At 41.4% G+C, this 70300-nt stretch overlaps 2 protein-coding genes and 1 long non-coding RNA gene across 4 annotated transcripts in view; 1 reads left to right on the forward strand and 2 right to left on the reverse strand.

Moving 5' to 3' along the window:
* MAL2 (mal, T cell differentiation protein 2) overlaps positions 1-2629 on the reverse strand; it is a 10701-nt gene extending 8072 nt beyond the window's left edge. Inside the window, exons 1-2 of the mRNA XM_064706574.1 lie at positions 2364-2629; positions 124-294 (exon numbers count right to left, since the gene is read on the reverse strand). Of these exons, the coding sequence (XP_064562644.1) occupies positions 124-294; positions 2364-2498 (306 nt within the window). The 5' untranslated portion in view covers positions 2499-2629. The remainder of the gene's footprint in view (positions 1-123; positions 295-2363) is intronic.
* Positions 2630-17775: 15146 nt separating this feature from the next.
* Positions 17776-37024, reverse strand: COLEC10 (collectin subfamily member 10). Its single transcript, XM_064706575.1, has 6 exons — positions 36743-37024; positions 24343-24414; positions 22908-22979; positions 20785-20838; positions 19686-19781; positions 17776-18863 (listed from the first exon to the last, which is right to left on the reverse strand). The coding sequence occupies exons 1-6, from the start codon at positions 36888-36890 to the stop codon at positions 18472-18474; spliced, it is 834 nt and encodes a 277-aa protein (XP_064562645.1). The 5' UTR covers positions 36891-37024; the 3' UTR covers positions 17776-18471.
* LOC135443382 (uncharacterized) lies at positions 26602-33318 on the forward strand. Of its 2 annotated transcripts, none has more exons than XR_010438986.1 (4): positions 26602-26804; positions 28433-28564; positions 29583-29683; positions 30283-33318. It is a non-coding gene; the product is annotated as an uncharacterized LOC135443382 (long non-coding RNA). The 2 variants fall into 2 exon arrangements; XR_010438987.1 differs by lacking the exon at positions 26602-26804 and adding an exon at positions 27142-27230.
* Positions 37025-70300: the final 33276 nt, after the last annotated feature.

A 70300-nucleotide genomic window follows, 5' to 3' on the forward strand; every position in this document is an offset into this window, starting at 1 on the left:
CTGTTCGAAAAACTCTGTGCTGAAGCAGAAAGCCAAGTGTTAAGACTTAGGATCAACACTTCTGATTAAATAATTTTCAGCTTATAAAACAAATGGAATCCTTAAATAAAGAAAAGATCTCACCGCCTGGTTCCAGTTGACAGCAATTCTATTTGCATAACCAAAGAGGAACACAGAGAGGAACACAATGGAGAGGCACCATGCTGTCACTGCCACAAACATCACCCATCCCTGCAGCAGTGGCAGTGGAATCTGGGTAGAGGCGACCAAAATCCAGACTATTGTTCCAAACACCTGCAAGGAAAGGAATACAGAGAATAAACTGGATAACTTTTACTCAGTTCTTTCTGCCTAAGAACTGATATCACATTTTGCATATCATCAGATGACTCTTAGGAACCAAGAGGAAACACTTCAAAAGTACTCAGAGAGACCAAGTCCTCCTCTCAGAAATGATAGGCACTAAGTGGTGAAAAGACAAAGCCACTCTGAAATTCCTAAATGCTCTTAAAATAGTCTTGAAAATGGGATTTACAAACCCAGGTGACTTGTGTGCTGCTGCTGAAAATTTTACCCTCACTGTAATTTTGAGCAATATATAAAAAGTGTGAAAACACAGTTCACACATACCACACATCTCTCTATATATACACAAATTAGCACAAAAAGGATGTACTTCTACTACTTTGGATTCAATCTCATACTGTTTTGCTTTGTAGTCCTAATCAGATGAGATACAGAAAGGACATAAAAAGACACGTATTTTTTCAATGTATTTGTAATACTAAGCTAAAAGAGGACACAAAGTACTAAAGCAAAAGAAAAAACTACAATACAGAATAAGGTGAGTTGTAAACTATGCTGTAAAGACTAGAAAAATATAGAGCTTTCCAGACTCATCATAACTTGAAGAAGAATTCAGCAGTGCCAATTTTCATTTCAGCAGACTCCTCACAGCAAATGAGTGTAGGGATGCTGTGCTAGGGATGGCCTGATGGAGAATTTACATACTCTAAGGCTTCCCTTAATCAACTCTTGGCCTAAGGAACGCTACTATTTCTTCCTGAAAATCCCACCTCTTAATAAAAAAGGATAAATAGATGACAATTATGCTTCACTCCAAGTATGTTTGTTTATTACAGAAAGACTGAACTTCTGAATCCAACCTGTTGAATAGTGTCAACTAAAATCTATTTCCAAGCACAAGTTACTGCTTTCCTGTTTAAATTCTACAGATTTACAAACCAGGAAGTCAGAGGTTACATTTTCAGATTCAGAAAGCTCTCTTTTGTATCACGGTTGGATAAGAGATACCTTTCAAAAGATGCCTGCTATAAAATTAGCTGATTCCTCTCCGGCGTTACACTGCAGCAGCACATATGTAAAGATGCATTGCTAATCTCAGTTCAAAGCTCCCATGGGTTTATGTACTACTGTTCAAGTTGTTCTCTAGGGTTCCCTTTTTAGCTGTGTAGAACCAAACTTTCTCTAGTTTCACAAGACTGCAGGTGCAAGTCTGTTACTTGGTGACCAGAGAGTGATGGGCAGTGAGGAAGCAAAAGGGATAGCAGAAAGTGTCTGTTAAACAAAAAACAGAGACACATGGAATGTTTTCAGTATTTTGAATGTGCAAACTTGCAGGGTTCCTTAAAAATACATTTAGAACTGTATTAGAGAGACTGCTAATCTCAGCAGCCACTGCTGTGCTGTTTCCTGACACTACACCTGTCCACTACAGCCTGGCTGTCAGATGCACAATTGGTTGGCCAACCGAATTAACCTTTTGTCCCTGCTGCCTCCGGGCCTGATTTAGTGCCCGGACTTGTGTTTCGAGTTTCGACTTGTTCCTTGCTCAGGTACAATCTTACAGCTTGTGAGGTGGGATACAGCTCACAGGCTGCGACCCAAGCAGTATTCTGCTCTGATTATAAGACAAAAATTAAATTAATAAAGTCAGATGAGTTATACCAAGCTTTTTTTGGTTTTTATCTCCCACTAATCAGTGGCACTACAGAGCGTGATATCCAACCTCAGCTCAAAGGTCCTCAGCCCTGCGTACACCAGCGAGGTCTAACACACACATGACATTGAACACACTTGTAGGAGTCTGTAGAGGACGCGAAACACGCGCAGACACAGCCCGGTATAACTCTCCGTGGTGCCTTTTTGGGCCGGGGGGAGAGAGCGGCCCTCGGCAGCTCCGGCAGCCCCGCGAACCCATCAGTGTGCGGGGCCGCGGAGCCCCGGCCCGGCCCCGGCCCAGCCCCGGCCCGGCCGCGGCCCCACACCTGCCCCGCTCACAAAATGGCAGGTGAGCACACGGGCAGGCCCGCGGCCGCTCCCACCCGGCCCCTCGCACTCACGATCTCCAGGAAGATGACGGCTCCCGAGAAGGTGCGCAGGATCTCCAGGCCGGAGGGCAGCGTGACCCGCGGAGGCGGGAAGTAGGGAGCGGGGTTGGGAGGCGGCGGCATGGACGAGGCTCCCCTGGGTAACATGTTGCAGCGGCGGCGGCGGCTGTGCCCAGCGCGGCCAGGTGGGCGAGCGGGGAGCGCTGAGGGCGGGCGCAGGTGCGGGCGGGCCGGGCCGCGCCTCCCCCTGCCCTGCCCGGCGCCGGCACCGCCCCGCAGCCGCCGCGCCTCGCCCGGGGCCGGGCACCGGGGCTGGGAGCGGGCCGGCTCCGGCCGCTGCCTTTCGGCTTCGCTAGGAGCGTGGCGCTCCGCATTCACGAGTCCTGAATCAGGCCGGCCGGACTCGGGTCGTGATTTCCTAATGCCGGTTTGCAAAAGGTTGTTATTTACCTTCTGGTTACGGATATTTGGGCTTGGAAGTTGCGTGGTTGCACTTTTTGTGTTTATTAAAGGAGCCTACTGTGTTGTCCATTCAAAATATTGAAAACATTTCATTTGTATCTTCTTTTTGTTCAGTCTGGCTCAGCTGTGTACCACTGCTTAAAAGTAGTAGAAAATGTTTGTAAAAGTTTGGGGTAGAGAAAGCTACAGATTAATCAGACAATTTATAATCCATTTCTTTTCTTTTGCTTCTTTGTATAAGCATCTTCTCCAGATGAAGGATATGCCATCCAGCAACGTTTCACATATTTCTCCCGTCGTGACTTAGGCTGAGCTGTCCTGCCTCTGGAATGACCAAGACTGAGTTTCACCCAGTGTTTATCCCCCACACATACAGCTGCAACTTTAGAGATTACATTTTAAGAAGGTTTCATGCAAGTGTGTGTATCTGCTCTGGAAGTTGAACTAGCTTGGGCATGAAGATTATATTCCTTTATTTTTGGATGCATAATGTGTCTCGGATATGTTTTTATGATGACAAGAAATGCCACATCCTGAGATGCCTGTTATCCCCACCCCAGTCCAAGCCCTTGGTGGAGAGCAGTTGGCTCCATAAAACAGGACTCATCTGTGTTTCTGACATACCATTCTGTACATAAATAGGATTGTGATGCTTTCAATATGCATTAATAACTGCTTGGCTTTGAAATCATGGCTTCTAAAGGAGGAACAAGCAAAAGTTCGCATTCTTTCTTGTGCTCTGTCTTCGTCCCTATGCCTCTTGCAGCTGGATGTCTCTTGAACTCTTAAGTAGGAGATGTGGGATTGAACACCCATTAGGCTGAAGAAAGCACTAAGCCCAGCCTCCCCTCTTTTTTGAGTGCATTACCCCCATCACTTATCCAATGAGATAATACTTTATCTTCTAGACCTATTTCAAAAATTAACTTTGTGTCCCATCCTTATCTTCAGGAAAATACTTAAGGCGTTGGAAGTGCATGCCTACAGGACCTGGTTTGGGTGTGTTTTGGAAAGGAATGGGGTTCATACTTGTGCCTTCTTTTTGGGGTTGCATTCTGGAGACCAGGTGTCAAAATAATGTCACAGTCCGGCCCTAAATCAGTTAAGACTGCCCTGCAGAGGGAGAAGTCTGAGTGGGTGGAAAACGGTTGGTTTATGATTCAGAACAAGAAATGTGATTGTCCTTATCTTACAAAAAGGAAGTACAAATAATACTTGGTCATAAACATTTCCAGTGTTACTGTCCAGCTGTGTAGTTAATCTGTGTGAACTCCAGCAGTACTGGATTTTACTAATGATTGCATACCATGTGCAGTCACTGTTTCTTGCTTGTAAATACCATTTCTTTTTACCTGCACATTCCTTATAACACTTATTTTATTGAAATTTAGTCGAAATTTATTAGAAATTTTGACAAAAAAGTCCAAATTTAACTTTCACAACTAGGTATAGATCCACTGAGTAAATTTTTGGCTGTGCTTTTTCCCAAATTCTAATAATTTAAATTAAAGTGGCTGTTTAAATTATTTCTGTTGTGTTCAGGCAAGGTGTGCTACAGTGCCATGTGGGATTGCTTTTATACTGATTCATGTACTATTTGAGTCTTTAAAGAGCCAGATTTTTTAAGCTATTAATGTCAGGAGTGCATTTTCAAGTTTCCACACAAAAGCATATGTTTGTGTTGAACTGCTTTTTAATAGCATTTTTGTGTAACTGAATTGCATCTTGGCATGTTACAAGGTAAACTAATGATGCAGCTTCCAGTCCACCAAAGTCAACAAGTAGACAGAAGTATATTGATTCACTGTGTGTAGGAAAGTCTGTCCATACAACCACAAGGACTAAAATCTGCTCTTAAATGGCTGTAAAAAGATCTTTCCCCTTCATGTTCTTATGCTTATGGCAGTCACTGTAAAGGAGGCATTGTCACAGAACTACTAAACCAGTTGCTATCAATTTTAGATTATGAAAAATAATTGATGATTTAATTCCACATATAGTGATTTGCATATTATATGTAGAAATTAAAATACATTTTTGAATGCTATAATTCTTCTCCTTCAGGTGACCAACCATTAGAAAAATGAAGTAAGTTATGAAAATCTGTCACTCAGCTATAATAAAAGATAAATCAGGATTTTGAAAAAACATATACATCATACTGGATATGAAAATTACACAGTGGTCCTATGCAGCAAGATTCAGACTATCTTTTGTGAGGTATGGCATGATACTTCTGAAAGAGATGAATATTAGTAAGGATAGTAGAATAATAGGTGAAAGTAATGTAAATTACAGAATTCATGGTTCTTAACACCTTATCTGAATTTGTTATCAGAAGCACTTCAGAGAGAGATGTAGTCTCATGTCCTGTTTTACAGTGTGCACAAGGGTGGTCTGCCAAAGTGGTCAAAGGGATGGAAAATACAAACCAAATAAATGATAGTAACCCTATTCTCCGGTGGCTCTGTTTATGCACAAGCAGATTTCTCCAAGGCAGAGTGGAGCTAAGCAAGGTTTTCCAGACAGGATCTGCTACTTTCTACCAGTACTTTCTTGTTCTGGAGGAAGTTGCTCCCAAAAGTCATCTGTGTTTCTTTTAGATTTGCAAAGCTGTTCTTTCTTAAGATGGAATGTAAACTCTCCTAATCCTATAGTTAGTTAACATATCAAAAATAGAAAGCCTGGAGCTGATCATGAAAAACAAGCTTCTTGTTTATGGATGAAATAATTTAACATGCTCCTGGAAATTGCAGGCAGGATTCTAATCTCATACTGGTACAAACTCTGGAGTCATTCCCCTTTAGCCAGTGAAATTAAATAGGCATAAAACTGGTTTGCACAAGATGAATGATAAGGGAAGCCTTTAGCATCATTTGTGTAGTGTATTTACTCAGAGGTAACAGAACTGCAGGGTCATGGTTGTACCTATGCATATTATGAATTAATGTGCAAATACCACCACATTGTTGAGGTTTCTTGGGAGGCAGTGCAACAGTTTTAGATTTTTTAACAAGTAGGGCCATGCTTGTGAATTCATGCTGCTCCTTCTTGCGTCATTACACTGAAATGTTTCACTTCATCCAGTTAAACTGAGCTTGGGATGTGTGCTGAGGCGAGGAAGTGAAGATAAATGTGCCCCCCTGTTTGGTCCACCAGTGCCAGGGATGGCTGGTTACCAAACCAGTCCCTGGGGCATCTTCAAGCAGTCTCAGAGCTGCTCTCTGCTTGTCTGGTTTATCTCGGCTGTTTGAGGGGCCTGGAAAGGCCCGAGGTGGCTTTGGGGCAGCTCGCGTATCGAAGGACGAGAAGAGGCTTCAGTTCTTCTTTCGGTTTTTATGTTTATTAATTGTTAATCTAAAAGATGTTTTTTCAGCCGAACAGAGATCTGCTCAGCAGTCAGCCATGAGCGCACTGTGCTGTCTTCCGGACCGCTACGTATCTTTATACCCATTGTTACGTGTACAATATTTATCATTTTTCTCCAATACTATTTATTCTCATTGCTGGGTGCACTCTCAATAATAACTAATCCAAAGGTGCTACCGTGGCTAAAGAAGATGGAGGAGAAGAGGAAGAAGAAGGAGGACAGGACACACCCCAATTCCTCCATCTTACTTCTCTAAACCCCCCTGTACATAAATCCTAAACTCTGTTTCTCACCCTCTAATTAGCTAATCTTTTCGCCATTCACTCCGGTGAAGTCCTCTTATCTTCATACAGGTGTCGTCTCCCGTGTAGAGTCAAAGTCCTGCCACCAGACACTTCTGGCAACATTCCAAGACTCCCGGGCCCCCCAAGGGTGGTCTCGGAGGCCCGGCATCTCAGGACTCAGATCCTGAGATCCCACATCTGCTGTGTTTTCTGGCTGGCTCATAAGGCTGTGGTGGTATTTTGGACATGGCCTCTTCCTGCAGCAGTGTCTTTTGTGCCCAGAGCTGTGGGATGGAAGGCACTGACCTGCCTTGGCTCTCAGGATACCCTTTAAAGCAGGGAATCCTTTGCTGGCTGGTTAGGGGTGTTTGAGGCTCCCTTCACACAGGCACCACACAGCTGGAGGCTGGCATGGAGCCAGGGATCCTCCTGGTGTCAGGGAGGTCAGGCTGAGGTTCCCCACCTGTTCTCATAACATTGTTTCCATGTTCCTGAGTTTACCAGCACTTCATTTTTGACTTGGTGCACCACTGTTCTCTAGCAATACAGCATAAGGTTCCAAGGGACAATTTTTGTTTTATTTACTTTGAGAAATTCCTTTTAGATGTGTGAGGGTTCAGAAAAGGTAAAAATGCAGAATCTCATCATAGCATGGAGGAAGATCCTGACCTGAGATGGTGCAGGAGGCAAGGTGGGTAGAGAGGGACATGGCAGAGCAAAGCCAGGTTACCTGATTGGGAAAATGTCTCAAGAAGTCAGGGTTCTGCTCGTGGCATAGGTGAGGCAGCAGGAAAAGTGATTTGCATGGATTGTCCTCAGAAGAGAGTGTGAAAGTCTCTGAGGTACAAACTGGGAGCATGATATTGTTGGAGACAAGGGATGAGTAAATAGCACTGGTTGTTTTTGACAGAATTCCCCAGGGAAAACAGTGGGTAGACTGCACAGCAGCAATACATTTTTTTTTCCTGTCCCCTTCCAGCTTCGTGGTATAAAAGAGGACCAGTTCAGCTGGTTGCAGAGGGGCTGAAGGAGGATGTGCCAAGTGCTGCCATTGCAGGATGCAGCACAGACCTGTGCCATTGGTACTGCTGGTACCATGGGCCTCTTCTCACCCTGGCAGCACTCAAGACTTGATGCAGTAACCTTTGCTCATAACGTGTTGGCCTCTGATCTTATCTCTCTTTGGGCAGCAGTAGGTATCCATTGTTTTCATGAACTATCAGTGCTTCAGGAAGTCACTTTTTTCTTCAGTTGCAGTTTGTTTGCCTTTTGGGGATTGTTTGTTTTATTGAGCAAATTCCTGGCTAAAAATCCAGTAGAAGGCAAAGGATAATTAGGCAAAAGACAATGATGGCTTTATTTTGTGATGACTAAATTCAGGAAGGAGAAGCATGGAGACATTAAAATATGATTGTATAAAAAATCACTGTAGTGGTTTGAAATGGCATAAAAATGCAGCTGCAAAAGGACTGAGTTTATAGATTTCAAAGCACTGAGATTATTTATTTGAAATAAAAAGGATTTATCAGTGTTACAATGTGTACACATAATTAGGACTTACCTGATGACTGTTAGTGGGATGGTGAAGAGCTCTTTGAATGTAAGTATAGGCATCTCTAAGGGAATTATAAGTTACTTCTATATTTTTAGTTAGTTTCAGGTTGCTTAAAACAGCAGGGTCTTATTCTAAAGACATCTGTTGTTACTTACAGTAACTACTGGAGTTATAAGGCTGAGAGGGAGCTCTTCAGCTCAATCACTAGCAGACCTATAATCTTTTTACTGACTATGCATCATTTCAAAACTGTCTCCAAGCATCCAAGTGCCTCTGGTGTTCACAAAATTAATTAATTTCAGTGTTAACAGAAGAGTTCAAAATTAAACACAAAAATTATGAGTCAGATACACTGCCACATTCTACCTTCTTTATGGAATGCACAGTACATGGACATTTTTACTCTTTTAAATGATAGATGGAAATTGGGATTTTTCTTTCAGATAAGAAATGCTGATACAGCTTCTAGAAACCTTCAGGTGGTCTGAGCTGTGCTTCTGCATCTTTAGACACTGTGTTACTGTTTCCATATTAATTAAAGGGAAAAATGAAATTATCACATTTGTTTGTTTGTATTGAAATAATATTGATTTAGTTATAAAATTGAAATTGTTCATAAAGAGTTGTGTTGTTGTTCTTATGTATAGGTGATTTTAGGGAAATTGGTACCTGCAGTGTCATTTTCTTGAGTGAAGTTTACAGCATTTTATATCCTGGAGGACTCCAAGGGTCTCAACTGACATGAATGATTCATGATATAGCAGCACTGGTCTCTCTTGGTTTTGTTTTTTTTTTTTTAAACTTTGAGTAAGCACAAATACATGATCCGTAACCTTGAACTTTAGATTTTGAGTTTGCTTGTCCTCTGCAATGATAAACTCTCGTGGGACAGTCAGGTATTTTCAGGAGCTGGATGCCCCTTACAGAACATGATCCTTCCTTCTAAAGCTTGATTTTCCTATGTCAGATTGAGAAATGCTGCCTGCCTGATCCTCCGAAAGCCACTCCTGATAGGGATGGCAAGTTCCACACAGTAACTCTTTCTGAGCCATCAAGTCTTGAAGCTACATCAGAAATTGACATAACACAGGAGAACAATATCTTTATTTCAGGGAATTACTGTGAATATATTTCTGCAGGCCTGTCCCAGCAATTTAGTTCCTATTGAACCTCACCTCAGATTCTTTCACAATGTTTTTGTAAGTATTTGATCAAGTAGGTTTTGATTCACAGGAAAGCAAACAGGTTTGAGGTTTTTTTTCTTTTCTTTCTTTCATAAATCCTAAACCAGTTAAACTGCATTCCTGCTGGCCTGACGTCCTTCATGAAGAAATAAGTGTTACATGCAGCATGTATGCAATTTCTGGATAGAAAACAATCTGTGGCTCTGCTGGCACGTTTACCTTCTGCATCATCAAGGAAGGTGAGGTGGTTTGTGCTATCCTCATGTTGAGTCAAACTCTGCTAAGATGTGGTTTAGACTATGAAAAATAAGTTAAAAACTATCTCACTTTGCCTCCACAATTTTTAAAATGGCAGCCACATTAATATTTTATTTTATTCACATGTGAATATTTTATTTCATTCACAGTTACTGATGATTTCTTGTGTTCATTAGTGTCTGGCTTTGTGCTTTGTTTCCTGACATATTTCAGGATGGACATACTCGTGCACACTCCTCTCCTATGTAGAGAGTGTTTTCATCCTCTGCAGTGAATAACTCCTGACAATGGACTTGCACATTGTTCTCAGATGTGCTGGATGAGGAGAGAGAAGGGGATGGTGAATTGGCTACCAGGTAAGTTTTGTAATTTATTTACAAGGCAGTAATTAAAGAATAAAACCAAACAACTTTTAAGTAGACTACCTACACATTTAAACAAAATTATTTTTCTATCCTGGAATTTGATTTGGAATGGGACTTTATGTTCACATATCCTTCAGAGTATTTACAGTCTGTAGCAGTGCATTTCAAATACTTGAATAGCCTTGCCTTTTGCTGCCTACCCATAGTTTTGTGGAGCTATTTAAGTAGCTTAAATTTTAATCCACAGGTATTTGGAAGCAGGATAAATCAGTGGTCAAAAAATACAGGTCATTAATTTTACATAATAGCAAAAGAATAAATAGGTCAGTATTCTGTGCATTACTTTACTAATAGGATAGTATAATTGCTGTGTAGTTAGTACACAGTTTATGGGGTATTTGAAGATATAATTTCTTGTACACGACTAATGTGTTCATACATCTCTACATCTAGCTGTACTCAAAAAGGTGTGCTTAACCTCACACAAAGTCTTTTGGGGTTTCTGTTGCACAGAAAGAAACCAGCCTTTTGATTCAGGGATTCAGCTGATCAAGTGCCTATGTGCATCTCCAGTTACCTGGCTAGACCCTCCACTATAAACAGGAAAGCAATAGCATCATTTGATGACCTATTTGTTTTGTATTTTAGTAGGTATCTGGATATAGATCATAGGAATCACTTGTGTCTGCTTTGTCCTTGGTTTTGCAGAAAATGTATTTCTGCTTCTTCAGGTCCTGAGAAAGTTCTCTCTCTCCTGCAAACATGGACTTGCAGAAAGCTCTGGTATTCCTGAACTATTTAATTGAAATTTCTTGTTGGACCTACTGAAAACATTTTAGATTTTCTCTGACAAACTTTAAAGCCTTTTGAAGACCTAAAAATTAGCTCACAGTGGGAAATAAATCCATCAGCTCATATGGTAAGCATCTGCCAACTCTGTATTCACATTTTTCTGCAATGTTTTACTTAATCTTCTACTGATTGACTGATCATCACTGTGACTCCTTCCACCCTCCACACAGCAGAGTGTTCCATGCCCTCTGTGAATGTTGTGGCAAACTAGACTTCTGTTGTATGAAGTTGGGAAAATTAGCATCTCTTGCTAGACAATTTACTGCTGAGAGGTTAACAAGACAGCAAAACTTGCAGTATCTAGTAAAAGAAAAAAAAATGAACAGGGGATTCATCACTGAAATCAGCTTTCCAATATTACTTATACCTTTTAGGACTTTTTAGGTTTGAACTACGTCCACATCAATAAAACCAAAGTAATGATAGACATATGGCTACTTTTTAAAAGTTATGTTTGTTTTGCAAAATATGTAAGTAAAGAAAAATGTAACAAAAAAGAGGACATGTAATGAAGTTGCATCATTTGAGGTCGTGGCTCTGCAGATGCCTCCATGATGTACTGCCTCATACCAGTGAGAAGCTTCAGTTCCCTGACTCGCCCAGAATCTGCAGGTCTGATTAAGCACAGGACCTCTGTGGGATTTCAGCCCAGCTGTGGTGCTGGGGCTGCTGGGGTACAGCACTAAGGGCCTTGGGCACTCAGAGCTCAAAATGCACCCATGCACCCACACTGCCCAGGCACAGACAGCTCTGTGTGGTCAGCCACGGTGCTTCAGCAGGCTGCTGCTGCTGCTGCCTGCAGAATGGAGTGATGTGAGTTCCTGGTCCCACCCACCTAAAAATCAATTGAAACTTTTCCTCCCTATGTTGAAAGATCTGCATGGAGCAACCTCTCCAGGCCGGGAATGGGTGGGGCCTGGAGCTGGGCACCCTGCACACAGCAGGGAGGCAGAAATTCTTTTACAATTTGCTGTTCTCCCTTGCCACAAACGCATAAAAGAAACACAGATTAAGCTACTACTTTGATCTTGCTCATTCTTTTTTCTCCATGTTGAGGAGTTAATGTATGACTTTAACAAATAAGAAGGAGGAAAAAAAAAGAAATAGCAATTTATGGCTTCTGTACCCATGAAAACCTATTAAATCAAGACAATCTAGAGCAATGTTTTCCTAAAAACCATGTTATTTTCTCTCTCTGTGACACATTTACTATTTTTGTCATCACATATGATGTCAAATTGCATCTCAATAACCATTTCAGCCAGCTGAACTACAATTGCAATGTACTTTTTAAGACTGTATGTAAAGCTACATAGAGATGCCTATATATTCTTGTGGCTGTGGTCAAGAATGTGGCAATCTATTGTTCTAGGTGTTTAAAAAAAAACAAAAACCAAAAGTTATTAAAAGCAGTGAAAGAAGTAGAAAGAAAGAAATGGATCAGCTGAATGCCCATGTGAGACAGTTTGAAATGCTTGAGGAAAATGTGTTCCAATGGGATATATTGATTCTGTGATCATTTTTATTGGAGTTAGTTTCTAAAACATTATATTTACCATAGATATCTGTGCCCTATATATGTTATGAGCCTTGGGAGAACAGGATGATAATGCTTGTACTGAGTGACATTGCTCAGAGCACAGAAGATGATGAATTCCTGGTTGTCCAAGAAGCATACTAGAGTATTCTTGCTATCTTAGGCAGTGCTCTTGTTTTCACTGCACATCTACAACTAGCTTTGTCAGGAGATTGATGTGGCTGAACAGGGAGCTTGGTGGAGCTCCAGTATGAAAAGGTAGTACAGAGGAGATGGAAACAGGGACAGGCTACAGTGGAATAATTCAGAAGAATTACCTGAGTTTGTAGGAGTAGCCTTGGGTGATACAAAGCCTAAATGCAGTTGAGGCTTACATGGGAAGCACAACAAGACCTTCCAAGGCTTTGTTAGTACAAAAAGGCTGAGGAAGGAATACCTGGAACCATTGCTGAATGGAGGAAGTGATGTAGTGACAGCAGACACTGATAAAATGGAGGCATTCTAAGGTTTCTTTGCTATCTCTACCACCAAACTATCCCATGCATCTGTGCTTAGGGAAAGGGTCCAAAGAGAAGTACCAGCAGTGGATGAGTGTTTAGCTGGGGGTTACTTGAAAGAGTTTGACCAGAAAACACCATGGGAGCAGACAGACCACATCCAAGTGCCAAAAAAACCAAGATTAAATATCTCTGCAGAGCCACTCTATCACATCAGAAGGGTTATGGAGATCATGGAAGGTTCCCTAATAACTGGTGATAGGTAAATGTTGCACCATTTCTTCAGGAAGGCCAAAGACAATCTGGGGAGCTCTAAAGTGACCAGCATTGCTTTGGTCCCTGTGAAACTTCAAGGACTGGATCTTCTTGGAGCACATTTCTGGGCATATGAAGGAGAAGGTGATCGAAAACAATCAGTCTCGATCTACCAAATGTAAATCATGTCTGACTTCCTGATTGTATTTATGATTCTATGATTGGGCTTGTGGATGAGGGGAGAGAAGTGGCTATCATCTAACTCAAATTTAGCAAGGTTTTTGACATTGTCTTCAACAACATTCTTGTACCCCAGTTGGATGTTATGGTTTGTATGGTAAAAAAAATTCATTAAATTGGCTCAGAGGAGAACGGTTAAATTTGTTGTTCTCTACCCAGACAACATTTTCCTGTTTACCTAGAGATCTGGAGACTGGAACAGTCCTGTTTAGCTTCTTTACCAGGTGCTTCAAGGAGGTCATAAAATCCTCAGATTTGCAGATGATACCAAATTGGAAGGAACAGTGAATATGCTGTGGGCAGAGCTACATACAGAATAACCTAGGCAGGCTGGAGGAATGGGCCAAGAAGGACCTTCTGAAATTCAGCAAGAACAAATGCAAATTTCTTGTCACCTGGGAATGCTGAGCCCTTGCACCAATACATGCTGGGGGTGACTGGCTTTCCTGCAAGGGCTCTGGAGAGTCCTGGCAGACAGCACACAGTACCTGTGCATCAGGACTGTGCCCTGGCAGTAAAGAAGGTAATGGCATCCTGACTGTGCTGGAGAGAGCACAGCCAGGAGCTTGTGGGAAGGGGTTATGCTCCTGCTCAGCGCCTGTCAGACCACATCTAGGCACTGTGTCCTTTTGGGCCCCTCCAGGAAATGCAGTGAGGAATTGGAGCCAGGTTTAGCTGAGACCCCCCAGAATGGCTGCAGTCAGAGGCACATGTGGAGGAGATAAAGGAACTGGATTTATGCAGCCTGGAGAGGAGGTGGCTTCAGGTGAACCTGACAGCAGCCTGCCAGCACCTGTGAGAGTGTCTTCGAGAAGACAAAGCCAGGCTCTTCTCAGTGGTAAGTTAATTGGTGGAAGGACAATAAACAGCAAGCATAAATTGAAACAAGAACATTTGGCCTGGGAATAATGGAAAGAAAAACATGTGAAAAAGTAATACTGGTGTTGGGTAAAATGGTATAGGTGTCACACATTTACAGACCATAAATCATGAATAGTCAGGCCCCATTTCCTATGTTCCTGGCTCCATCCACCTCATATATAAAAGATACTTTACCCACCACAGTGAATTTCCATTGGCTAGCAGTGGAAACCTTTGATGTAGCCCAAATTCTTAATTAGAGCGAGCATATTTTTTTCTGCAAAACATAGCTCTAATATTTCAGTTAGTTCAGGCTCAAGCCTGTGTCCACAAGGCATGGGGCAGGCACTGCCTGCCAGGTTTCCTCTGTGGTATGGGCTTCCTTATTTGGCCTGGCCTACAAGTTCAGCTTCTTGGCAGAATTTATCAACTGGCACTAGTGCTGCAGGAATGGGCTGCACAAGCACCTGCTCACACTTATGCCTGACTGGCTTGAACATTGGACATCTGATGTGCTCCTCTGCTGTTCCTCTTCTCTGGTTGGCAAAGGAACCGCCATCCCAAGGCTGCTTGTTTCAGCTGGCATAGCTCTGCCCAATGTTCCAATAATACAAAGTGGGTAAAAGGGTTGGTTTTGTTTATTTTTTTTTCTATTTAAGAAAGGATGATAATGGTGTAGTGGTAGAGGATGAGGATGGAAGAACTAGGCAGTCCCAGCCTTTCCATTATAGAAATCCAGCACAAGTTCCTCACTCACTTCATCACTCAGCCATGGAGCCAGAGGCTCTGATTGTCATTCCTTCCTGTACATAGAACATGGTCCAGGATTACTCATAACTTATAGTCACCTAAAAACCCCCTAAAGTTTCAATTTAGACAAGTATTTACTGATTTTGAATGACTTGGAGAGCAGCTGGTCTAGTCTAAGGCAGAACTTGATCCTGAAGCAAAGCATTGCTCCACTTTCTCCCAGCTCTGTGTTTTCTCCTAAAGAACAGGAAAATGGTCTATCTCTGATGGATGTAGCATTAAGGACATTTTGTCAGCCAGTGGTCTCAGTATGGCCACACAGTTTCAGAATATGGACCTCCAGTCTGGTAAGCATGTTTTTGTGGCTTCTTGGGTCAGAAGTGAAGATGAAGTGTGGAGAAGTGATTGTGCCTACACACAGGGAAATTACTATGCCACTTCTGCATGACTGGTAGGAACTGACTTGCTGTGAATGAGGCCAGCAGCCTTGGACTTGAACTTCTAAAAGGCATTTTTCCTCAAGAAGCTTTTTCTTGAATTAATCATTAATTATTTATCATTACCCATTAATGCTTCTAAAAACAAAGTGTTTATCTTAATGAGTTTATTACAGTAGATCCTAAAAATGTAATTCTGCCTAGTCTTGAGGAATATCAATTCCCAGAGAGGGAACAATTCAGGCTGAGTTACATCATGCAAAGTGAACTTGTTTGCCCAAATAGTCTCATAGCATAGAAGGGGAGCAATGAAAAGAAATGTGGTCCCACCTCTTTATTCACAGGTTTGAATAGTTTCCTGGAGGGAGTGTAGCTACACAGATAATTTACTGCTGGTAGCACCAGGAGGTTTTCTGGAGGAACAAGTGTCAGAGAAACCAGATTACAAGAGTGGTTCTGAGTCACAGAGTCACCTGGGATGCTCCTGTGTTGGTCAATGCTCAGAGGTGAACTTGGAGTCAAACAACCAGGCAAACGTTTGGAGAATTTTCCCGTTCAGGGTGAGGTTGAGAACATATGATTGTTTGGTTGCCTTTGAAGTGCTGTACTCAGCAGGAGCAGGGAGACTCAGAGCTGACCCTCTGCATTACCAGCTAATGGCATGTCCAGCTCTTTGTATACCCAGAGGAGGGCTGTGTGCCCCTGGTGCTCAGTGACCCGCAGGGAATGTTGCTGTGTGGTGCCAACCATCTAGCATTCTCCTTAGCTTCCAGATAGCTTTCCTTAATTTTTAGTGTCAAGTGGGAAGGAAAACCTACAGACTTCCATTGTGATAATCCTGAGGTTTCTCTTTGCATCTCCTGCTCTGAGGAAAGGTAAACCATGACTAAGCACTTGATGTGTCTGAAGGATAAAAGCTCTGTCAGTATTCTGAAATATAGTAAAATGTGATTCTTGTGGGCATTGTGACATGGAGATCTAAGTAGCCAGGCAGTGACAGCAGAGCCTTTATGTTCAGTGCTCATCATTTTTAGTGAGTCCCACTGAACTGCATGACTAAACTGTTCAACCACACCTGAATCTGGGTTCTTGGGGGATGAACCTGTTCTATAGCTTCTTCCTGTGTTACAAAGGCTTGGGTGATTTTAACTTAAACATCAAACGTCACTGGCTTCTGCGTTAGGCAGTTAATATGTTCCTAGAATCACTTGTTAAACCAGCAGGGCACATGGTATAGCTTATATGACATGTGCCTGTTCACAGCCTATAGGAATGGTGTTGTTTCCTTTACACTGTTTTCTTTGTGCTAGACTTCTGTATGCTTATCACAGATTTTGGGGAATTCAGACACTAGAACTACTCCATCTGTTTTTAGGTTCCCTGCAAACTGTGTAGGCTTGCATGCCTATGTACAATTAATTCCTCACATTTCAGGCCAGCCTGATGGATGACAGAGTTGAAAAGAGAGATAAGCAAGATCTCTTCTGCGTAGAATCATAGAATGGTTTGGGTTGGAAGGAACCTTAAAGATCATCTAGTTCAAGCCCCCATACTGTGGGCAGGGCCTCTTTCCCCTAGACCAGATTGCTCTGTGCTCCATCCAGGCTGGCCTTGAACAATTCCAGGGATGGGGCATTCCCAGTTTCTCTGGGGTCACAATCCTCACACTATGGAATTTCTTTCTATTATCTAACGTAAGTCTATTATCTTTTAGTTAGACTAATCCCCCCTTGTCCTCTCACAAGTCCTTGTAAAAACTCTCCACCTTTCTTGTAGGCTCCCTTCAGGTACTGGAATGCTGCAATTAGGTCACCCCAAAGCCTTGTTTTTTTTCCAGGCTGAACAAAACCAAATCTCTCAGCCTTTCCTCATAGGAGAGATGCTCCATCCTGTTAATCATCTTGATGGCCTCCTCTCGACTTGCTCCAACAGGTCCATAGCCTTTCTGTGCTGGGGACCCCAGAGCTGACACAACACTGCAGGTGGGGCCTCACCAGAGCAAAGCAGAGGGACAGAATCACAGGGCTTTGGATGCAGCCAGGACCTGTTTGGCTTTGTGGCCTGTGAGTGCACATTGCTGGCTCATGTCCAGCCTCACATCCAGCAGCACCCCAAGTCCTGCTGGGCAGGGCTGCCCTTGATCAGTTCATCCCTTACCTGGACTGATTCCAGGGGTTGCCCCTACTCAAGTGCAGCACATTGCACTTGGTCTTGTTAAACCTCATAATGATCCCATGGACCACTTCCTTCATGGCATTCAGATCCCTCTGAATGGCATCCCATCCTTCAGGTGTGTCAACTGCACCACCCAGCTTGGTGCTATCTGCATAGTGCTGAGGGTGCACTTCATGCCTTTGTCTGTGCCATTAATGAAGATATTAAATAGTGCTGGTCCCACTACAGATCCCTGAGGGACATCCCTTGTCACTGATGTCCATTGGGACTCTGAGCCATTGACCAACACCCTCTGGATGCAGCCATCTAACCAATTTATCCACCTTATAGTCCACCCATTGAATCCATTTCTCCAGTTTAAAGAGAATGTTATTGAAGGGGACCATGTCAAAGGCTTTACAGAAGACCAGATAAATGCTTATCAGGCAATATAATTGCACAGCCAAATTAAGGAGAGTATAACAACTTCTAAGTTTGAAGTTGGTTCTACTTTGCATGCAAGATTTACCCAAATGACCTCCAGAGATACCTTCCACCTCAAATTATGATTCTAACAAAAGAAGGATTTTTTTCAAGAGATACTTAAAATCTTTACTTTGAGCTCTGAAGTCATAAGGGAAATTACTGGGACTCCCTGTGCAAGTCAGACATTAATGAAGGTCATGCTCTTTCCATCTGTGGACTTCGCAAACCACATCAGTACTTCAAATACCAATGATCTTACTATTTCTGGAACTGGTGAAATTATATTCACTTCTTCAGGCTCTAAATTTACCCCTAAATTACACATAGAAATGCCAACCCTAAAATGCATGTAGAAATGAAATGAAAATTCACAGCTGGCTGGATGCCCCCTGCAGACCTATGCTGACTTTACAGTCACTGATGACCACACAGCAGTTACTCTTGCTCAGCCCAGTGATGTGAAGGCTGGATTGAGTCCCTGGTTTCCTATCCCTGATTTACTCTCCCTACTGTAAATGAATGAAGATGGGTTATTTTATGTACAGCAGGTGCCAGGTACATTCTCTGGCACTTTTATTTCCTCTTCTTGAGGAATTCACAGACGAAGTAGATGGTGACTTGGCACTCAGAGTCATTCCATTCTCCTGTGCTGAGCATTTCCACACAGTCCTCGTGACCAGCTGGGTCATGAGGCTCTCCTTGCTTCCAGTTGCTGTAGTTCTGCAGTGGGCTGTTGTCTGCATACACAAACTGTCCTTCTCTTTCCATGTCATTCAGCCCAATGAAGGCTCGGAACAGGCCGCTGTTGGAGATGTAGTCAGCAAGCAAGGCATTGGTTGCCTCATCTTTAGGCATGGCCAGTGATCCTCCTCTATCCCTGCAGTGGATCAAGGCTTCTCTGTAATTCTTCTCTTCTTTCACAATGTAATAGAATTTCTCATCTGTCTCTCTGATACCTGCTATAACTTTGAACAAGAAAAATTGCTTAATGGCATGTCAACAGATGCTGAAGGTTATTCTATTCCAATATGACAATAAGATGATTTTTACATTAGAATTAATAAAAGGGAAGGAGGAAAAGTATTCCCACCACTGTATTTATGATGAACGATGAGGACACGATCACAGATTGATGTGACTAATGGGATTGTCAAGCTCTTAGCACACATTAGGATAAGAACTACTCAGTCCTGATTGGCATGTCTCCTGTGACACTTCAGTTTTATTTCCTGGATGTCTAGTCTAGGAATCAGCTTAAGGCATGCTAAATTGTCAAATGGCATTGTGTAATTCTGGATCGCCCTATTGCTTTGTATATTCTTGAATATAGATCGTGAAAGAGTGCCTAGGGGTAGAAACACAGTGGTATAAATAGCTTTTCAGGCCCTTTCCATGTAGAGGCAAATGAATGTGACTGCTAAGATAAGACATTTTAGATATGGCCTGATATTCAGAGCTGCTGTAGCACTGTGGCATTGACTCAGAAGAAAATTTTGGTTGCTCAGCAGCTTTAAAAGGCAGACTCTCAACCAGTGAGTTTATAGCCTAGTGAATTAAGCAGTGCCAAGGAGCATGCCTGGATTGCTGGAAATTAATTGTCTCTGCTAATGGATTGCAGGAGTGGTGCTGGAGTGGTCTTGAGCAGAGTTAGGCCTCGGAAAATGAACACTCTCCCAAATGATTCAGGAGTCACCCCACGCTTCCATAGATCAGCAGTGGTTGAAGAATAGCAATGACACCTGTTATTGGAGTCAAGTAAATCCCCTCAAATATTTAAGGATCCTTACCATTCTTTAGAAACTTGATGGATGTGTTAAGACGAGCGACATTGATATTCAGCTGTCCGACAAATCTGCGGTATCTCCCACAGTCACAGACCGTGCCTGATGCAATACAGAGGATAGAGGATTTACCTATTTAGAAGCATTTGGGGGTGTGTGTGTGCATGGAGAGTCACCTCTAGCCCACTTCCAAAGCTTCTGAAGATCTGGGCTCCACTTATGGGGGGCCAGTCTTGCCTTACCCCGCTGGCTACACTTCTGTTGATCAAAGTGTTTAATGTTTTGGCTCTGTACACTCTGTACACTCCCTTGCTAACTGGCTTAAACAAGTTAATACTGATCCAAAAATCAATAGCTTTCAAGCCCTGAAGTCTCAGTTAATATTTTTCTTTTTTTTTTTTTACCTGGAATTTGGCTTGCTAGAGGTTTTGTTTGTTCTTTTTGTTTTTCTCAGAAAGAAAATCAGTTGCTGATGGTTTCCCATTAAGCACCAAATGGTCATTTTATATGCAATGTCTTAAAAATAAACACTAGTATATGTTCAAGGTGGGTAGCCATTCAAGGTTACTAGGTTACTAGTGCATCAGAGTAAAATTCTCCTCCTGTAAGCAAATGCATTGAATTAATTTGATAATAGATTGTTTTTATTTATTTTTGAAAACATATTGTTTTTATCCAATATCACTTACTTTTTCTTCCCATGCTCCTATTAGGAAACTGTTGAAGGGCTTAATTCCTTTGATACTAAGAAACTTTCTTCTAGTATCCAGTTTAAATGCATACTGCTGGCCTGTGTGTTAGTTTTTATTATACCAAATATTACCCATGAATTTGGGTGACTTCATATTTTGTGCATGCTGGTATATTCATAGGAATCAGTCATGTCCCTACACTATCCTTTATTTTCTTCAACAAAACATTTTCAGTCTCTTCCTTACATTTCATCTATTCTCATTGGGCCTCAATTACATTTCATTTATTCTTCTTGGGCATTTCAATGTATTTTCCTTGGCCCTCATAATTTCATGGAATTTCTTACAAACCAACCCTGAAATCAAAGATCCAGCAGATTTGACCATTCTGCACAGATGGATGCATAGCATACCTGCTTTTCCTTTTTTTCCTGAAACCCCGGGTAAGCCTTTGGCTCCTTTGTCACCTGAATAAAGAGGAAAATATATTCTCAGACCTCAGAGAGTGCATATGTCAGGGAAGCATATTCAAAAACCCATTTAATAATATATTAACAGTGTGCTTTTGATAGGAAGCTCTGATGGACTGTACTGGAAGACATGCCAAGTTAAACAAACCATGATTAATTCTGGTGCATGGAAATGAGAGCCCTTTAATAGCTAACTCACTGATAACACAGGCATCTTGTGTGCTGCTGGCTCCTGGTACCACTTACTTTAAATATAAACTGCAAAATGATCCTGAGAGGCTGAAAGCACTTAAGAAATCTTGAAAAGGTGAGATCTGGGTTCCTCTCAGGGGCTGCAGGACAGAGCCCTTCCCCAGGTTCAGCAGCTCCATGGTGAGAGGAGGCAGCAGATGTGCTCTAAACCACCGAGTTCATGCATGCAAGAGATTGAGTGTGGGGGCAGCAGCTGGCACCGGCATTAAGGAGCAGCATTTCAGTTCAGTTTATGGAAATGGGGTTTATTTGCATCCAACTGCAAACTCTCCAACTCTCATCCAACTCTCTTTTGTAAATTATAAGAATGATAGAAATACTTCTCCAAATGCTCTGCTACTATATAACTGGAGGTGACCTGTTCTTTAAAAAACCTCAGTTGGAATTTGGGTCAGGAACAGCTGGACTTTATCGGAAATTCATGTCAGCTCTTTTATGAATAAAACTTTCAGAGGTCAAAACATTCTAATACTTGCTCTGCCTTATTGATGACCATGTTTTTATGTACTTTTTACTTTATATGGTTGTGGTTTTTTAAAGAATTTAGATGTTGGCTGTCATTTTAATTAGCAGCACACCCACTGCACACTTGCAAGCTGGAATTTCAGGCTTGCTTCATTAAGAACTCCAATGTTTAGTCATAGATTCAAACAGTGACCTTTGCTTCCACAAATAAAAAAAATGAGAAAAAACTGTAATGGGACAATAAATTGTGCATTCAGATTAAAAGAGAACTTGATTTAAAGGCTCAGAACATTGGTTTACTTTCAGATAAAGAAAAGTTTTCAAGAAAGTTTTCATTTTTTGTCTCCTTTGGGGATTGAAGACATTTTAGGAGATAACTCTCTGAGTTTTCAGTTTTCTAGGCACTTCTGAAAATTAATCCCTCAGGTCAAAATATTTTCTTCTTGCCTGATACTGAGGCTGGCTGGAGGCCATGAAAGGTTTATTAAAAACAGTGGTTTGAGAAGCTTTCCAGAGAGACTGTTCCATCCACTCAACAGTATATCCAAGTTGATGTGCTGGTTTGAGACCCCAGAGTTCTCCTGGCAATGGTGGTGTCCCTCATCAGCTTTCAAGGCAGGTCTCCTTGTGGCAGAAGCAATATTCCTTTTAAGTAGCTCTTTAGGAATATCAGAAAGGAATGTCTGAGCTTCTTCTCAAGATAAATAGAGCACAATTTCTATAAAAGATTGTCCAGGCAGATTTGGAGTCTACCTTGATTTGCAAATAGTTGCCATCCCTGCTTATGTGAGCACCTTCTTAAAATTCCTGAATTGGCTCCTTACCAGGACCGAGATGTCCTGTGCATTGCTTGCTCACATGACCCACAGCAGTGCAGGTGAGCCATCCTCAGCAGCAGCAGGACATTGTCTTAGGCCTTCAGCATCCAAATCAAAGGCACATATTTGTCTCTTGGAGTGTTCAGAGCATTTACTTCACAGGTACTGAATTTCTCCCATCCTCTTTTATCACAGAATTGTAGAATAGTTTGGGGTGGAAGTGACCTTTAAAGATCATCTAGTCCAACCCCCATGCAATGAGCAGAAACACCTTCAACTAGATCCATCAAAGAGGATTGATGTCTTAACTCATAAAAGAAATCATTTTAGCCAAATGAGTTGTATATATTGCGTGAAGAAATAAAACTAGGTTATTTCAGTTTGCTCTCATAACCAGTCTTTATTCATTACTTTATTTGGAGAGCATTGGTTGTACCATTATCTAATATTGGTCCACATCTGGAGCTCTCATAAAGCACATATTTACCTTGAGGGAAGAAACCCCAAGAAAATTCCCAGACCAGAGCTTACCCTTTCCACCAATTGGACCAATTTTACCAAGCATCCCCTGGTCACCAACGTCACCCACCGGTCCTTTGTTTCCTAAGAGAAGAAATGAAGAGGAAATGAGTATGGATAGTTGCTGTAATTTCTTTTCTGAGGCACTGTTTAGGTCTCTACTGCTGCTGTTTTTCCCGAGTGTGTCCAGTCTGCCTGTGTGGCAAAGTGAAGTGAGCACAGCCCTGAGGATATTTTGGAGAGTACAGCCAGATGTCTGCTCCTCTAGGGTACGACAGTAGGACATGGCATAGAACCTTAATAAAACTGCCTGTTCAAACATCATATTGTCTTAGAGAAAATAGAAACTAAAACTGCTAGTGGTTTACTTCACAGCCTAACCAGGCTGACACCTTTTATTTTTCTCAACCCCAGGCAAAGCACTTTTCTAAGTCCTTGTGGCTTTCCTGGGAGTCCTTCTCAAAGCAGGCCTGCAAGTAGGGAGCTACTAATTTTGCTGTATATGTTTTCCCAGTTTTCAGAGCACCAAAATAACAGGTGTCTTTTTAATTGATTAATAAATACTGTAAGTTCTGAAATAGCTGTCTAATGATGACAGGCCGATCTAGGGAATCTCAGTTTGCAAAAGGACTTTAACATCAATAAGATGCTTCGTAAATGGTTGATTCCCTGAATTCCTTGTATCTTACCTGATGTTCATTTTAAGGTAAGAAGTGAAATCATAAGAATGCATTTAAAAATGGAAGAAGTTTTTTGTTATAACAATAATAACAGAGTGATTTTAAAGTTTCTATAAAAGTAAAAACTTTCCTGATTAGTCTTAAGCCACAGTCAAAGAAGGAAGATCTTGGATATGCATTGTCATTAAACTCTAAAGATAAATTAAGCTTTCAAATTAGAGTATACAAACAAGGCTGACACGGTCACATCTGGTGCCTCTAAATGATGTGCCCAGGTCACACTGTGGGTGTGGAACATGTTTACTTGAGCCAAGTCCTGAAACATCTGTAAGTCCTTGTTCTCATCTTGGATGCTGTTTGATCAGAGGAACTTTTTATTTGTGTGTGTATGGCTTTGTTTGCTTTGTCTGCAGAATACAGACAACTGAAACCAAATTTATTGAGCACCCTGACATATTGCTAGGCAATAATGGTCAAAATTCAATTTCAACTAAAGGCTAATTTCAGTAAGAGTAATCTTTCTGATTATGTATATGATATAGGTTTTCTGAATCACACTCATGACAGCCACATATATTTGTCTTAAGTATCAATAGGAATTGAACCAAGCTAAGTATTGTTATGTTTACCAATTAATGTTTGACAGGATTGTGAAATCCACTGGTGAAACAGAAATGAAAAGCATTAAACACCAATCATATGCATCAGTACAGTTGTGTATAATGATATTCATATGCCAGCAATAGACAACAAACCATCATAAATACCTTTTGGTCCTTTTGGTCCAACCTTTCCTTGTTTGCCTACTTCTCCTCTGTCTCCCTTTTCACCTTCATCCCCTTCCAAAAAACCAGAAAATAAAACATCATGGTACATTTCTCTCAGTGCAGTAAGTACAACTAAACACATTCAGAAAGAAAAGTTCATGGGGGTTTTTTCCCCTACTGATTTCTTTTCATTTCACATTGAAGGCACAGCAGCCATGGGATTAATTTTCAGAAAAGAGATGAGGAATCTGACCATCATTAGAAAAAGCGAAAAGCTTTCCCTTTCAGAGAGGCTGTTGCAACATGAAAATTATACAACAGCAATTCCTACTCCTACACTTTAAACATTATTAGTTATAAAGCAGATAAATAAACCAATCTTTTGGTATTGGGAAACTTGAGCACACAGGGCAAACTGCCAAGGGAGGCAACAGGTGTTTATTAATTGTTCCTAGTGATTTCCTTCCTAGTGACTCCGTGTTCAGGGTATGCAGATGCATTTGGAATGAGAGGAATGTAAATATGTTGAAATAGATCTTGACATAGACCTTGGCACTTAATATGACACAATTCTTGCCTTCATTTTTTGACAGATGGCATTTGTATGTTGATACAAGAAACTTGTTTTGCAATTACTCCCAAGCTTTGTTTTGAAAGGTCATGCAGAGAGTATCTGTTAGAGGCAAAATCATTGCATTTATTATGGTAGTGCAGAGATTTCTCTAAAAGAGATTGAGACCCTATTACACAGGTTCCTGTTTGGTTCTGTATAAGCACTTTCACTGTTGGAAGACAGTCTCTCACTGTGCCACGTATAGGGTAAAGGTGCAAGGCAGCAGTTAGTCAGAAAGAAATGTTATTTCCTTCCACAAGTAGCATGCAAGGTTGCTTTACATGGAAGGCAGGAAGGCAGGAAAGAAAGGCTAAAGATGATTTTGTCATCTCATTAGTTTGGAGCCAGATCATAAGAGGAAGGTTGTTTTATTTTTCTCCCCCCAGCAGAGGTGGGGAGGAGACACACGACGTGCCTGCAGCAGAGGGCCCTCACTGAACAGGGCAGCCTTCCAGAGCCTCTCCCATTGTTCCCTGCCCTCGTTGGCAATGAGCCTTGCTGTGCAGTGGGGAGCAGGGCCACACCTCTTGGCTCAGCCAGGATCTCACGTGGTAGTGGCAGCCAGTTGGTTGTTCAGTGTATGGAGAGCCAAGGCAGGGAAGTGTGCCTGGATGTCAGCCAGAGAGCTGAGGACAGCAGCAGTGTGTGACAAGAGCAATAACCTGTCTCACCAAGGGTGGTGCTTGGTGGTGCCACACTTGCAGCCTCAGCAGAAAGTGTGCAGGGCACTGAGGTGCGCTGGGGGTGACTATGGCCCAGGCAGCCACTTCCAGTCTCTCACAGCAATGGTCTCAGTGCTTACCTGAGCCAAGCACTGCCTCCCTATTGTATTTGCTGGGACCCTCGTGGCAGGGAGGAATGATGAATCTGACTCCATGTTCTCAGAATGCTAATTTATTATTTTATGATGCTACAATATATTAAAGAATGCTCTACTAAACTATAATAAAGAATACAAAAAAGGATAATTACAGAAGGCTAAAACGATAGTAATGAAAACTTGTGACTCTCTCCAGAGTCCCAACACAGCTTGGCACTGATTGGCCATTGAGTGAAAACACTCACACCAGAAATCCAATGAAACAATCACCTGTGGTAAACAATCTCCAAACACATTCCACATGTGAGCACAACACAGGAGAAGCAAATGAGATAACGATTTGTTTTCCCTTTTCTCTGAGGCTTCTCCACTTCCCAGGAGAAAAATCCTGAGTGAAGGGATTTTCAGAAAATGTGAATGTGACACATCACCTCCCCTCATGAACAGCCACTAGTGATTCCTCCCTCCACCATTAACCTTGTGCCTTTTAAACCCATTTATACCTTTGGCCCTTATAATAAATACCCTGTGGCAAATAGCTCAATGATTTCTTTAGTGTGCTGGGGAGAAAGTACCTTCCCATGGTTGCTCTAAGACTGATCATTACGTTGGTCTCATTTTTTTTCTGAAAAATACTGCCCCGCTCACTCCTGGCCTTCTACTTCTGTAGTCAGAGGCTGTTCTGTAGAGTGATAGCAGATGAGAAGTGCTGCACATTAATTGCAGCACATAAAATTTAGTTTTAGCTGTTTGGCACCTTTCCATTCCAGTTACATGGACTGAGCTGAGCCTGTCCCTTTATGCTGAAAAAACCCTTCCATACTGGGACTCTTGTGAAGGGCAGACTCACCCTGTTGGTCAGGATGCCCTTTGGGGGGAAGGCCAGTGGGCCAGGCTGATGAAGATAAAGGGATGAACTTCAGTTCACATTGAAGGGAGGAAGCAGCTGCTGAAGAGATGGACAAGGAGGAAACAATGTGGTGTGTGCTGGTTTGCTCAGGCTCTTTTTTTTAACACCAGCTTCCACAGGTAAAGTTGGGCAAGTCTAAAAGCAGTCAGCAACATAAATTTTAAACATCTCTCTTTTCACTAAGTCTTAAAAATACTGTAAAAGCTACTGTATATTTCTAAAAGCCAAGCTCCTTAAATATTCAGCTGAAGCTTTTGGTCTGAGCTGGGAGCTGATGGAAGGGTGCCTGCTTTTACTGGGTTCCAGTCCTGCCCAGCAGGACTTGGGGGTGCTGCTGGATGGGAGGCTGGACATGAGCTGGCAATGTGCACTCACAGGCCAGAAAGTCAGACCTGTTCGGGACTCCATCAAAAGCAGATGGTCAAGGAGGTGATTCTGCCTCTTCACTCTGCTCTGGTGAGGCCCCACCTGCAGTGCTGCATCCAGCTCTGGGGTCCTCGACGGAGGAAGGACATAGAGCAAGTCCAGAGGAGGACACCAAATTGGTAAGAGGGATGGAATACCTTTCCTATGAGGAAAAGCTGAGAGATTTGGTTTTGTTCAGCCTTGGAAAATAAAAGGCTTTGGGTGACCTAACTGCAGCCTTCCAGCACCTGAAGGGAGCCTACAGGAAAGATGGAGAGAGACTTTTTACGAGGACATGTAGGGACAGGACAAGTGGGAGTGTGTTTAACTGAAGGAGAATTGATTTATGTTAGATATGAGAAAGAAATTCCATAGTGTGAGGGTGGTGAGCCCAGAGAAGCTGTGGATGCACCATCCCTGGAAGTGTTCAAGGCCAGGCAGAATGGGGCTCTGAGCAAGCAGGTCCAGTGGAAAGGTGTCTCTGTTCATGGCAGGGGGATTGGAACTAGATGATCTTTAAGGTTCTTTCCAATCCAGACCATTCTATGATTTTATGATGTTACTGACCATCAAACAGCAGAGCTAGAGAATGCATGTTTTCATTTTGCTGGTGACTTCAATGCTAACAAGAGGAAATTGCTCTTTCCAAATCCATGCGTGAAACCCCTGTGAAAGTGCAAAAGTCACTTTTCAGTAGTTCAGAAATTCAGAAAAGTTCCCAGAGGCTGATAGAGGGCTTGTGAAAGGACAGTTTGGGAGCAGGTTAAGAGCTGACCTCATCATCATCTGCAAACCCATGCAGGGGAAAATATGTGTGACAATAGAAAGGAGGCAGTGCATGATCCAAAGGCAGGAAAGGCTGGATGAATCTTGACAAGAAATGCAACATAGCAATATTTCACAAATGGATGGTGTTCTCTGACAAGGAAGGGAGAGCAGGGAGGCTTTTCATGTCCAGCCTTTCCCTGTGGAATGAATTCCTTTGTGTAAAAAAGCTGTAATTCTGAGTCTGGTATAGAAGCTGCTGAGGGAGGTTCCTTGGCCTGTGGAAAACAAACTATGTTCCTGCTGACCTTCCAAACCAGGACTTGTCATCCTCTTCACCTTTCTCAGACCAGCCAGTTACATTCTCTGCAGCCTGCTCTGCAGAGTTAAAGCTATGGAAGTACTGGTGCTTGCTGCAGATGGAAGATCTCTGTGCAAGATCCTCCCTTCCTCCCTCCATCTCTCTCTTTCTCATTTGTGAAACAGTTAATCCTGAAAATAGAGCCCAGGAAAGAAAGTCAATATACAAGTGGAGAAGCTGCAATTACTTTCTGAAGATGTTTTATTCCTGTCTCAGTTTCCGTATTTTGAACCACTGAAAGATCCAGTGACTTTTCCTGCTGAACTTTGGAACAAGATTTTCACACCTAGGGCTGCTGGAGTTGAAGCTACTTTGTCCTGTACGGACCATTGGCCTGAGAGCTGCCAGGTGAGAGGAGTGAAGGGTGTGGCAAAGTTTGTTCTGGGGATTTCCAGAGGTCAGGCAGTGCCTCAACTTTTATTAACACCTCATGTGATCCAATTTTTTTCTTAAGACCTCTAAAAGCCTAAGGGAGAGGGAAATAAGTTCCATCATCTGTTTCATCTTGGAGTAAAGAAGCCTGCCACACTCTGTCTTACTTTTCATATCCAGGAAAATGGGAAGAACAATAATTTGTCTGTAAGAGAGGGTAATCCTCCTTTTCTCCCCATCTGCCATCTGAGAATAGGTAGGCCATTACAAAACAAGGGTAGAAAGAAACAGTATTAGTTAGTGATACCATTTTATTGTTAATTTAAGACTAGATTAAGCCCAGTGCCTGCTGACATGATATGTGCTGTGTCCTCCTTGAGCTGCTGAGTGCTGTGATCTCAAATTTTGGCACAAAACGTGAACTCCTGGGTTGTGCTTCCCTCTTGTGGTCTTGCTATGATTTGCAACCAAGTCGGGGAGACTGAGAGGTTGCTGACTACTTTTGGGCAGGGGCTGAGTTGGCTTTATTTCTAGTTTACTATAAGTATCCCTCCCTTTCCTCTGAGACTTCATGTGGACAAGCCATCCCACTGCATTAGCCACCTTTTTTTTTTTTTTTTTTTTTTAGTCTTCCAGGGGAAAAAAAATCTGTCCTGCTAGTAGTCTGGACTGGGTTTTTGAGTTCTGTAGTACTGTGCTTTGTGCAACACAAATTTTCTGATCCCTGACCTCAAATGCTTGTTATCTATACCTAGAGGTTAACCTCTTCTTCGTGCTGCCTTGCACTTGGGGCAGTGTCAGGTTAAATTTTAACCTAATTAGCCTAATTAGCAGAATGTCACTTTAAAATTGTGTTTGCGGAGATGTCAGATATTATACTGCACTGGCATTTGAAGCATGGGTGAAGAAGCACTTGGAGTCATTAACTGAAATAAGACTGTTTCTCAGCCTTGTTAGCATTTCCTCAAGTTGATTGGTTTCTTGTGTGTCACAGATATGAAACACCAGACTGCTAAAAGAAACACCTGAAGCAGTAAATTACTAGACTCTTCCAGCTTGGGACTGTGCAAGGCAGACCAGCAGAAGCCATAAGAAGTAAGTAAATTTTGCAGCCATTAGAAAATTTTAATTGTAATTGAGAAGGAACCGCAGACCTTCTATAAACAAGCTCAGGAAAATGCTGAAGGTCCAATTACCAGCAGAAGTTTTAGGCAGTTGAAAGGGGCTCTGTCTTTTTTGGTGTTTGACTAAAAAACACTAAATAACTAAAGAATTTAATTAGTAAGAATTTACTGACCTTTAAGTGACTTACATTTCCCTGATGAATCTTTTGTAGGCAATTTATCTGGTTTGTATTCATGAACTTAGGATTTTTTTCAAGTTCACAGATATTGTTCACAGTTATTTAGTGACTCTCCAAGTCTTGTAATCAAGGGCTGACCATGGCTCTTGGAGAACCTGGGTGTAATTCCTGGGGGTTTCAGAGCCCATGTTTATCTGCATCAGGCTGAGAGTATTTCTGCAGATTGAGAGGAGACTCTGAGCTGGGCTTATGCATGAGTAGCTCTCAGCACATTTGGAGCTGTCCTGAGGGATTCCCTGGGAACACTTTGTCAGGTGTGCTGGTGTGCCATAGCCTCAGGTCAGCTAAATACTACAGAAATGTTAATGCTCTCTCATCCTCTCTTTTGCAGGTGTGTCTCCCTCCAGAACCCAGGACATGCCCACCCTTTCAAATGATAGAAACATCACTTATGCTGGGCTACAGTACAGTTGTCCTCCTACACCAGATACTCTAAACTGGAAAAATGCCACTGCCAGCCAAAGAGTCTTTGAAAAGCCCAGAGCCTAATGACTAATTTAACCTGAGGGGGGAAGGATGAGAATCTTTCTTCTGATCTTGATGAGAGTACCACATGGTAGTATTCTTAGGCAAGGCCAGCGGCTTTGCACTGCTTGCCTTGGATGCATTTATCATTCCTAGGCACAGACAATGCCCTACCACAAAGGCTTTGTATGGAATTTGCTATGTTTGACACAGTTCTGCTTAGCTCCGTGTTTCATGCTCTTAGTCCCACCTGAGGTAGCAGATGGACCCTCCCCACCTCTAGAGACTGAATGTGAAGAGTACACGTGACTTCTGCCTCTCCTTATCCAAACTGAAAGGAAAAGGAGATGAGCATAATTCTGCAGCCTTGAGAACCCCACAGGAGCAACTGAATGCCTGCCCTCCTGGAAGAGCCCCACAGGATTAGCTGTGTAGCTTGGGACACTGAGTGACCCTGAGCAGGAAGACCCTTTGCAGCACTTGGGCATACACAGTATCTGCCGAGAGGGTTTGTCACTAGAGGGAGTCACAGACTTTAGGAAATAAGCAAACACAGCCCTGTTTGTATTTCCAGTGGATGAGCGCGTCACAGTTACGTCAATGGAAAGACTCAAAATTTCCTCTGATTTCACTTTCAGTGTCATTTAGATCCTTAGCAAATTTCCCATAACAGTGTGCATTCTTGCTTTCACGCTGCATTTGGCTAGTGAGGACAGGAGTTCTTGACATCAGCTGCCTCTCTGACGTGATGTTCCCTTCCCTGTCCTTCCTCCTCCGCTCAGTTCCCAGCACTGTCCTGCATGCCTCCCTTCTCTCTGCCTGATGCTGAGCACTCTTTTCACCCTATTTGGAAGAAATTAATCTCCCTAACAGAGGAATATCAATAAGGCAGACACACCTTTTTAGTGAGTGAGCTGAGCAGCTCAGTGCAGAGCCTGGTTTGGCCAGAGCCCCATGCTGGGATGGTGGGTTCAGTCCCTACATGGGCCATTCCTGTGAGAGTTGGATTCAATGGTCCTCGTGGGTCCCTTCCAGCTCAGAATATTCTGTGAGTCTGTGAAATAGCTGAGCCAGCACAAGCTGGAGCGGAGACCACATGGTCAGAGTGGAAGAAAAAGATGTTTGGCCTCCCTTTTTTGTCAGAAAACCTGAGAACTGAGTAGTGTGTTCAGCTGTAGCGTGAAACTGCACCCATGGTCACCTTCCCAGGTGTCCTGCAGGAACATGCAGGGCTCCTACATATGCACCATTCTTAAACAGATTATCTTTCTTCACCCAGGTTCAAATTAGGCAATGCAAGCCCTTCCCTTGTAAAATAAAAAGAATCTTAAAGAAAAAAAAAAAGAATTTTCTGATTGCCTTTCTACTTATAAATTGGACTTCATTAGAAACACCCTCCTCTCATATTGCCTTGCATGAGGCATACCCAAGCCTTCAATAGGCTCAGTGAACCTCTGCTGACTTGTATTATTTGAAAGTGTGGATCTTTGTGCATGAATGGAATATACATTATTTCTTTAATAACACAGAAATAATTTCAATCATTCTTGATTCTCCTTTTACTTGGTCTGCATGATTTGATTTTCCCAGCCTCTTGTGCTGCCATTCTGACATGATCTCAGAGACCCATGAATTATGGTGGCTTCAGTGAGGAATCAGACTGCCACTGGTAAGAAATACAGACCCTCTGTCTGTTGAATTTATGTATTTAAATCCCCTGAGCTTTGTAGCTCAGCCTGATAATTTCCAGAAATTTACTCTGTGCTAAAACAAGGACTTCTAGAAGCATGAAAAATAGAATTATGTGTTGAAATTAAAGGACTTTTCAGATCAAAAATGAGGCACTAAGAGGGGAATTTAGTTATAGATTTGAACAGCTATAGGATGTGGTAAGGCGTTCTGTATTTTTGGAAGGCAACGTGGATAGCAGCATATCTGGTTTCTGAAAGGCTTTGAGATTTTCCAGGAGTGGAACTGCGTAAGCACAATTAAAGCTGAGAGATGGACAGCTATACTGGTGACCACAGTAAATGCTATTTTGAGGTACCAGCCAATGTCACAGAGTTTATAAGCATCATTTGTCAGAAATAATGATAAAGAAACATTTTAAATCTAAACTGCTATGGGAAACTCCCGGTACTCTTCAAATTTCATCTTATTCCGGTTTCTCAACCTGGATCTGATTCAAGACTTTCAAAGTTCTTGTGTCTGGATTTCAAAGAAAATGAACTGGATCAGGGACAGATAGCAAGGTCTAGAGTCTTCTGAAGTGCTGAGAGCCCATGAATCCATGTGAAAACAGCTTCTGCAGTGCCAGCCCCTGCTCACATACTTAATGGGAGTTCAAAAGTCAGAGTTTGGGGTCGTCCTCTGCTTGTTTCTACCCTCATGTTGTTGCTTATTGATTTACTCACATCAGGTCAACTCCTGTCTCATCCACATCAACAGCCCACTTAAAACTTGCTTTGCAGATCAGAGCTTGCAGTCTCCAGGGGAGAGCAGGCTGGGAGAAAGGGCAGAGCTGGGACACCGCTCAAAGACAGAGTCCAGGGGGCACAGCCTGATCCTCCTGATGCTGCCAGGGCACAACAGCTGGTGCCTTTGCTCTCACTGTGTCAGCTGCTGCCTCCCCACAGTCCCAGACCCTTTCTCAGCAGCAGCAGCAGCAGCCAGCCTGCTTTGCTTGCAGGCTTGGAAGGGTAGAAAGTAAGGAATAGGTCCATGGCTACTTTTGCTAGACCAATAACCTGGCTGCCCTGGAAAATTCGTTGTTTCATTTATGCTTCATTTCCTGGTTCTCTTTGGACTCAAGAAGTCAATGAAGTACAAAGCATGGTCATTATTGCCCCAGTTACCCTGCTGTGAATCTGTGTTAGTTGATGTAAGGTGTAAGTTTTCAGAGTTTCTGTGCCACAACAGCCCAGCTGGGACCAAGTTGTTCCTAACATCTTGGGTCAAACATCAAAAATCACTGGTTGCAAACACTGAAAATATCTACTTTATCTACTTTTTTTTTTTTTTTTTTTAACTTTTGTTTTTGTTTGGTTTTGGTGGGGGGGGCAGTGGAAAAGAAGGGCAGGGATATTCCTAGGGCATTTCAATAAGAACCCAGAAAATGCCTCACACATTTCTGTTCTTTACTGCCATATAAGCCAGCTGGCTGTGTACCTCAAATCTTTTTTCAGGAAGGCAGTACAAGACAGCCATTGCAGTGGGCTCTTTTCATTGAAAATAATCCCCTCTTTTTGAGAAGAAGCCAGAGTGTTGCCTAGAAAAGGAAATGGAGAAGAGTGCCAACTTTTGCCTCTCTCTTTATAATTTTCCGCTTTTCTGGAGTGCTCATTTGGCAATTTTCTTTGCATAATTCTTGGCAAACAGGCTTCAGGTTTCATTTGCTTGTCCCAGCGAGGGGAACCAGCAGCTGGGGGGGAACCAGCAGCACCTGGTGGGCACCATGTGAGCCCCCAGAGGTGGGGCTGGACCCCGCGGGGTTCGCTGCACCGCACACCGGAGCTCGGACACGCTGATGTCCTTGCAGCACAACTGCAAACCTGACAGGACATCCACTGCATCCCTTCTCTTCCTGGGAGTCTGCAGTCTTTCAGAGTATATTTTCTAGCTCTCACTGTTGTACACATTAGCCTCTGCTTTTGCCTCATGCTTTCTGGGAGTTGGTGGGGCTGTCACAGTGATTTGAAGACTTTTCTGGTAATCAGCCTGCAGTTACACTTTCTTCATCCCACTGCTCATGTAATTCTTCTCTTGTGACATCTCAGGTATGAGCATAACAAAGAGATGTTTTTGAACGGGAAGAATATGGCATGCACAAAGTAACTTGGACAAGTTACATGTCGATTGTGTAAATGGCCTACCTTCACAACCCTTCTTGAACAGGTGATTTTCAGTGTGAGCATGTGAAGAGGTTGAGAGTTTGCTCCTGTAACAACAGTGGATGCCTAGAGGGTTGAGTCATGCATCCTCCAATAGTGCAGGCAATAAAGAGTAATAGATTCTGAACTATCCAAACCCCCCCACTTCTCCCTCATTGCTCTCCTCTCCACTGTGCTGTGTGATGGAAACAGCAGCATCTATCTCTGCTGATGGACCGGGGTCCATCCCACTTGGAGCACACAGATTGGATCTGGCCTGTAGGACAATTTATGCCTTGCAGTGGGAGAGGCGAGGTGGGGCAGTGTCTTACAGCTATTGAATACCTTTTCATCCCTTGCTTTCTGGTTGCTTTGGCCAATTAGGTACTTCCATGTTCTCATGGAAAGAGGAAGTTGCCACAACAGGAATCTAACCTGTGATGGTGAAACAGCTGGTCAAAGTAGTGTGTGAGATCAGCACCTCTGTCTTCTGGGAGCACCACCATGTTTTATCATGGCTGAGATGCTGAGCAGGTGGACGGGAGGGGGCAAAACTTGTTCAGGATGAGTCAAAACCCATTTTAAAGAGAACAATGGACAAAGGGACACAAGAGATGTAGCACAGGGAAAAAAACCCAAAACTACAGCAGCAAAAGTCAGAGGCTTGTCTGTGATCAAGCTTAGAGTTTAAACAGCAAAGTTCTGCCTATGGCTGTGGTTATGAGCTTGGGACCATGTGCTCTGAGTCACAGACATTAGATGGATGAAGGAAAACTGACAGCAGGACAGACTTTCTTCTGGCATATTAGGTAAGCATTTTTCATACTTGGCTACAAGGGATGCCTGAGAAGTACCAGGGTAGTTCACACACTCAGCCTGTTTTGTCTTTAATTGCCCTGATGACTGGAAGCTGGAACAACCAGTGCCATTAAGGGCTACTTGTAACTGTCCTGGATAAGCTCAGCTCTGGAAGGACCTGAAATTAATCTTACAGGATCATATCACATAGTCTCCAAAATGCATTTGATGACCTGCAGTGCATATGAGCTAGTAATTTGGAGGTGATTTATACTCAATACTCCTTCTTGTCATGGATCTTGGGAATGGTGATCTAAAGAAGTAGATTGAGCTGTGCCAATAAACTGCTGGTCTCATCTTGTGTTTTGATGTCAGCCAGGAAAAATAGGACTGGTAATGACTAAATCCTGACTTTTTCAGTATTGCACTTACAAAGAGTAATAATATCTACCCTTCAAATGCTCCCTATGCAAGGTGGACCACAGAAGCCAGCTGGAGTCCCAGCTACCCTGTGTTGTCACAAGACCCCCTCATTAGCCTTGTGACTTGTTAAACACAATTCTGTCAAACTTTGTTCTCCAGCCTGCCATTACTTAGATACTAACTAAACCAGCACCCACTAGCTCCCTTGGGGATCATTACATCTCTCTGCATATATGCTGTGGCAGCAAAAATTTAAGCTTGGATTTTAATAATAAAGAAATTAATTTCCTGATTAAAAATGGTCCTTTAAACAACATGCATTTGAATAATCCATCATAAAAACAAATGAATCTGTAGCAGTGGTCTTGACTTGATAATATTTTTTCTGCTTCAAATTTAAATCAGCTGCATTTTTTTTCGTCTCAGTCTGTAGCCTATAGAAAAATACAATGAATTACTAAAGAGAAAGCAATAGTTTGGAACTGCAATAGCCATGGTGTGGAATATATATTTTAGATCTGTCACTGCAAGATAGATTTGTACGTCATGGACCTAATAAGATACCCTTCAGGCAACTCCACTGATATTAGTTGTCTTATAGAAAAAGTAAGTTAATGCAGAAAATTTGGTTTCGGATATTTGCAAAGTGTTTTGAAGATAAAAGACCTGTACATGCCAGACTTGATCTAGTTATTGTTAAAATCTCTAGCAAAGGTTAGCAAAGGTTCTGTTTAATTCAACAAGAGCTACTGAATCAGGACTGATGAATGCAGCAGAGATGTATTTACAAATAAACATTTGAAAATAATGGCAGTTTGGTAATTTTAAATATTGTGTATCTCTCCCTATCTGTAGATGCAAAGCAGACCATTAACAGTTCACAAGAGGTGCCTACTTTTAAACAAGTCCCTCAGTTTGTATCTGTTAGCTGTTTTCATTGTGTGGTGAGGGCAAGAAATAACAGATTTGTGTAGCTGAGGAAAGATGCAAAAAGACACCTCTAACTTATATAAAAATATGTGATACTGTTCCTGAAAGTAAAGAAATGAAAATTTAAATCTCCCTGCTTCTCCATTTTCCCCCATTACAGTTACACTTTATCAGATATTTGTACAGTCTGCAATATTTCACATCTTTCATGCCCAGCCCATGCCACAAGCCCTCCAAGTTTCCACTGATAAAAAATCAGCCTTTATCAGTACTGGTCTCAGCATTAGCAACCTGATAATTCCTCACCTTTTGGTCCAGGCAAAATTGTGTGTGTTGAGCAGACATCTGTTGTAGGTCGATTATCAACATCAAAACCAAAAATCTGAACTTGCAAGATAAAAAACACTACAAGGGTCCCATATGTCGTTAGCTGTTGTTCTTTCTTGCTGCTCATCCTTGCAGTTTCTCAGGAAATGCCTTTCGTTGTTGCAGTCTTAAGAAATGCAGCTGACTCAAAAATAAATGCTTCACTAACTGGAGCAGTGGAAAGCTTGGGAGCTACATGCAAGAGCAGCTAAATAAAGTGAAGAAAGGAGTTTGACGATGCTGTAGTTATTTCTGTCCTGCACATTATCCAGGATATTTATTTAACACTGACAGCTGTTTATTCCAATTTATCTCTTATCTGAATGAGACATTTAGCTGCTTTTGCCATGGAAAATTTCTCCAACATATGGGAATATCTCTCTTGTAACTTTTTTGCCTCTCAGCATTGAATCTTCATGCCCAGCATTTCACTTACTCAAGGGACAAAAGACTTTGGTATTGTATCCAAGTGTGTACTAATTAGTCATAGATACATTTGGCTGCCTGTGTGCTGGAAGAGTAATGCAGACTGTATATAACATGTAGAAATACTTTTCCATAAAAGCTTTCCACCAAGGAGACTGTTAGTGACAACAAATGAGCCAGTCCACTGTGGGTGGAAATCCCCAGTGCTCCATCTCACCTTTTGGGTGTCAGGTACCCACAAATGAAAAGCTGACATTATCCATGGGTGTTTTAGCCTGAAACACACAAATGAGGGGTTTATGCTTACAGATGGCTCCACAGTGCTAGCCCCAAGCCCAGCTCATGTTGGTAGACAGAGCACAGAAGGGACAGACTTCAGGACAGAAGACACAGAACAAATGAGCTTGAATGACTGCATCACCTTCTCCCATATCACTCTTGCCATGCTCGGGAGAGGCCATGTATGGGGACAGTGGTGTAGCATAGATCCCAACAGAATGTTATCTTTGTTTGTCCAGGGAAACTCCAGCTGGTTTGAATCCTGAGGTAACCTTCAGATGTTCAGCTGGGTGCTGGGACCCTGAAACCAGTGTAGGAGGCCTCTTGGGTGGAGGAACATTTGCATGCATCCTTCCTTTTGGAAGGAGCTGTGACAGATACCTACCTGTGTGCAATCCCTTCTGGAAAAATCTCTAGCTTTCTCTTAAGGAGAGCACAGTAACCAGGGTAGGAGGATGTTCAAGGTAGCCTGGAAGAAAAGAAAGGGGAGATGACTATTTATAGTATTTCCAGGAATTTTGTTAACTTCTGGTTTCTCAGACAATGAGACAGCTACTGAAAAAGCTGAACTAGGCTTTTGAGCTATGTAGTGTGTGAGAGGGTGTTTGCTTTCCATCGTTCCTACGTTAATAGCTTTTGAGAGGCTTCCTCATCATTTAAGAGATTATTTGATTCCCTAGTCCTATGTTTCAGCTTTGGGCATACAGAATAAGTAACAGTACTTATGTAAAAGTGAATACCTTAAGTTAAAGTCTGAAGGAAGGCTCTGACTTCAGGCTTTCAACTGTGATAAAATGTTGGCCAAGTCCCAAGAAGGGTCAAGATACTCCTCTCCCTTTTTCTTTCTAGCCTGCTCACAGACTGTCCCCCTTTCCAAAACAATTTTTTTTCCTTGTTAAACTGTGTACAGTGCTCTTCAGAAATAAACAGAGGCCTCTGTCCTAGAGAATGTCATCTAATGTACCCCCTCAAACATGGCCTTGATAATGGGTACACACAGCTATTGGGGGAGGAAACACAAAGCCAGGGTTATGGTTGAGTAGAGGCATACCAGAAATAAACTTGTCCCTCTGTGATTTGCATTGGGCACTGTGCCTCTGCCTTGTACACTGTTAATCTGTTTTATTTAACTTTTTCTTCTCTTCACTTTCCATTTTGTGAGCAGAAGGTCAATGTAAGAGCAAGAATAGAGAGCGTAGGAGTGGGAAGCTAGTGTACTTAGGGCTGGAGGAGGCATTTTGGGAAATGTTGCCAAACTGACATGAATGATGCTATCTGTTCCACGGTACTGAGAGACTTACAGTGGCTTGTTTGTTATTTATCAGGGATAAAGAGGGGTAAAGTCTAAGTGAGAGAGGAAATAATTTAACTACTTCAGTTACTATCTGGGACTAAGCAGGGAAAATTTTTCTGACAGTGGTGTGATCATTTACAAATGTTTTCAGTCCAGTTTAGAAAATAAATCAAGACTCTACTCTTCCCCAACCCCTACCTCCCACCCCCACTCCACCTTCCCTGACAGTCACAAGCCCCCTGAAAATACTGTGAGAAATTAGATTTAATGGATCTGAAAACTTGGAAAATGAAAACACTTACTCAATATGTAGGAGATCCAGATTTTAATTATTTCTCTGCCTAGTTCAAATCAGTGCTTGCAGTAGAGCCTTAAGGTTATATTGCTTTATTACAAGGGTGTGTGCTAATCAGTTATATCTTCCCGTGTGTTGGACCAGGAATGCTGTCCTGGAGCTAGAAAACCTGCCTTAACAGGCAGTCCATCAAAACTGATGTACTACCACAAAACGCTTGGGTTTTGGCAAATCAATATTTATCAAACCAGTTTCACTGAAAAATCTTCAAGCAGCCTCATTGCTGATGGAGATTTAATGAAGCAGAGTGCCTAATGCTCATGTTAATTCTCATTGAATCAGGCTTAAAGAAATGACCGTAGGCTAGGAAGAAAAACTAACTAGGCCACATCACCCACACATAAAAGTCCCAAAACAAATGCATGAATGTTTGCAAGGAAACCCTGAAAAGGCACAAAAAATATCCAGAAAGATTCTGTTCTTTGAGATGAGCACTAGTCAGGCAACCTTTGTCTTGTGCATTGTCTATTTGGAGTCTAAGTAACTTCCTTGGAGATTTGCATAACCTTTATTTGCCCACTCTTCAGATGTTAGTAGTTTAATGTAAACAGACTGTAAGGAGCACAGACAACATGCTAAAATACTCTTCATGAAAAGGTGGCCAGACCTAGAGCCAGTTTTCATCATTTGTATAGTCACAGATCCTGTGGCTGGACTGTGGCAGGTTAATACATCCTGCTTGTAACCATGGGCTGATTCAGCCACAGTGTTCAGCCTCTGGCATCCTTTCTGACCCAAATTCAGCATCAAGGAGAACATTCCCCTTCTGTACCTTACTGTACTGAATAAACTTGGGAGCACCTGAAGGAAAAAAAAAAAGGTGGAATATTTCTTTGCTTTGGGATCCTATATGTTTTCTCTTCTTGTGTCAGGGGTCATGATGACTTGGGGTGTTTCATTCTGTCATGCTGGATACATCAATTAAGGTGGCAAAGCTTAGAGAAAATGGAAAAGGAAGGGCTGAGTATTGTGGTTTGCAATATGTAGGGAAGAAAGTAATCCTAGGGCTATTTTGTAAAGTGCTGGTTTTGGATTTGACACCATGCAATGGCTGCTTGAGCCTGTAAACACAGTCTCCACAACTTGTTTTTGTTCTGATTAAGATATAAACAATGACCAGATTCTGATATGCCTGAAAATACAACTGACAAAACCAACCAACCTAAGGACAAAATTGTCCAAAAATCTTATGGCTTATATGTTTAGTAAGGCAGCTTGTAGGACTCTGATGATTATAGATCATCATCCAACATCTGGTTGGATGTTTGAGAGGCTTCATCAGCTGTGTGGAAATTCATGCTCCACTGTGAACTATGATCTCTCTGGTTTCCTGCTGATGAGTTTGCCTCTCTGTTGAGTTGAGTACCTTGAGGGATGGGTGAGAGCTTTTTCTGGTCTGACACAGGGATAGCTCTCTTAGAGAACCTCAGGTATGCACTAGAGCTTACAAACCCTTCTTGGGATGCTCCTACCTCCCCTTTCCCACTCCTATTCCCCTCAGCTTTTAGCTCTAAACAGAAAAGCTGACCCAGGTTCCATCTGGGTTCAGGTTCCAGTATCTGCTGTGAGGCAGCAGAACAGAAGAGCGCTGAACTCTCCTAAGGAGCTCAGGTTGCAGACCCCAGATTTAGGGAGCTGCTGGAAGCTTTATGAGGAGCAGTACTGACCCCGGGACCCCATCTGGCAAACAGACCTCAATTGTGTGTAACTTTTGCTCACTCAAGTGAGCATCACAACTGCATTACAACTTTCTGTTTCTAACTTTTGCATTTAGCAAGAATGTCCTGGATCACAGTGAGTGTTTTATAAGCACTTTTATTGTGAACACTTGGACTGAGAATGCTTCTCTGTCTGTTAGCATGCAAGCTTTCAGTTCTACTGAAGACACCTTTGACATAATTGCACCAGGATTCAGAGAGGCCTAAGAGATACTTATTGCTATTGTTTTCCATGCAATCACTCAGAGAAGCTATCCAAAAAATGTAAGGCATTCACAAATGTAGTTAGAGATGTGATAGAAATGAAATACTCAATGTGGCTTGTAATTGTGTTTATCTAAGTGCAGCCTCTTCCTGTGTCAGAACAGATTTTTGCAAACAAGAGGGCAATGATTCAGTTCCCGGGGAAGACTGACAAAATAAACCCCAGCTTCGACTGACCTGATGCAGTGCTGAACAGTGTCCTACCCTGGGAAAATATTTCCTGCTTCATTTTCATAAATATTTATATAATTCCTTCTGGGAAACATGTATTCCTCAGAAAATTAAACATGCTGCTCCCTGACATAAATTTAACTGTTTGTTTACACATGAGGGGTTATGGGCATGTACCCAGCCTCAGATCTTTACGTTCTTATCTCAGGCATTTCTGTCTTTTAGAGTTCTTTGCTCTCCTCCTAGAGATCACATCATGTATTGAGCTATGGAGCTCATTTCTGGCTCTGGAATTTGGTGCTCTTTGGAGAGTTGTTATTTTGGGCTGCAGAAATAGGAACCAAATATAATGTTCTGCCTGGAATCACATTTCTTTGCTGCCTAGTTATACCCTTCCCATCCTGGTTTGAGGCTCCTTTCTTAAAAAAGTAAAAATCATGTAAGCAATTAAACAGAGGATTGCATGGCTAATGAAGGTATTTCTATTTAGAAACAGACTGGACACACAGCTGGGAACTGAAATAGCATTGGTGTGCAGTCTTTTGTGTTTGCTTTCTAAGTTTATAGTGTGGATTAGTGGCAAAGTGGTGCACAAATTGCCCCAAAAGAATAGATATACTCCACACCATGACAAACTGAAAACTGATTCTGCTCTCTTTAACACTTCTTAAGAGAACAGAAAAGTGGCTGACATGGCAAAACAAACTGACAGAACCTTGTACAAAGCCTTGGATTAGGGCAAAGCTGAGCTCTGCTTTCCAGCATGCTCTGAAACCCTTCCATGAAGTGATGAACTGTGTGGAACGCTCTGGAAAAAGCAATGTGATGGGGCAGACATAGTCACAGGAGATGGCAGATGTCAGGATTGTGTCCAGGAGAAAACCCAAACTTGTTTATCCTGCAGAGCAACACAAAACTTCAATCCTCAAGCTCTACCAGTCCTATTTGATCTTCCTGTCCTGGTCCTAGAATTCAGCTGATGCGTCTTGCATTGCCCATGTTAACCTTATAGGTTCTTATTATACAGATTATCTAGATTTATAATTGTTTGATTTCTCTTTTTTTCTTCCTTTTCAGTTCAAACTCTGCTGCATACCTTCTGAAGAGTGCTAAAGCCAAACAGCTTTTAGCTCTTCCTTTGGCAGTTTGCAAAATAAACTCCAACAAACCAGGAGGCAGCTACCTGCCCAGCAAAATCCAGCTGAAAGGGAGGGCGAAGATGTGAGGAACATGAGAGAGCAGGAAAACAGAGAAAGCTTGAAACCTCCCTCCAAGCCCAGAGGCTCCTGGCCTTGGTCATTGCCTGAACTCTGCTACCAAATGTGTCTCAAAACATCTGTCCTGCCCAGTGAACTCTATCTATGTCCTAAGTTGTTCCCTGCTGTTTGGGGACGCACAGTGTTGTGCAATGTGTTGTAACATTGGTTTCATGTCTGTGTGGGTGTCTTTCTGGCAAGAAAAAGAAAGTTTTGAGTCTCATTCTCCCATCTTCCTAGTTATTGTCTGCCAGACTGTTTGCTAGTGTAAAGGAGGCAGGGTGATGGTCGTGGCTTATTTTCCACTTGACAGCATAACAAAACTAAAGGAAAAAAACTCCTTCACTCAGTTCATACTTGGAAAGCCATTTCTTTTATTGTGGATTTTTTCTGCTTTTTGGTTTGTTTTTTTTTTTTAACTTGCTAATGAATTAAGTCTTTTTACAAGTTCAAGTTTTGTGTAATGAAGAAAGATTTTGAAATTATAAGGTTTTCCTACTCAGTGATGGTTACTGCTGGTACCTCTGGAGATTTTGACATGTGATTTGGAAACTGGAAGGCTGGATTCCACTCCCCAGTTCAAACTGGAAGGCTGGATCCCACTCCCCAGTTCATATGCACGCCTCTGAATTGTGGATACTTGCTTAGGTGTACAGTGTGATGTCATTATGGCTGGGTTTTAGTTTAGTAGTGCTTTAACATATAAAGTGCATTACTAGCACAGGCTGGATAAAAGGACTGCTGTGACTTCTACCAAATTGGAGTAATTCACATCACTTGGAATAATTGCCGAGCCACCTCTGGCAAGGAAAAAAATGAGCTACAGGGCTTATAAAAAGATTTCTGAGTAGTAATGACTTTGTCATTGATGCAAACTGTTGAGAACCACAGAGCTTTCTGCATTTTTCCCCAGGGCAGGATTCTCCTAGACTTCACATTTTTGTTTGCCTCATCCCCACATGGGAAGTGATGACTACCTGGATGCTTTGCTTTTTAATCTACCTGCTCCCAGCAATATAAGTACAGATATAGAAGGCTTCAGCAATATAAGTACAGATATAGAAGAAAGATTCATACATCAGCACAGTAATTCTCATCACCAAAGACTGGGGCATGGTTTTGTTTAATCTATGGAATTTTATGACAGCATTCAAAAGAATTTATGAGTTTACAAGTAAGATTAAATCAGTTCCAAAGACAGTGTCAGACCATGTCCAACAGTATCAGTAAAACATTGTGTAGCACTGTCATTTCTCCAAGTGTTTTGGAGATTCCAGCTTTATTCCTATGGGTTTCAAGGTCACTTTCAGTCTAAGGGACAGGAAATTGCCATAATCTATTAGGTGCTTGCAATTTGGTCAGAGCAGCATGAGTTGGGAGCAAAGAGTAGATCCTGGCAGGTTCTTGTGCTGTTCTTGGTAAAGAGGTCTTACTCCTCAGGTGGTTAAAAGCATCCGTAACTAGTTTCTTACCAGAACTAGTTAAGAATAAACCTGAATTTATGAGCAGTTGGGTTAATGGTAAGAGATTATCTTTCATTAGCTGGTCCTTGGCTTTACAGCACAGAAGAGGTTTGCCATGCAAAGCATCCTCGGTGCTGCATCACAGATCAGTTGCTCTCTTTGCAAAGATCAACAACTTAATCAAAAGCAAAAAGGCTGTGCAAAGAGCAGGGAGAGCATGAATGTACAACCCATCACAAAGATCTGACTGCTCTTCTCCTTCTTCACCTCTTTTCTTTACTGGTGCAGTATATGTCTTGATCCCCTGGCAATGAAAATGGCTTCACTCAGAGAGGGAGGCTGTTTGGCTGATATCAGAGGTGATTCCAGCTTCATGCTGTTGACACGGCCCATTTACTGTTGAATGTGTGCTTGCACTCCAGCCGTGCTGTTGCATGCACATTCCTGGGCTTGGATTTGTGCCCTTCCTGCCCACAGTCAGTGTGTGCCCACCATGGCTTGGCTGCCCACCCTCATGCCCGTGCTGCAGGATGGCACAGCGCCTGCTCACAGAGGTGGGAAGCCAATTTCACAAGGGGACAAATGAGCACTGGAAATAGATTTTCACTTGCGTTCTGCTCAATGCTGCCTCTGCCAGTTCCCCAGCTGGAACTGGCTAATTTTCAACTGTAACTTTAAAAAAAAATTTCTAGGCTTAATCAATCTGAAAGTGAATTACTGCCAATAAGCACTAGGAAGATATTCCCATGTTTTACTTTAAGAAGAATTTGTGGTGGGGAATGAGTCAGTAACTGAATGCTTAGTGACAGCTTCCTCAGTTGTGATGAGTGTACCTTCTGTCATGCTCTGCCTACAGACAGGCACATGTCCAGTGAGTGCTGCTCCATGGGGGCTGGGCAGGCAATGCAGTCAGAAACTGAATGCTCAGCTGCCCTTTTTCAAGGAAACAAAGGGCAAGAGATGAGATTTGATGACTAGAGTCCCTGAACATCAGGGCAAACGTTATGGCTTTTACCTCTGAAGATTTGCATAAATCAGCACTTAATAAATAGTAAATAACAGGGACCCACAATACCAGAACAAGGAAAGAAGGGAATTATCAATCTTAAAAAGAAAGCCAGGATGAGGCAGTGAGAAGTTATGATTTATCTGTTTTTCTAATTACATGAGATTAGAACCAGACTAGAAACATCTGCTGCTTTGATTTTGCTGCTCCTGGGATTCCTCATAAGTGGAAGACTGCAAGTGAACAGGATCTGGCCTGAAGAAATCCATCAAGGTGTACTCATTACTTAGGTTTTCTGTTTGTGCTGATTTAAAGATTTGGCCATTTTGATTTTCTTTGAATTAGATGGGCTCAAGGGAGCTCTCCAAAGGAACGTGTCATTGGTTTTCTGGTTGTGGTTTTTTACGTGATGCAATTCAATAAAACTTCCATGTAGGCAGTCATTAATTGTCAAAACCAAAAATACCCCTAAACCCCTGTCTGCAATTATCCATACTGTGCTATATTTGGGACACGTTATGGTTTCTATCATTAAGAAGGCCTCCTTGTAATTCCCCATCATGGATAAAACATAGCCACAAAAATGATGCATATGCACAAAATATAAAGTGAAATTATGGGTTTCTATACTGAAATGGAACTAGCGATGATGCATATGCCAGACACGAATGACACACAGAACAGAACTGTTGGTAAACAGGGGGAAAACTATAAATATGCTTAAGATGAGACATCACACATTGTTTCAAGTGACAAACTTTGTACTAAAAGAAAGAAAAAGATCACAAATCTAGACAGACAGCTCTGCTAAAAGTTATATAGCTGCATGATTCATTCCCCAAAGAAATCAATGTCAGGATGACATTTTTCTTCAGGCAATACTGGCAACTGCTCGTAATTTGGGTAAACTTTCTCTGCCCTCTAAAAACAAACCATCAAACCAAAAGGTAACCACTGAAACAGCTACCACTCAACCAAAAAAAAAAAAAGTGTTTTGAACTGAGCACAACATAGAACTGCATGAGTCAATCTACCGTAAACTTTCAGCAAATAGGATGTGTCACCAGAATCAACTTCAGTGTTTCCAATGAGCATAGGCTCTACAGCAGGCTTTTTAGAAACAGACTTGCTCCAAATAGTAATTCCCTGCTTTCAATAAACCCTGACTGGGTGCAACCAGTTATTTCTTCTGATACACACAGCCAAAATAACTGACAAGTAAACAGAAGCCTATGGAGCTAGATTAATTACAGGGATTATGTATAGCATTCAGAACTTTTAAACCAGAAGGGATCATTAGGGTGATACAGGCTGGGTGATACAGGCTGACTTCCTACTGTTGTGGTGGGGGTGATGTGAGAGGCCGAGAATGCCTTGATACTGTGTAAGCAGTGCCTAGCAGTAACTAAAACATCCCTGCCTTATCAACATTGTTTCCAGCACAAACCCAAAACACAATCTCATATCAGCTTCTGTGAAGAAAATTACCTCTACCTCAGTCAAAACCAGCACGCCTGTTATTGTGGCTCACCCCAGCCAGCAACTGAGCCTCAGCAGCTCCTCACTCGCTCTCCCACCAGCAGGAGTGGGGAGAGAATCAGCAGAGTAAAAGCCAGAACACTCGTGGGTTGTGATAAAGACAGTTAAATAAGGAAAGCAAAAGCTTTGTACAAATGTGAAGCAAAACAAGGATCAGTTCACTGCTTCCTGTGGGCAGGCAGGTGTTCAGCCTTCTTCAGGGGAGCAGGGCTCCATCATGTGCAAAGGCGACTTGGGACAACGAGCACCATCACTCAGAGGTCCCACCTCTTCCTGCTTCCTTGCAGCTTTGTATCCTGAGCATGATGTCATATGGTTTGGAATATCCCTTAGGCCAGTTTGGGCCACCCAGCTTCCCAGGCACCACCAATTTCCTTGCCACCACCATGACCATATGAAAAGCAAAAAAAGCCCTCGCTCTGTGCAAGCCCTGCTCAGGAATTACAAAAGCATCTCTATATTATGAACTTTTGTGCTCAGCACAAATCCAAAACACAGCCCCACAGCAGCCACTGTTAAGAAAATTATCTCAACCTCAGCCAAAACCAGCATGTGTATGTAACATAAGCCTGGGAATTTCACATCGTGATTCCTGTTCAGAGATGCTGGTGATGATTGGAAGATGTGCCATCCCTATATTACTACTTCAAGTGAGTGAAAATACCCTGTTCTAATGCCTAGTTACCATTGTTTTGTAACCTTCTGGATCTTCTGAAATGCATATTTAGTAAAGTGTATTTAATATATTCACCTGTTTAAATAAACAATTGTATTTGAAGAATGTATAACTTCCTATCAATTTTAGGCCCAAATGCCAACTAGTTCTACATCCTTTTTCCTAAAAGCTGATTTACCTAATTATGTATTCCAGTTAGGGAGCAGCTTTCTTCCTGAAGTGTAACCCTTACCAGTGAAGTTTTCCAGCCTACAGCCTACAGCAATGCTTGGTCTGTTCCCGTTAGAAGATAGTCCCAAGGCCCACTGCCTTAACTTTCTGCAGCATATAGTGTCTTGACAACTCCACAGCTGTCTTACCTCTGTCTTCCATTTAGAGAGGTGGCTGAGATATTGTTCTTATCAACATAGAGTTGACAATACAGAGATGTTTTCATTATTGCTGAGCAGGGCTTACACAGAGCCAAGGCTTTCTCTGCTTTCCACATGGCCATGGTGGTGAGGGAATTAGGGGTGCCCTGCTTTCCCAGTGACTTTGGTTGTTCTTACACGATGCTCCATTTTGTCTCTCTTGAACAAAAAGGGAGTCTCAAACTGAGACAGAGTTAAGATATTTGCAAATTCCTTTATTTGAGGTTAAAACCTTAACATTTTGCCTAAATAACCTTCTAGATGACACAGACAATATGCTTGACAAAAGGAAGAGTCATCCCCCATTACGCAAGGGAAGACAATTTGGTTTGTAGATCAACCAGTGCAGTGGTTACAGAGAGAGCTAAGATGATCCTGTGAGTCAGTGTACATCCAGCCAAGCTAAGAAGTTTTGGCACAATGCCACAATATTGCTTGTGCAGTTGTTCCCAAGAACAGTTCAGCTCCAGAAGTTGTGACTGTATTTTTCCTTTGGCTGTATCTCATACCTCCAGAGTGGAGAGTTGATTCTATTAGATTTCCATGAATCATTTGTCTTTGTCCTGTATGTGGGAGAAAGAAATTTCACTATGAATGAGAATAAGAAAGCCAGGTAGCTTTTTAGACACACCTTGTTATACCTGATAGGTGTGTGACAAGGGTTGGGAAGGATGCATGATGCAAATGGAAAAGATATAGGAGCAATCAAGAATATCCCAAATTTTTTTTTGTGGAAAGAAGAAATAGGGTAAGGAGAAAAAAATAAAGGGAAGCTACAGAACTGGAATGAGATTCTCCAGCACATCTTTCAATGCAAATAAATGAAAAGCTCCCATCACTTTCCCTGAATTTTGTACCAAATCCTTCATCAATTTAGAATGGAAAAAGGCCCATTCAAATATGAAGAGCCCACGTCACCTCTTCACCAGGTTCATTTCAATAGAATGACGTAAATTCACAATGGGAACGGGATATGTGGAAGGACATAAAAAAGGACATATCAAAGGTCCTTCCATTAAAAGTGACTGATTTTCACTTGCTTTGGAAAGTAGAAAAAAGGCAGGGTGAAATCAAATGACAAATACCATTATAAAGATAGTGAGGCTTATGCAGAAAGGTGCCACTGAAGACAATTTTGTGCTTCTGTCCAACACTACAATTTTTTGTCCTTAACAGCTTTTGTTTTGGCATGGCTTAGCAGTCTGTACTGTTTTCTTCAGAAGTTTCAGATGTTTCCAAAAAGGAGAAATCACAAAGAGGAGTTACATTTAATGCAGATGAACAGCTTATCTTTTGTCAACATCCCCATGAGGAAGCAAGGTATAGTTTATTTCACCTCCAGTGGAGCAAGGCAACAGATTGGATTATTCAGTCAATCATGCTGGAGGGCAGTAATATGGGCCAATATTCTCAGTATTTAGTCAAGTTCACAGAATTTTTCTAATTTGACTTGGTTTTTTTGTAACAGAGAAAATCCAATAAAAAATAAAACAGTCTAAATGTCAGACCTCAAGTAAAGAATATTTCTGAATGTCAGAAGACCAGAAATTTGGTACTGTTTCTTCAATGAAAAGGTTTATTTTTTAAAGTCATAGATGTATTTGCTGACCATCAGGGCTTTTCAGCTCTGATGGAAAATTCCTGACTACCTAACTACAAATATTACAGTTGATATCTGCCAGAGACTGTGACAAATGCTACCAACAATTCAGAGTCACCCAAAAATCAATTGCTGATATGACCTTATGGATACAAATTTTACAAATTACTAGCTTCTAAGTAATTTCACATGGCTGGGCGGTGTCTTCCCTTAGCTTCCTGAGAAACTCTGCTATCATCTGCATCAGAGAGTGAAACTGCATGCTCTTGATGGTCACTTGGGAATTATTAGCATAACCTCTGTTCTTCTGTCCTTTATTTTTATAATGCTCACTGACTGGAAAAAGGAATAAACATGTAACTGTAAACGGCCCTTTGGAAAATCCAGAACTTTCACAGCAGAGTCATTTGGACAATCACTTGTTCCCCATGTCTCAACTTTTTGGTGGTCTGGGAGGCAAAAAAGACCTTCCTTTGGTAACCCCCAAAGATAAATTAGTTAGAAAAATAGTTGTGCTTGCATATTTTTTTCCTGACATCAAAGCATCTTGAGAGAGACATGAGCTATTGTGTGACATTATTCTTTTTTTCTTCCTGTAATAGTGGTGGCAGATACTCAGCATTTATTTTGCACATTTAAAATTCACATTCATTCAGGAAGACCAGACAAGAAACCTGCTGAGGACTCCTCTCACCCTGTTGACAGTGATAGCACTTTTATTGGGACAGTCTGGACCAGCAACTTGCAACTCATACATGGGTATGGAGGAAAGGAGGAAATTTTTCTCCACCCTGTAGTAGGCTGCATCTTGCATTGCTTTAATCATCAGGGTTATTGTGCAGGCAATTGTTCAGCCTGCACACCTGGGAGCCCTGACCCATTACACCATAAAATGTTCTTGTTACTTCATCCTGGGAAGTTCTTTGGTGCTTCAGCAGGGCTTTGACATGTGGTGGAGGTGTATGCACACATGTATGTGCAGGACAAAAAGGAAAAGCTCTTACTGTAAAAAGAAACACATAACTTTTGTCTTGAAAAATTGTTTTCCAGAGATGTTTCTGCCTCTCCCTGTCAATCTCAGGGAAGCTGTTGCAGCTTGCCAGCACCACAAGCCGATGCTGGTGTAGCTCCACTGCAGCCAGCACAGCAGAAAAGGTTACAGAGATGCTGGAGCTGCTCTCTGGGAATGGGGGCCGGGAAAGGCTCCTCCCTTTGCCCCACTTTAGGAGCCCTCTCCACCCCATTTTCAATCAGCTGTCTCCACTGGAAATAAGGTGTGTATGTGGCTGGTAGCTGAGTGTATAAATGCTTGCTCAGAGAGCTGGCCATGTGCAGCTGTCACAGGCAGTCAGAATCAACGTCCCACTGATGATGAGAGGTGGTTCCATGTGAACAGAGTGGACTTTCTTAAACAAAATACATTAGCAATATACACTTGAAACTCACTCTTTTTAGGTGTAAAATCAAGTCCTCTGAAGTTGAGACTTGCCAGATATTTGCCTATCTGGCCAATCTGAATTCAGTCAGTTTGTTTTGTACTCTGCTACAATCTTCTTGCCTTTTTCATGGACTCCTTCCTCCCTTGGGTCCTGATTCACACTAAGTCAGATCTGGTTACAAAATCAACACTTTGAAATAAGGAAGTACCAAACCTGGGGTTTCCCAAGAATCCTCCATTCTGCAATGTTGCACTCCTGCCTTTCCCCATTTAGTCATGCCCAGACTGAACGCAAAGTGTCATGGTGTATAAAAGCTCCCATTGAATCCAATAACCTGAAAGGATCAATGATGTGCATGGACTGTGATTACCAACACAGCATTGCTGCCCTTAATGATCAGTCATCCCTTCATATGTACCTGTCACTTTTCCAGAACCTAAACCAGAGGCAAGTACAAGCTCCAAGGCATGGGAAGGAGAAAAGCAAATAAGAGGGGAGCTGTAAGCAGTAATTGAGCCTTTGTACTGAACAGTAGAGCAGAATTGTAGGAAAACTGGCAGATACTTTAAAATCAATAGGGAGATAACCCATCCAGTCTCCAAATCAAATTATGAAGAAGATGTAAAAAACAGCTTCAGCCATGAAGACTAAGTATTATAGACACTTCTTTATTTTTAGTTTTGGACCAGGCTTCTGAGCTGAGGCTTAGTAAACCTACTCCTTGATTTCCAATTTGATAGAAATTCAATGTTGGAAGTGACCTTAAAGATCATCCAGTCCAACTGTGAACCCAGCACTGTCACTGTAAGCCCTAAACCCTAAATCACATCACCCAGTGCCAGATTCAGACACCTCTTAAACACTTCCAGGGTGTCATTTGTCATTGGCTTGCTTCCTGACACGAGCAGACCCAGACTTTAGCATTTTGCTTAGGTACCAAGTAGGCATTTATGGCAAATTGTCCCTTTCCTATGCCTTTTCTTCATGTGGATATCAAACCCTAAGGCAAACTTAATAATAACAATATATTCTTATTTTCAGCACTAATTAATTTTCCTTTCTCACAAAGAATCTTTTTCTGATGTTTTGCACATTGTGGTGCCAGTGGAGGTTAACAGATGCACTTGAACTCTCAAGACAAGTATCCTTCCACAAAATTTGAGCCATTAAGAGAACCCTTCCCACTTGGCTTTTCTTCATTGTAACATACTGACTAAATATGACAAAGTTTTCTCTATCAGCAGTGCTTTGCTGGGTCTGAGTGTGTTTACTGTTTCTCAGTAAAAGCTTTTTGATGCAAGTGCCCAAAGGCATGTGAGTTCCAGTTGTTTGTAACTATAAACTAATGGTTTAAAGTGACTTGAGTTTCAAAAGATTTTACTGCAAAACATTTTTTGTCTGAAGCAGCATGGCACTTGACAAACTTTTCAGGGCAAAGAATAATTTTGAATTTTAAAGAAACAGTGTAGTACCTCCACGGGGAACATTGTTACAAAGGTTGGTTTGGTTTTGTTTTGTGGATATTGGCTTGGTCTTTTTGTTTTTGTTCACCAGTTTATCCTCACCTGCTTTACTGTTTCAGCAAAATAAGTGCACCACTCTGTTGTTTTGGGAATACATCTACTCCTGGGACTTTCAGCAGAGTATGGGAAAAAGAGTATGGGACTTGATGCAGAGTATGGGAAAAAGGTGCGACTTTATCCACATTCTTCCCTTATCCTTTTAAGCAACTTTTACAAATTGTGTCTTTAGTCTCTTCAGCAGACATGTGTGGTAGAAGATGAAAGAATAGGGGAGGAATTCTGGATTAGAGATCTAGCCTCAGCAGAAAAATCAGTTATCTATAGAAACATTATTTGGTTTCTCTCCATCTCACAGTAATCTTCCTTTAATTACTGTAATTTATACTAATTTTTCCTACTGTATCTATGCAAAATAGATATTATGAGCAGGTAGAAGGAAGATGCATAAGGGTTTCTGTATTACCAAAGCTTCAGAAGGTAGGAGACAAACTTCTTTTAACAGCTTGAGTTTCTTACAGTTAAATTGAACAAGAGCGGAGGTAAAAAACACACTTGAAATTCACTACATGTTTGAGATGTCACTATTTTCAGAATTAAGATTGTAATCTTAGTCCTTTCCTCTATGTGCTTTCTTCTATGCCCTTTCTTCTAGACAAATGTGGCTTTTTTTTTGAATGAGTGTAAAGCATATTTATGGTGTCTCTTTATTTATTTTATTATTTTTTTAACAACTATTAATTAATCTGATTCCTGTGCTTGCTTATTAACAATGTAAACAAAGCTCTGGAACTCAACAGAATTCCTCAGATGCTTAAACCCAAGTATTTTGCATTCATTTCAAGATCAAGTTCTTTTTCATTTTCCTTGTAACCTGGTCTAATACAGCAACTTTGGACACTTGAATTCAGCTTTCTTCACCAGAAAGTTTGTGTAAGTATATATGTGCTATGAGCATGTTTATATGGCAATGATAAATCCCCAAAGGAGGAGTTTGTAATGGAAATACTGACTAATTTTTAAATGCCTATGGAACCAGAAGGCTGGGCAATACTTAAAAAACACAGGGGCATATTTTAAAATTAGACCTACCATTCTTACCTTTATGAGGCCTAGAGGAAATTAAAAGAAACCTTCAATCTGGAGGCAAAGCCAGCAACACCGACAGTATTGCAGTGGGTACAAACTCAGTCCAAGACTTTAGATATTCTCAGTTTTCCTAAGATCTTACCACCTACCTAGTAGTAGTATCTGACAGCCAGGGGAATCCTGGAAATAAAACAAAGTGGCACAGGAAGTGGCATCATGATTCAGAAAAGGGCATTCTTTACCCTGAGTCACTCGTGCCCTGCTGGGGTGCTCTCCTGCAGGAGAATCCCAGCCCTGAGGCTCTGAGTCCTGACCACTTCAGGCTGTAAAATATTCAGTGACACTGGTCACAAGAATAGCAGCCTTTATCCTGGCTTTGGGCTGTATTACAGGCTGGGTAATTACCTTAAAATTCTGGTTACTTTAATTGCCTATGTTTTTCTTCTGTACTTCCTTTCCTTTGTTCTGTGCCAAATTGCTGGCATTCCCATAACTGTTGCTGTATTTCATGGGGGGTCTGGCTTTGCTTAACGCTCAAGGGGACCTGGCTGGATTTTATTAATTGCTGAGTTGCTGCTTCAGTCATGCCTTTTTAGCTGTTGACACCATTGAAACAAAAGCTGGGCTGCCTTTTGTATTCGGAAAGTGCCCAGCCTACTGGAGTTCCTATACAAGAAAGGATACTGCTAGCCTGAGGAAGACTGGAAATTTGTACTATGCCAGTAAACAATCTTGACATAGCATCACAGACACCAAAAAGCATAAAGTACAATAGGCAGAAGACACCATTCCCACAGAAGACATAATGGACTTAAGTAGTTCTTATATTTTATTTCTAGTGCATATCTTAACACTAAGATGAAATTGTCAGTCACAAGTATCTACATCAGGAACACAGCACAAAGCCATAAACAATGAGAAATTGCTCTACTCTTGCAGGTTATTTTTGAAATAAGAAATCTCTTTCTTACAGTAATGGCATAATAAGCATTGCAATTAATGTTAAAGACCAAAGTTGGCAGGTGACAGAAGTGCAAATATATTTAATTCTCCTAAACATCAGTTGAGTTGTTATCTAGAATGCCAGTTATTATAACTGATTTGATTTCATTCAGTGGAAACTACTTGATCAAATGCAAACATTAGAATGAGTCTGAAGCTCAGAAAGCACACACCAAATATGTGGGTTCAGTAGGTTTTCATGGTGGCTTATAATAGAAATGCTGATAGAACTCCAGCCATTGCCTTGCTGTCAAATGCCTCTGCATTTCCAAATTAACATGCTTCATGTTATCTGCCACCTCAGCTGCTTGCTTTGCATTCATCAGGACATGAGAAATGCTGGTTCCCTGGTAATTGTAGTAATTCTGATGTCTTCAAATGGATGCTTTGGCATTTGGTCTTCTATTCAAAGAATATAGCAGAAAACACAGTTTTAGTGATCTGTAGGAAACCTGATCTCAGTAAGTCCTGGGTGTTTCTTGATTTGGTTCTGTTGATTTCAAAGACTGAGAGTACACAATGACTCACAAGACACGTCAGCACCCGGCAAAATCATGTCCTAATATATCTGTGTGGTGCTTGGTGGTTTCACTTGGCAAAGAGTCAGGCAGATATTGCCTTTCATTGTATCATGCATTCCCACCTAAGTGGTTTTGAAAGCCTTGAAGTTTTCTTTTAGAACCAGATTCAAGTGTTTGTGAAGCATTAATGTAAAAGTCCTTCAAGGTACCACATTTCTCGACTTTCATACTGAAAACATGCTAATCGTAAATTTCATAAAATTGTGGTGAAGGAAAATAATCAGTGCTATTAAGGTTGGTTATTAAGGTTCAAAAGCTCTATGAGTCTTAATGGACCTTTTAATAGACATGTTCAGAGTTAGGGGTCTATTTCTAAGCCCTAAAAACAATGAATGTAATGCAGAAAATACAAGAAACACAGTGGATGCTGCCATAATCATCAATTATTTCAATCAGTCGTTTAGGAAGTGGCCAGCCTGCCTTTAGCTTTTGCCAAAACTTTCACTAAAGTCAACAGACTGCTTGAACACTCAGCATATCCTTTTGGTTTATTTCCTTGGTTATTTTTGAGTATATACATGCACAGTTATAGTGCATGTACCTATGTTCTTCTACATGTCCTTTTAACACCTTAATCTGAACTGGTTTTACAGTGTCCTTTAGCAATTATAGAACACCTGTCAAGTTGCTTGTTTTGTGCCATTACAAAGGAAGCAGATGAAAGATTTTAATACAAGAACTTAAGAAAAGTCTTAAGAGTATCTTAAGAAAAGCCAAATTTTAAATTGAAACCTGAGTTTCAGGTATATTTCAGGTATATCATTTCTGGAGATGGGGTTTGATATCATTGCAGAACTGATTTCAGTTATCCTTTTACAGCTGACTTTAAACCCAAATCTATATATCTCTACATTATGCATGATGGTTCTTTTATCTTGAGATATTGATCTGCCAGAGAGGTTAATCTAAACTTCAATTACCTACTTTTCAGTTATTAACAGGATACAAGCTGCCTCCTCTTCTTTGCTGTTAGTCTTCTACTGTCTTTCCAAAACTTCTCTCTTGCACCAAAAAGGCCTCTCAATTTATACAGGAGCATTCAGCATTACAGTTCAGCTGTTCAAAAACTAAGAGCTAGTGCTGTCCAAAGAAGGGCAACATGTTCAGAGAAGGGCAATGGAGCTGGTGAAGGGTCTGGAGAACAAGCCTGATGAGGAGCAGCTGAGGGAGCTGGGGGTGTTTGGCCTGGAGAAAGGAGGCTCAGAGGAGACCCTGTCACTCTCCACAGCTCTCTAAAACGAGGCTGTAGCCAGGTGGGCATCGATACCTTCCCCAAAGCAATGAGACAGGACAAGAGCAAATGGCTTTGAGTGAAACTCAGGAAGGTTTAGATTAGATGTTAGGGAAAATTTCTTCACTGAAAGGGTGTTCAGGCATTTGAATGGACTGCCCCAGGAAGTGGTGAAATCACCATCCCTGGAGGTGTTCAAAAGGGGTGTGGATGTGGCACTTGGGTACAGGGTTTAGCAAGGGACACAGTGGGGTTGGGTTAACAGTTGGGCCCCATGATTTTAGAGGGCATTTCCAGCCTTATCAATCCTGTAGTTCTGTTGCAGCCCCAAAGGACCTCACAATACACACAAGTGACTTCAGTCCAAACTTAAGTCCACAGTGTGTGCACCTCTATCAGCATGAGGATAATTGAGCTTAGATAACAGAACACCAAAGTTGTTCTCTCATATTCTTCAAAGCATTACAGAATGTCAGTCAGATTTACATCCTTCCATGCTTTTCAGCTCATTTTCTGTATTCATTTGTGCTGGATAAAAATTCAGTGTTTTCCAAAAGCAACGTCCAAGTGAGGAAGGGACACAGGAAGATATGCATGCCAGGGCCTCTTCTACAGGTTCCATATTAAACAGTTGCTAAAGGAAAAGGTTGTTTGCTGTGCTATAAAATAAAGTCATCTTTTGCAGACCTACAGCCCACCGGAACAAGGGGACAGGATGGAGTGTGCCTTTTCCAGTATTCACCACCCACTGACCTAGAGCATGAAACCCACAGAGTTCTTGGAACTGCAAACAGTGTTTGAATTCAGACTAAAACTGGAAAACAGAAACTGGCCTTTTTTTTTTTTTTTTTGAGTCACATCAGTCAATGCTATTTACAAAATCGGTTTATGGAGACCACAGGTGGACACTCTGACTCATTACACATGAATACTAAATATATCCAAGACAATCTTGGAAAATCCCATAAAGAAAGAGGGAATAGCCGTCTGATTTTTATATTTGTAACATTGGGGTTTGGATGCCAGTAATGGAAATTACATTGTTTTCACAAAAAGCAGGTGAGGGACAGTAAGGGGCTGAATGATTGCCAGGATGCATTGGCTGGAAGGAGAAGGCAGCTCGAAGCTGGACACGGAGGTCGGTTTGTCACGCTGCCGTAGGTTGCTGTTTGCACTTGTGGCAGCCTGTGGTGAGGTTAGCAATGCATTCCACAATTGTTGGGAGTTAAGAAAATGTTATGTCCCTTAGCCAGGGTGAAAAGCACACCTGCCCAGGAAGCCGGCATAAAATTCAATACTGTCTCAGCCCTACTTCATTGCTACATGGAGAATTTGAATAGCACTTTCAGCCTCATATCCTGCCACACATTTTAGTCTCTCTGATCTTGAAAACCAGGCAGCTCCAGGCTCTGTAATATATACAGGAAAGCAGATAATGGATCCCTTTATATTTGTCATCACTGAATTCTGTTTTGATGGATGTTCCAGCGCCAAGGAACATTCTCTTATTCTCCCTGCTGAAGGAGAGCTATTGCTGGACTCCCTGGAGTCTCTTGCTTTACCTTGGGAAATGTAAGTGTGAAACTGAAATAAGCCATATCAGTTCTAGCATGACGCTTGTTTTATATGTAAACTCAGAAACAACAGGCTCTGTTAAGAGGAACTAAAAGAGGAAGGAGTTAGTGATTTCAATCTTTACTCTTTCCTGAATGACCAGTAAAGTGAATAAACTTGATGCCAAAATGCATATTTTTACTTGTAGGTCAACCCAAACATGTATGCTATTTCTCATAGCCAAGATCCTAAGTAACATTCTATCTTGGCAGTTCAAAACAATTCCTCACTACTGCCCACTTTGAAACATTCCTAAGAACTGGAAAGAATTCTGCCACTGCTGTCTTGTTGGAAATAGCAATGTGGTACTGTAAATATAGGCACAGTGAGAAACTATCGATGCAAAGTCAAATGAAGCAGTTATGATCTGGTCAAAGCTGTAGAGCAGAGGTATCACATTTTTGTGAAGGAGTTTGTATCAAGTGGTTCATTAGCTGAACTGATATAATACTAAGACCTGCTAATTTAGCTTGGCTTGCTGATACTTTAGCAAAATAGACACAGTTTCAAAAAAGTCACTCTTTTGGTAACTTGATTGACTGAAGCTCTGGAGTTGGATGTGGAAATACCCAACCAGTCTATCTGCTTGGCTTGCTGCAGTCTCCAACAAGCTCTCCATTTGTTCTGTGTGTCTCTCTAATGCTCCTTTCAGCCTGCTGCTAAAGGCAATTTCTGGTTTTTCACTGCTTTCAAAGGAGTTGATTCTTCAGCATATTACACACCTTTCCATCCATTCGCCTTTAATACTGCCTACTTCACTAGGCTTAAACCAAAATAAAATATTGCTTTAAATTTCAGGATGTTGTTGTTGACGCCTGTTGAGTTTAACCCATCACCAGTACAGAAGACACAAACAGCACAGCACAAACGGAAAAGTTTATTGCAAAAACAGAGGGATGGCAAAGGAGTATCCATTTTTTTTCCCCTGTGGAAGAATGAGTGTCTTTGTTTCAACCTTAGGTTCAGCAATTTCTACCAACTTACTGTCTGCAAATCTTCGTTCTGCGTTGATCATCATAGTCATATGAAATTATTTAAAAGGTATTTTGTTGCAAAGGTCACATGAAATCATTTAATAAAACCTTTAAAGTGAATTTGCCAGCTCATCTCTCATTGAAACACACTTTTGGCGTAAAGGAACCTGCTGAGTTTTAAGAATGAGCAGGACTGGGCATTTTCCCAGTAATAAGATGGCAATAACAGGAAAGAATGCTTGGCTATATTATATGGTAAGGGAACAATGCTTCCATGAATTTTATGTGTTTATATTTGTAGACACTTCATTGTGCCCTAGTTCTGTGGGTTTTTTGAAATTACCCAGTGGGGGAAAATCACATAGGTGGTCTACAGCTATCATTAAGAGTTTTGTAAGTACCCCCAACAAAAAGTAAAAAGAAATGTAAGTCTTTTCGTGGGGATGAGACAGAAAGGAAACTTTTTGAGGGTAAAGAGTAGTTTTATGGGCCTGTGTTTCATTTAAAGCTTTGCAATGGCTCTTCACTTCAATCCAGTTTCACTCAGAGTGCTCTTTGGTCTCTCCCACAAGAAAGCAGCACTACTGAAGATTCCCTCTCTTTCATGAAGTAAAAGGTCAAAAGACAACAAAAGCTTGAGTGCGTTGATACTGAATACCTGAAATCTAATCCCTGCCTCAGAAGCAGAGATCACACACAGCTGAGCTACCAGCTCCAGGTCTGCTCGTTGCTGTCTCTCTGAACTCATGGACCTCAAATTCAAGTTACAGAGTGTCCCAATTTCAGCAAGAAAAAATAGTGCACTCCTCATTCCCAACCTGATGGTTAGGCTCTGTCATGTGAAACAAAAGCCAGGGATTTGGGCTCTGTCACCCTAGAAGGTCCAAATGCAAGCTCTCCTACTGGAGCAGTGCCATAACCTTGGAGCTGGAGCTCTGTAGCTCACCCCTTCCCACCATCTTTAAATGAAGGTGACCGTGGCTCAGCCCTCAGTGCACCCTACTTTGTTGTGAGCACATTCAATTCATCAAACAATCTATGGCTCTATTTTCCTATTTTCCTTTTGTATGAATACCAAATAGCCCTAGAAAGGTGAATGCCTTCTGAATGATGAGCTCAGACAAACAGGCTTATAATCAGAAGCAGTAACTGAATGTGCTGATTTAGTCACAAGTGCATATTTGGATTAGGTGCAATTTTCCTGCATCATTTGGAGTCAAAATCAGCAAAATTGCATTTTCAGGGTCTTTTTCATTGAAAAGGAGGTTTGTCAATGAATGAGTGAATTGTTGCATCATAGAATCACAGAATATGCTCGGTTTGAAGGGACCCATCAAGTCCAACTCCTGGCTCTGCACAGGACCCCCAACACTCACACCATGTTCCTCAGAGTGTTGTCCAAACACTTCATGAGCTCTGTCAGGCTGGTGCTGTGACCACTTCCCTGGGGAGCCTGTTCCAGTGCCCGACCACCCTCTGGATGAGGAACCTTTCCCTGATACTCAACATAAATCTCCCCCGACTCAACTTGAGGCCATTTCCTCAGGTCCTGTCCCTGATCATGAGAGTGAAGAGATCTCTACCTGCCCCTCCACTGCCCATCCTGAAATACTCATTCACCTTCTTCAGCTATTAAAACACAAAACTATTTACAGGACTTCTGAGGCCCAGAATTCATCTAAGTAAGAATGTTCTGTATTTCAATGAAAAAGGCATGAGGTCTTTCAAGAAAAAAATCAAACCTGTTCTTGTCTTAAAGGAAATTGCTCTTTGACTGCTCTGGCTGCTCTGCATCCTTCAAAGGACACCACACTGTGTCAGCTAAATGATTGAAAAAATAGAGTGTAGAGTTGGACTCTCAAAATTGTTTGAAACAAAGTTGAGACACCACAAAACTTCAATTCAATATGAGTTATTCTTTGTGCTGCTTCCACTAAGGAAAAACACATAAAGTATTTCCTGTGCTGAACACAAAAATTCTTCTAACTTTTGCTGCAAAGGATTTGTGTTTAGTTCAAAGGCTTCACTTTTTAAACCATAAAAGTTTCCTGCTAGACACTGTGTTTGCTGTGTTTGCTGCGTTTGTATGAGGCTGCAGCTCCTGCTGAGACTGGAATGACATCCTCCTTTTTTTCTCGTGTCTACTCAGAGCACTGGTCTCAATCCATAGATTAGGGAAAGACATAAAAAAAAAAAAATACAAAAAAGCAAGGAGAGCATTTACATAACTCATAAGCACTAAATTTCCTTCTGTTGAAATCCTGGGTCCACTGTTAATGACAAGAAACCAGTACAGCCTAAACTGGCACCTAAGGCCCAGGAAATTAGCTGACCAGACCTCTTATTCCCTGTTGACCCCCTCAGGCAGCTATTAAATATTGTCAGGTGGAAATTCCCAGGGACAGGACCTGATTCACTTTTACCCAGAGTATACTGGTATTTCATAAGTGGAATACAATAGCATAATGCTGCTTGTTCTCACAGAATCTACTGAGCACCAGCTTCTTGAGTGTACTGTACACTGAGCTATTTACTCAGCTTTATCAATTACACTGGAAAAAGGCAGCATCTTTTTTTTAACCAAATGCAAGTCAGTGGGTTTATATGTTTGCATGTGTTCTAGTCAGTAATGATTAACAGCTTACGTGTCTCAGCAGTTTGTTTCCTTTTCCATAAATTTTAAATAAAATGCAGTGGAAATTTAAAACTCTGATTTGTATTCTTCCTTTTACCCACATCATTTCTCAGAGCTGTCAGATCTCATTTGCAAGCCTCTCTTCTTCTGTCACCAGAAAATTACATCAATATTCCATACCACCTGATATATCCTCTTGACACTTTATCCAAAGATCAGAGAAAACATGGAAAAAGTATGAACGAAAGTGTGAACAGTTATAGCTGTTTGTCGTGGAAACAATGCATTTTGTAAAACATTGTCTTTATTATAACTTACAAGAATTGTCTCCAAGTGAAAAGCCTGGGTGTGTGCAGTGATCTCACACACCAGGTATTGCCTCTAAGATATAAACACTGAAGGAGCTTTGGCAATGTGTTGTTTCCCCTGAGTACTGGAAAGAGCACAAGCATAACAGAGTCTGAATTTCAGACCTCATTAGGGTTTGCCTGTAAGGGGTGTGTTATGGAGAGCACTGGGAAAGCTGAGAACATGCATCTGAGCTAATATCCGCACTGATTAAAAAACAGAAAAAAGGGAGAAAAGCAAACTACTTAAAATAGAGTGGAATGCATTGTTTGTGCTTATTTTTTTCTCTCCAGTTCCATAGTTCCATGGAATGAAGCTCTAAGTAGTTGATTCACAGTTAAGAGAGTCTTCAACTGGAATGACTGAAGGTCCCTTGAGTTTCTTTACTGGAAAACCCTGTCAGCAGTCAAAACTTTGCCCAGGAAAGGAAAATGCTGTTGTGATTCAAGTGTGAATTCAGCTGTTAAATGAATTTAAATCCACACCAATTACTAGCAAAGTTTAACCTTGGGTTTCTTCAATTCTTTTGTTGCACATAACGAATGACTGAAGAGAAACTTTTGATATTATGCAGTGTCAATATCTTTAATATCAAATTGACTATGGTGTGATATATCTGTGGTGAATATAGGAAACCAGACAAAAAGGCTCATAATTACCCCTCCACTTCTTAGTCGTGGCCATTGGCAAGATCTTGCAATGACTACAGAGATAGTGCCAACCATTTTTGGAAGAAACACCACCACAGAGGGCAATTAATACAGCTTGTTTATTTTCTGGCAGCCTGCAATATTTATTGGGCCACTGAGGGAGAGCCAGAGGCTGCTTTAATCTTCAAGAATTAGCAATAACACACTGTGGCAGAATTTTAGAGATTGGACTAGATCCATATTAGCTTTATTGCTCTCAAAAAATATTAAGACCACATAGAGGCTCATATTTTCCAGAATAGCCGTAAATGCCACTCAGATTCTGACACTGAACATTTATTTTATTTTACTTTATTTTATTTTATTTTATTTTATTTTATTTTATTTTATTTTATTTTATTTTATTTTATTTTATTTTATTTTATTTTAATTTTTATTTCATTATTTCATATTTTATTTTTCCCTCCCAGAGCTACTCTCCCTATATTCAAGCCTGCCCCCTGAATTTTCTGTGACTGAAGAACACATTTTCTTCTATCTTCTGCCTCTGACTGGAAGAAACAGCCTCAAAAGATCAAGAAACAGACTGATGGACTGCTCTTGGTGTTTCTTTCAGGAATGAAGGTTTAATTGCCAATGGCCTTAGTTTTATTGGAAGAGGCAGCTACAGCCAAATGGGAAGATTACATTATTTGGGGACAGTGAGTTCACCCAAGAGAGAAGGGGTGGAGAAGACAGTATCTTGGCAGACTGAGTCACTTTTGTATCGGGAGAACAAGTGCCTGGACCAGGCTGTGCTGGGAGGTACAGGCTAAGTCAGAAATGACTAAAACAAATGGTCCTTGAAACACGACTTGGAGCAGAGCCTACAGCACGTCTGAAGCACACCAGATAAATCCTAGAAATGGTTGGAAAAGACATCAGACTGCAACAAAAGGCTGAGTCTTGCTTTAGAGTGCTTGGAAAAGGCTCACTTGAAAAATTGACTGGGTACAAAAATGACTGACACTCCATGACTTTGGGAAACTTGGTACCTGATAGTGCCTGTGGGATGGGCAGAGGACATGCCTCACTGAGGTAACAGTACTGTGGAGTATTTAAATGCCTCAGCCATCTTTGAACTTGCTCTCTGATTCCCCAGGAAGGAGTGGTGTAGACAGGAGGAAGATTGTTGTTCCAGATGGGCATCTGGGTTTCTCTTAAGGGCTCTCCTGGTCAGAGGGTTTTATTAGAATTCTCCCCTGCCATTGCAAAGCTGCTCAGATGAATTAAACACATTCATTTTATGGTGATAAGAGTCCACAGGTGTATTTCCCTGTGTTTCCTCAGCTGTTAGGTGTGAATAGTTCCCCCACCTTCTTGTACAGAATAAATCCCAAACTCAGCCCTGCACTTTAAGCTCCTTGAAAATTTGAGCTTTGCTACTTCCCCTATACCTAATCAACCATTTCAGACCCATTCTGCACCTACTTGGTTCTTAGACATGATAGTTAAGGTCCATCAGGGAGCCAAGGAAGGTGGCTTTACTAGGAGATACCTTTTTTCCCTCTGCTTCCTGAAAAAAGACATTTGGGCCAGAATTAGGAGAAAGTGATTTTCTGTCTGTAAGCCTTCTTGCTAGCGGTCCTGGCAAAAACAATGAACAGGTTTGGCTAGGTCCTGGGCAGATCTTTTTTTTGAAACCAACATCCCCAGCTCAAGTTGTCTTGCAGACTGTGTGGCCTCCTGAAGTGCCCCAAAAACACAACACTTGCCATGAGGTCCAACAATTTATAGGAGATTTCTGGAACTGCAATCAGAGGAAAAGGCATACAGGCTTAGTGGTAGAAAATAGCAATACCTCCTTATGAACGATAAATACAAAGCTCTTGCCTCATAGTTCTGCCAAGAGTTTGTCAATTTGGTTTCCTGTCTATCCATGTAAACACCCAACAGAAAATGTCCTTTAAGCACATGGCTTCATCCCTCACCTGTGCTAATGCCCTCTCTCCATGGTGACAGTGAGTGTAATGGGATAAAGTCCTCAGGAGTGCTTGGAAAGCCTCTCCCTAAACCTTTCAGAAATGTCTGGTTCTTTCTCGAGGCTTTCAGAACTTGCAGCTCTTGTTATTTCAGTATCAGTAAAAGGGGAGCAGAAGTTGAAGAGTTTATTCAGGATGGTGGCTGTTCCCTAGAGAGAACCCTGAGAAGCCAGTGAAGACCTTCTGCTGGTCTCCAGATGAAATCATTTGTAGCTGACAAAGGTTTTTATAACCTCTGCTTACACAATCCTGGTGACACTGAAGCCATGGCTTTTTCACACAACCTCTCCCAGTATTCAAGTCTTCCAACCAGAAGGTATTTCCAGGGTGAAGACTACAGCTCTCTTGCTGTCTTTTAGCTTAATTTCTTTCTCTTCTGTGCTCAGTATGGGTAGAAAATGGGTAATTTTTGTTTTTTTAGAAGATCCCTTTCTTCAGACTGTCATGCCAGTTCTTTCAGTTTTTCTTTGTATGATGTTTAATTCCCTTCTCTTTCATTTGTCCATTTGCTTTTTGTTTTGGATAGATAAATAGCTGCAAAAATGCTCAAAATGGCCCTTGGGGGATTCTGAATAAAAACCTTGTAATCTCTGTAGTCATCAGCTCCTTTATCCATACTAACAAGGCAGGATGAGGAATGGGTAAAAAAACAACCTCAAGGCACAGCTAATGCAAAACATGTATAAAGCAGAAGGTTTTGTAGGTCTGGAGCTGTTTTCACTGTACAGCAATTTCAATAAGCAGATTTCCACAGGGAAAAACAGCAATTCTGAAATACAATGAGAGCACCTCAATCAGGAAAATTTTTTTGTGGAAAGGGTTCTTAAACATTGGAATGGATTGCCCAGGGAGGTGGTGGAGTCACTATCCCTGGAGGTGTTCAAGTAATGATTGGATGTGGCACTCAGTGCCATGGTCTAGTTAACAAAGTGGTGATCAGTCAAAGGTTGAACTCAATAATCTTGGAGGTCATTTTCAACCTAAGTGATTCTGTGATTCTGTAATTCTCTCTGGCACTTGACCATGCTCAACAGTGAGGGAAAATTTGGGCTCAGTGGACCCAAAAGACAACTATGAGTAAATGCCATTTCCCATTCTTCATGCCTTTTATCTCAGATCCTTCATCCATGTGCAGTGGTAGATGTCTCTGTTGCATGTACCCTTCAGCCCCGTCAGGCGGAGCCCTGTTTCCTGTGGAGAAACAGACCCAAAACTTTATTGGTCTGTGACAATACAGACTGAAAATACCTTCTGGAGCAAGATCATTTATTCTCCTTATCAGCCTGAGCTATAGTAATGGCTGTCATGCCCAGCTACACCTAATCCTGAAAGCTGGAGAGTCTGTAGTGCTCTCCATAAGCCCCTTCTCTAAAGCTTCAGGCTACAGAGCATGCTTATCATCTGCTAGGATTGCACAGCCTTCTGAAGCTGTTTTCTGTAACATTAGGTTTAGCCACTGGCTAAATAGATGTATTTGGCAAGGTATATTTCTGGTTAAGATTCTGAAGATGTATGATGTAATGAATTAAATGCTTTCCAATTCTGAATATTTAAAATACACCATGCTGTATTTAGCATAGCTGCAGAGAGGAAGAAAGAACACTTACCAGCAGCCTGGGTGAATCAAAATGTCAGGTAGTTTTTGACAAACTTTATTTAATTTGCATCATTGCTGATATGCATTTTCAATGGATATGATAAATGCAAAGGGGTCATATTTCAATGTAGCCCTCTGTTAGGGAAACATTTATGATTTCAGCCCAGAATACACGAGTAACAGGATAGCCTTGTCAGCAAGGTGTCTATTTGAGTAAGACACAAGCCTCTTACACCATCATACGAATCAGAGAGGATGCAAATCTCTCAGTATTTAACTTTGGATCTGTGGATTTGCTACAGGTGCCTCTCTTTCTGTTGGCCAGCATCAGATCTCTTAGTGGAATGGAAATTTGAGGTTTGTGATAGTCCCCAAAGTAGACCTTACCAGATAATTTTGCCAGACACTTATTCCACTTGAGTCTTTTCAGAGGAAACGAAAAGTTATGCTTGCTTAGCTGTCAGAATTGTCCTCTTGGGTAAGCATGTACCAAGCAGATATTTACCCCTTTATTTGGTGCATATGGCAATACTAATCGTCATAAGCTTTTCTTCCTCTGTGTTTTTGCTGATGCAATTTCTTTGGGAAGAGACAGAGGGATGTGTTCAAGTGATTTTTAATATGATTCTATGTGTAAGCTGACTCTTGAAGCTCAGAAATCTGCTACAGAGAAATGGAGGAGTAAAAACTATTTAGAGTATATTTTTATCCTACCTTTATTCTGACATTTTAAAATTGTTTAGCATGACATGAAACATTGGCGTCATGGAGAAACAGAGACGAGTAATTGGGGAAGCCTGGACTTTGACTTTCTCTAGAACACTCAAGAGAAGTAAAATCCAGTCTGTGCTCAGAGGTATATATCTGTTTGACTGTGATAGATATAACAGGTTTTCCTCCCTAAGACCAACTGGAAACCAGAATTGCTCTGCTGCCATTCACCCTATTACAGCATTATAACCTGACTAAAACCAAAGTACTTTCAAATGTGTTGAATTTTCACATTTGGTATCTGAGTAATTTTGAGCCTTAGTATGGCCAGACCAAAATATCCCAGTCCAATTTTGAAAAAATGGGTAAGCCATATTAGTCCCAGGGTGAATTCCCCCTTTCAGTGCAATAAGTGAATTCTGGGTTTACCACCCCATGTGGGAAAAGAAGGTTATTCTACATTATATTTTCATGACTACATCCAAAACTATTAAAAATACCACTGTGGAGACAAAGGCTTTTTTTTTTTTTTTTTTTTTTTAAGAAAGTCTCCTTTAAAAAAGCCCTTTGAGTAACAACTGTTTGGAAGATCCATCTATTCAATTAAGACATACTTTGTCAATGAGGCTATAAAATGATGACTGAAAGACAGACAGATATCTTTCAGTGAGAATTGAAGGAGAAATACTCAAACTTCTAAGAATGACAGAGACCTAACCTTCACAAACTGACAAAGGAAGGAATCTTTCTTCACATTTTCACACCAGTGCTTTCCTGGAGTATTTTGTTACAATCAAACATAACATATTGGCAGTAATTAGGGAAAATTATTGTTATGCAGGAGACAAGGCTACATGACCCAATGGTCTATTCTGGCCTATGATTTGTTTAAATACAACTAGTTATTTTATGCTTTTTTTTTTCCCAATTCAACATAGTTTAGCAGTTAGTCAAGATGGAATTTGGTTATTCCTAGTAAGGAAGTGATAGAGAAATGTGGGTGATGTTTATTTGAAGACTTCAGTGGTCTGCACATCTTGATGTGGTTTCTTGCATGGTTTTGCACATGAAGGATTCCACAGAATGTGAGATGTGATTGAGCTCATGGTCTGAGGTTATACAGTATGACATTCAGTTCTCACAAAAAATATAAAGCAGCTTTGAACAGCCTGCAGGAGTCCTTTTCTAGGGAAATCACCACACAGGGTCTTCTCATTTAATGCCATGTTTTTCATTGTGAGTTTCTAACTGGTCATGAAGATGATAAATGTCATTATCAGCTGGGCAGGGAATGTGCATGGAGGGCACAGAAGACCAACACCAGCCCTGATCTTGCAGTTTGTTCAGCAGCTGTCCTGGGAACTGCATGAATTGAATATGTGTGTGTGGATGGGTGTGCTGGATGTGTTCCATCTGTTCAATACCTACCAAGGATGTGTAGGAAGCCAGATTTGCTTTCAGTCATTTTGTACCTGTTTCTATTGCTTCATGCATGCTCAGGCAATTACTCATTTGTAGAGGAAAAAATCTCAGTAATTTGGAATTGTTTTGCTCTTAAACTGGAAAAATACTTTCTGTACCTCTTGCTCAGTGGCATCCAGGACTTCTCCAATAGGGAAAGCACAGTGTGTGGAACAGATCACTTGGGGAATGGATGAGCTTAAAAAACTGATTGAAAGAAAGTGATACTAGACTTGCATCCTGCATCATCCTTTCTCCTTGGGCTTCATTGCTTCCATGTCTGCAATTAAGGGCTGTGTTTTCAGAGCTTTTATAGCATTTTTGGGGGGTAAGAGTGATACCTGTTGCAAGTATGCCTTGCAGTGCCATACATAAAAGAGAACAGACCAGCATGTAGTGACCTAAAATATAATTTTTGTGGTTTTTATATATTATGAGATCATATTTATTCATAAAACCATGAGAGGGCAGCATTCTCTCTATTCTCTCTATTCTCTTTCTCCTAGAAAATTAAGAGAAACTTTCATCTCATAAACCACAGAGAAGCGTTATATATAATTCAGCTCTTGGTTCAATATTCTTTGTAATCAATAGGAATGTTTCCCTTGATTTAAATAGGTGTTGGACTGAGGCTTCAGTTGTTCAAAAATGACATCAGGAAGAACAGTCTGTATAATTTAAATCAGAAGATATCAAAAATAAGCAGCAGAGAAATTATTTTGGTGGTAGCTAACCATGAGGACAAAATAGCAAGAATATTGGTGTATTCTCCATTTCTTTGTGTCTTTGAATACAGACAAAGATGTCTTTTTGGAAAAACTGAACAAAAGCTGCTGGACTCAACACTGAGGTAGCCAAGTGGTGTTCTGTGAACTGTATGGCATAAAAAATAAGCTGATGCTCTGTGTAAAGACAAGATAAACCACACTCCTTTTTTGTACTGGTTGTAATTAACGAGTGGAACAATTTGGACTTGCAGGGAATGAACTTACAATCAAAATGGTATGTATCCAAAACGGACAAGGACCTACAGCCATAAACAAAAAAAAAAGAAGCTCCAAAATTCCACCTCAATATGAGGAAGAACTTGTTTACACTGAGAGTGGCAGAGCACTGGAACAGGCTCCCCAGGGAAGTAATGGAGTTTTCCTCTCTGGAGACACTGCAAACCCATCTGGAAGAGTTCCTGTGTCACGTGCTCGAGGTGACCCTGCCTTGGCAGGTTGGACTACATGATCTCTAGTGTTCCCTCCCAACCTTTGGCATTCTGTGATTTCCACATGCGGGGGTAGAACTAGATGATTATTAAAGGTCCCTTTTGACATAAACTATTTTATGATTCTGTGATCTTCTGTAAGTAAGCACCAAGCATTTGTGTCATCTATGCTGTACAAGCAATCAGTATTGCTAAGCAAAATTCTCTCTCCAGCTCTGGAGTTCATTAATGTGGCCAATATCATTAAACTAGCCAAGAGTTTCACTGCAAAATGCTACAGCTGCTAAATGATCCTTTGACTAACATCAATACAGTACTGTAACAATAAGTGATTTGGGGTTTTGGAAGCACTAATTGTGCTTTTTTTGCAAAATTAGAACAGCTTAAGATGGAGAGAGAGGTTTTGAAAAAGAAAAGCAGAATTTTTTGCTTCTAAATACTGCTTCAGAAATAAGTTAGGTCACAAGAAGCTACAATTTTTAGTGAGTTGAATATTTAGACATCTCACAGCGTCAGTCCAATGGAGAGTGGCAAACACTAATTAGCATTCCTGCTAGTTTCAGCAGAGAGGAGTACTATTTAATGAACATAGAAACCAAGCTATTTTTCCTATATAGCTTGACATGGTGACCCAACCCCAACCCCCAATGGGTTTATGATGAAATTGAATTTTCTTACTTGTTTACTTCATCTCCTGCTGGTAAGGGAAATTCCTGTATGTCTCTTACTCACAGCATTTCAGTAATTTCAACACCCCTAAAATGATGCACAAAGTTTTCACTGTGAATACCCTTAGGAGGTACCACAAACTGTGGTTTCACAGAAAAGTCATTGAGACAAATGCAATGGTGGGCAAATGCACACAATTCCCAAAGGTTGCCCCAAGCAACTACTCAACATGTGAGAAAGCAAAGGATCTCCACAGGGGTTGGCAGTAAAACAAAAATGTTAT

This window comes from Zonotrichia leucophrys, chromosome 2, assembly GCF_028769735.1.
Source record: "Zonotrichia leucophrys gambelii isolate GWCS_2022_RI chromosome 2, RI_Zleu_2.0, whole genome shotgun sequence".
NCBI lineage: Eukaryota > Metazoa > Chordata > Aves > Passeriformes > Passerellidae > Zonotrichia > Zonotrichia leucophrys.

What these genes read in the sequence shown, in the direction of transcription:
- COLEC10 (XM_064706575.1), bottom strand. Translation starts at nt 36,890, where the DNA reads ATGAGCAGCAAGAAAGAACAACAGCTAACGACATATGGGACCCTTGTA. An exon ending in TGGTCCAATTGGTGGAAAGG is followed by an intron (nt 20,839 to 22,907) that starts GTAAGCTCTGGT and finishes CTCTTTATTCAG; the next exon opens with GTGACAAAGGAGCCAAAGGC. An exon ending in AGGAAAAAAAGGAAAAGCAG is followed by an intron (nt 19,782 to 20,784) that starts GTATGCTATGCA and finishes GTATTGCATCAG; the next exon opens with GCACGGTCTGTGACTGTGGG.